The sequence below is a fragment of the Antennarius striatus genome, chromosome 6 (genome assembly GCF_040054535.1).
Source record: "Antennarius striatus isolate MH-2024 chromosome 6, ASM4005453v1, whole genome shotgun sequence".
Classification (NCBI taxonomy): Eukaryota; Metazoa; Chordata; class Actinopteri; order Lophiiformes; family Antennariidae; genus Antennarius; species Antennarius striatus.
The window spans coordinates 6,178,902-6,248,796 of NC_090781.1; the positions used below are offsets into that span (position 1 = coordinate 6,178,902).

The 69,895-nt window shown below is 41.4% G+C and overlaps 6 protein-coding genes across 12 annotated transcripts in view; 3 read left to right on the forward strand and 3 right to left on the reverse strand.

The window, feature by feature from the left end:
* Positions 1-767: 767 nt before the first annotated feature.
* On the forward strand, positions 768-5,035 carry il10ra (interleukin 10 receptor, alpha). Its single transcript, XM_068317543.1, has 7 exons — positions 768-1,067; positions 1,743-1,869; positions 2,011-2,180; positions 2,284-2,429; positions 2,709-2,877; positions 3,792-3,910; positions 4,084-5,035. The coding sequence occupies exons 1-7, from the start codon at positions 1,004-1,006 to the stop codon at positions 4,972-4,974; spliced, it is 1,686 nt and encodes a 561-aa protein (XP_068173644.1). The 5' UTR covers positions 768-1,003; the 3' UTR covers positions 4,975-5,035.
* Positions 5,036-24,014: 18,979 nt separating this feature from the next.
* tmprss4a (transmembrane serine protease 4a) lies at positions 24,015-32,989 on the forward strand. Of its 2 annotated transcripts, none has more exons than XM_068317685.1 (13): positions 24,015-24,436; positions 28,337-28,391; positions 28,502-28,645; positions 28,851-29,003; positions 29,099-29,225; positions 29,304-29,423; positions 30,077-30,120; positions 30,291-30,453; positions 30,540-30,706; positions 30,908-31,003; positions 31,087-31,229; positions 31,433-31,585; positions 31,837-32,989. In XM_068317685.1, exons 1-13 carry the CDS (start codon positions 24,431-24,433, stop codon positions 31,846-31,848), a joined length of 1,383 nt encoding a protein of 460 aa, XP_068173786.1. In that variant the 5' UTR covers positions 24,015-24,430; the 3' UTR covers positions 31,849-32,989. The 2 variants fall into 2 exon arrangements, with proteins under 2 accessions (XP_068173786.1, XP_068173787.1); XM_068317686.1 differs by having other exon boundaries at positions 30,080-30,120.
* A 435-nt stretch (positions 32,990-33,424) lies between these two features.
* On the reverse strand, positions 33,425-49,131 carry mre11a (MRE11 homolog A, double strand break repair nuclease). Of its 4 annotated transcripts, none has more exons than XM_068317773.1 (20): positions 48,594-49,131; positions 48,234-48,328; positions 47,926-48,086; positions 47,757-47,844; positions 47,094-47,235; positions 46,891-47,005; positions 45,200-45,385; positions 44,937-45,108; positions 44,772-44,852; positions 44,553-44,682; positions 44,352-44,452; positions 44,095-44,265; positions 43,960-44,019; positions 43,696-43,876; positions 43,263-43,349; positions 42,784-42,845; positions 42,631-42,692; positions 42,402-42,498; positions 33,956-33,991; positions 33,425-33,808 (listed from the first exon to the last, which is right to left on the reverse strand). In XM_068317773.1, the coding sequence occupies exons 1-20, from the start codon at positions 48,844-48,846 to the stop codon at positions 33,767-33,769; spliced, it is 2,322 nt and encodes a 773-aa protein (XP_068173874.1). In that variant the 5' UTR covers positions 48,847-49,131; the 3' UTR covers positions 33,425-33,766. The 4 variants fall into 4 exon arrangements, with proteins under 4 accessions (XP_068173874.1, XP_068173876.1, XP_068173875.1 ...); XM_068317775.1 differs by having other exon boundaries at positions 48,234-48,366; positions 48,594-48,763; XM_068317774.1 differs by lacking the exon at positions 33,956-33,991.
* A 220-nt stretch (positions 49,132-49,351) lies between these two features.
* Positions 49,352-55,263, forward strand: cep57 (centrosomal protein 57). Of its 2 annotated transcripts, XM_068317777.1 has the most exons (11): positions 49,352-49,639; positions 50,078-50,264; positions 50,614-50,817; positions 51,275-51,396; positions 51,555-51,671; positions 52,162-52,239; positions 52,801-52,896; positions 53,515-53,586; positions 53,760-53,983; positions 54,071-54,215; positions 54,322-55,263. In XM_068317777.1, the coding sequence occupies exons 1-11, from the start codon at positions 49,601-49,603 to the stop codon at positions 54,511-54,513; spliced, it is 1,476 nt and encodes a 491-aa protein (XP_068173878.1). In that variant the 5' UTR covers positions 49,352-49,600; the 3' UTR covers positions 54,514-55,263. The 2 variants fall into 2 exon arrangements, with proteins under 2 accessions (XP_068173878.1, XP_068173879.1); XM_068317778.1 differs by lacking the exon at positions 53,515-53,586.
* A 1,568-nt stretch (positions 55,264-56,831) lies between these two features.
* LOC137596743 (putative coiled-coil domain-containing protein 195) lies at positions 56,832-58,845 on the reverse strand. Its single transcript, XM_068317469.1, has 3 exons — positions 58,515-58,845; positions 57,119-57,341; positions 56,832-56,958 (listed from the first exon to the last, which is right to left on the reverse strand). Exons 1-3 carry the CDS (start codon positions 58,843-58,845, stop codon positions 56,832-56,834), a joined length of 681 nt encoding a protein of 226 aa, XP_068173570.1.
* A 3,006-nt stretch (positions 58,846-61,851) lies between these two features.
* Positions 61,852-69,895, reverse strand: part of dock10 (dedicator of cytokinesis 10) — a 48,357-nt gene continuing 40,313 nt past the window's right edge. Inside the window, exons 45-57 of one of the 2 annotated variants that reach the window (XM_068318326.1) lie at positions 69,607-69,822; positions 69,445-69,502; positions 68,750-68,851; positions 67,710-67,816; positions 67,484-67,606; positions 67,153-67,266; positions 65,905-66,051; positions 65,365-65,575; positions 65,008-65,198; positions 64,833-64,933; positions 63,283-63,421; positions 63,015-63,090; positions 61,852-62,865 (exon numbers count right to left, since the gene is read on the reverse strand). In XM_068318326.1, coding sequence (XP_068174427.1) covers positions 62,807-62,865; positions 63,015-63,090; positions 63,283-63,421; positions 64,833-64,933; positions 65,008-65,198; positions 65,365-65,575; positions 65,905-66,051; positions 67,153-67,266; positions 67,484-67,606; positions 67,710-67,816; positions 68,750-68,851; positions 69,445-69,502; positions 69,607-69,822 — 1,644 coding nt within the window. In that variant the 3' untranslated portion in view covers positions 61,852-62,806. The remainder of the gene's footprint in view (positions 62,866-63,014; positions 63,091-63,282; positions 63,422-64,832; positions 64,934-65,007; positions 65,199-65,364; positions 65,576-65,904; positions 66,052-67,152; positions 67,267-67,483; positions 67,607-67,709; positions 67,817-68,749; positions 68,852-69,444; positions 69,503-69,606; positions 69,823-69,895) is intronic. The other variant, XM_068318327.1, reaches the window with a different exon arrangement.

The following is a 69,895-nucleotide window of genomic DNA, read 5'->3' on the forward strand; positions in this document are numbered from 1 at the left end:
GTGTTAACTGACTTAAAGCTGAAGTGGTTCCAGTGAGTAACATGAGGGGTGGCATGAGTTCAAATCCACCTTAGGACCTGGACTTTTCTGTGAAATTTTGGTGTTTACTCGATATTAGTGTGGGTTCTCCCTGGGGTCTTTGGCTTCCTCTTGCCACCAAAAATAAGCAACATGGTTAACGCATTAGGAACTGTAGGTATGAATGTCCATGGTGTACCCTACCTCATACCCAAAGTCACCTGGGATACACTCTGGCCCTCTCTGATGGATGGATGGATGGATGGATGGATGGATGGATGGATGGATGGATGGATGGATGGACGGACGGATGGATGGATAATTAATATGCATTTTTCTATATCTTTCTCAAAGACAGCTTTGAGCTTTGCTCTGTACAACACTTATTAAGCAGCTGATCACAACTGATGCTTTGGGTCATAAAAGAAGACAAATAAGACCATTAATGTGTTTGCTACTGTTTTTAATGATATTTCACAAAATTAAAACTTAACATAGAGACATACCAGAATTTCCCTCTTACTAAAATTCTCACAACTAGGGAACCTGGTGTCCTTGAATGCCCCTTTTTTTGTTACAGCAGTCAAAATTTAATTTGCATTATGAACATAGTGAACTTGTCGAAAGGAGAAACAACACAGAAAAAGAGGAAGGAAATGTTTGGTGAGAAGTAGGAAAAAGAGACAACATTGATGATGCTGAAACAGGAAACACATCATCTATGAGGGTGGAGAGAAACCAGAGGAGAGCATCTGGGTAATATGTAACTGAAAATCACCGCCGAAAAAAAAACACTTCTGCAAACACCTACTTGTGAACCGTCGTCTCGTCGATGAGAGAACAGCTGTTTCACTTTTGACTTCTTTCAACACTAGCCTGTTAAAAGAAAATGACGTTGATGAGAAGAAAAGATGTTTAAGGATTTTAATGAGTGGCTACAGGGTGGATTATGCCTGAATGATCATACCTCTACCAAACACCAGACATGGATAAGAGGAATCAAAAATTATTTCTTGTCATCTTGATTATCTATATGGACAGTGTATCAGGTAATTAATCAAATTTAGTGTTCACTATCTAATTTTCTATCATTTGTTTAGTAACTGAATGATTTACTTAGTTGTCTTTTTTTCTTTTTCTTATGCCTATGTTACTCCATTATTCAGGAACATGTTATGTTGTCATGCTGATTACTCTCCATATGATTTCCACTGTGATGACATCAGTGGAAAGAGGATGTGTTTTTCTTTTACAATCCATAACGTGTTTCTGTGTCACTGGATGATTTCTGTTTGTGTCACCAAAAATATCTCAGTGATCTTTCAATCCACAGATGTTTTACAATACTGTGATACTTTTAGTTTCTCCTTAAGGCTTTTTCAAAGTAAAAAATATGTTCACATGCGTTGAGTGTAGTAGTGTTAGCGTTGTTCTTCTATTGTGATAGTTGCCTCCAACCCAGTTGTCTCATCAATGTACCCCTATTTTTGATACTCCTTTCGAACGTGCTTTGTCACCTTTGTGATTTTAGTGAGATTGTGCGTCTTTGTGCCAAAATTGTTACATTCTGTAGCATTTGCGAAAAAGGGTTGTTGTTTTTTTAATTTTACAGTCTAAAATTAAAAACACATAACTATATCATCTTAATTTAAAGAACTCTACCGTGTTTGAAGAGATGGGAATTAAAGAAAAATATATAATAATTCCACTATTTTTTTCTGCAGCGGTCATGCCAGTTCCTAAGCCTGAAAACCTTGTGGTTGATATTTTGGATGGGGAGGTGATGGTACTTTGGAAACATCCTCTGAATGCACCCTTTGCTAACTACCAGTACAATGTACAATTTGCAAAGTAAGTTGAAGTTCAAAACGTCTTTCAAATTCATCCCTTCTTTATATTATTATTGTTGTTGTTGTTGTTGTTGTTATATCATTTCAGCATCCACCAATTGATGTCCTTCTGCCTGATAATGGGTTTGTTTTCTGTCCCCAGATACACTGGTGACTGGACCATGGTGCAGAGCTGCACAGGGATTGCACTGACCTCATGTAACCTTAGCACCCTAATAGAGGACTATGGCACTTCCTACAGGGTTAAAGTTCAGCTAGTCATAGGCTATAACAAGTCTGCATGGGCAATGAAAAAAGTTCTTCCAAATCATAGTAAGCATATCATTGCAGATTTGGTCAACATGTGGATGCAGCATAGTTATAAGTACCGTAATAATGGTAATGATCTCAAATTGTCTTTCCTGTCTTCCTATAGCTGAATTGCGGCCACCCATATTCAATTTGTGGGCTACATCCAGCACCATAACGGTTTATGTTCACCAAAAGACCATTCTGAAGAAACTGTTTCCTTATGGAGTCATCTACACCATCTACCTACTGGAGACAGGACAAGATAGAAAGGTCAGTATCCGAGTCAGATAGCACCAACCCATCCGTCTAACAATATCAATAGTTATGATGTTTCAACTGATAAGCTGGTCTTTAAAAAACATACCAACACATGAATAAGTGTAATGTTTATTGTACAAATCCTGATTTGGTGTTGATTAATGTAGTGACCTGATAAAACAATAAAGCAATACTTTATTTTATACATACTTGTCTCAGACTGCGTTGAATAATGATGTCTACATGGTGCAAACCCTTGAACTGCACTCACATGTGATTTGTACACCATAGAATTTCACAGAATACCTGAAAGATGATGCAATGGAGGATCAGAGGAATAAAACTTTCAGTTCTCTCCACTGGGGCAGAGAATACTGTGTCCGTGTCAAGGTGGATGGCATTGGAACACTGTCTGCCAGCAGTGTGTCCACTGAACAATGTCTGAGGCTACCAAAGCAAGGTAAGAACTAAAAATGCACAGCTCAAAAACGGCAGCTTTGGATAGCAATTAGAGTTACACATTATTTATCTGTATTTATCTATATAATTTTTTGTTTTTAAATCAAAATAAAATCATTCATGTATATACAAACATACAGTATGTGTCATAACTTAAAATATATAATATTTATGCTCCAAAACATGGGTGCAGTGAAATAGGTTTCCTTCAGGTCTTACCCCATTATCCACATCTCTGACAAAATTCAGTTCCATTTCCAAATTGTTTTTTTGGCAAATGCTTGACTCTTCTCCCAATCTATAATTTAGTTGTTGTTGTTTTTTAAAACAGAAGTGCCATAATTGCATTGATTTGTTCCTTCATTTAAATACTGTATACTACAAACTCCTAAAATTTCTTTTATAGCACATGCCCAACCTTTCTACCCACGTTCATGGTAATTTATCTGCAAGTGACAAAATAGTCAAAAATGGATTGTTTACAATGTTAATAAAAGGTGGTGTATAATAAATCCACAGAATGGCCATAAGGTAATTACTGTAGATAAGTGTTTACTTTAAAAAAAATGGGGATAAGGGGAAATAGTCATAAACTGGCTGACGCTAAATGTGTATATGCCTGTCAGCAACTCTAACATTTAGTAATTAGTATTCAACATTTCATTTGATTAAACCAATGTTCCAAAAACCCTTCTCCATCCATTTCCAATACAAACAAAATTAACCAGCTGCTGGTGGAAAATCATGAGTACAGGAGAGAAATAAGATCTCCCTGTCCAATGCTCTTGTTGAAATCTTGGCAAGGAAATGGATATTTCCCATAACGTAAAACCATTTGAGCCTGTTGAGAAAAGATGATCATGTCGTAATATGATACAGAACTTAATATACAGTTGTTGTTTTTGTTCCTCCCAGAATGGTTCATAGCCACTGTGGCATCCCTAGCTAGTCTGGGTGTGGTCACCATTCTTACAATCACAGCAATCATCCTCCTATGTTACCTGAGACGTCCAGAGAAAACACCTGCTGCATTAGTGAGTACATAAATTACAGAAATACATCAGAAGGAATTAGTTATACAAATTTGTACTTACAATTATGTAGAAAATAGAGCCATCTGTGATTAAATGTGTAATAGCTAAGGTAGTCAAAATGATTTTTGTATGAAAGTGTCTAAATAAAACCTTAAAATCCTTTCTGCACCCAGGAATCCCTTTCAAACGGTTGGTTCCCACTTATTGTTGGCGACAGTCTTCCAGAGGTTGTGACAGACAAATGCTGGTTCCTGTCCAGTCACAGCACAGAGAAGAGAAACAATGTCAAAATCACAGTGATCCATGCAGTGACAGATGGCAATGGAGAAGACAAAGGGACAAGCTTGGACAGTGGTGTCAGCATGGAGTGCAACTCTATAACAAATAGCAGCGAAAGTCGTCCGTGGAGGCAGGAGGACAGCGGCTGTGGCAGTTTAGAAGGATCAGAGAGCTCCAATATCAGCCAGACTGATTACCCTCTGGGGGAAAAGAGCACTGACAGAGACGTAGCTAACAAGACCAGGGATAGCGCCGTGGACTTGTGCCGCCACCTTCATTCTTTTTCTTTGAATTTGAACAGACAAAGCAATGAGTCTCCAATGGAGGCTGTGGTTTTGGGCAACTACCGAACCCAAAGCCCTTCTGCTGCGCAGGTTCAGGTCTGTGATAATAAGGAGGATTTTAAACAAAGGATCCCTGAATCCATTTTAGCCAAAGTGGTCACCAGTTACAGGGCTGAGCCTCGATGGTGTTTCTGCTCCGGAGCAGGTCACTGCAGATGTTGTCAACAAGGCCTTCATGGATCAGGTGTTATCAAACATTACAGAGCTATGGACAATGGGAATGAACTGCAGAGAAGCAAATGTAATTCTGACTTTGACAAGAAAATGACAATTTCAATTCATTCAAAACAAACACAAATGGATACAGCTTTCAAACAGCATGAGCAGGATTTTCCACACCTATCTTTACTGACAAAGCTTCCACTGGTGGAAGGCAAGCAGGACTTTAACATGAATAATTTGTGTCTCTCTCTGTGTGACGTACAACTGACAAATGACTGATACACTGTGGAATGTAACAGTGGTGTTTATGAAATCATTCAACCAGACAAGTTTTAATTAACTCTTGCTGTTGTAATTGGTTTTTCCCCATAACACGCTATTGGAAACATGTTAGAATATGTTTTTGGGGGGTAAAAGACAGCAGAACAACTGCCAGGCTGTTGTTGTTTAACATAGGCAGGAAGCAGAGGTTAGACCACACAGCTGCTAAATGTGAGCTGTCAGTTGAAGTCCCAGAGCCTTTAGAGAGGGAGAGTTGTGCCAAAAATTATTTTGACAGAATTTTCTTTTGTATTCATCATTAACATTTTTGCATTATGTCAGAAGTGAAACTGGTGAAGAAATGGTGTGACGGTAGAATGCTTTTGTATCGTTGGTCATTTCTCTCAGTTAATGATTCAGCTTACTTCAGAAAACTTCCCCTAAAGTTTATGATAAGTTTGTGAAGGTGTGAACAACTTAAAAGTACACACTTTCTATGTCTGCTAATGTTGTCAGGTTTTCTTTTAACATTTCAGAACTTCACAAACTTTTGTCATATTTATGAGTCAAAAAACATATTTTTCTAATTCAATGAAATACTTGAAATTCCGGAAAAAAAATGTTAATGCCATAAATCATGCCAATGTATTGAAATATTTATTCACCGATATTTATGTGTTACTATGGATTTGTGTAGCTATGCTTTTGAATGTAAATATTTCATGCCTTACACTGTCAGGAGTTTCCCTCACAATTATGACACATAAACACGCAAACACAAGGTAAACTCTGAAATGTTGCTGTGATAAGTGGGGAAATAAAACATGCCACACAACTATACTTGGAACATTCATATGAAATTCGAGACAGAAACTAGAGCAGCAGTTTTGGACTTTTAAGCAAAGAGACATTTCCTCTCAGACTTCCCCTCAGTTTAAAAGAAATCACACTTCATGGTGACAGCAAAGAGAGAAACGTGCTCAGTAGGCCAGAAATTTCATTTTCATTTCTTATCATTTCTGTATTACCTCGAACAGCATGTAATGTAGGTGAATTGATCCGTTCCAAATTGTTCATAGGTGTGAGTCTGTGCGTGGCGACGCCTTCGGCTAACCCCACTTCTCACACATAGCCAGCTGGGATAGGCTGTAGCAACACCTGTGAGCCACAAGACGGAAAATCAGCAACTCATCTTCATGAAAATGGATGGACAGAGGGATAGATGGATGGATGGATGGATGGATGGATGGATGGATGGATGGATGGATAGATGGATGGATGTCACACCATTAATTCATAACGATAAAGAGGAAGCACTTTCAGGTTCACTGAATTATTTTACAGTAGCAGACATAAGAAAATGTAACGTTGTGTTCTTATCTTGTCTGGCTTGAATTCATCCCATTACAACTGAGGCGTTGTGGTAACAAATTTTCTGGAAGTAAAATCTGTATTTACTATCAAATGCAGTTATAGAGAAGCAAAGACAAAGGAAGGTGTTTAAACATTGGCATCCTAGAAGTGGATCTACCATGTCCCCTTATGTGCAGTGAATCATGCCTTCAACAAACAGCTGTATGAAGTCATCTAAAACAGTTTTTATTATAAATGAAGAAGCATCATCACCTCATGACCATATGCTCTACCAAATAGTCTAGATTTACTTTACATTTGACATGTTTCCAGACACATACGCATAGTGTATAAAGTGGTGACTTTGAAAGACATTGAGAAAAGGTAAAGCTTATTACTGTACTTTTTTTTATCTGCATGTATTGTCATAGTTTAACCCCATAAAAGGGGTTACCTTTTTATGAGATCAATGCTCGTTTAAGTCTTGCAGCAAAATCTTTTATATATTTTAATGCGTGCATGTGACCATCACCGGTCCTCTCTGTGAACTAAGTTGACAGTCTTTTGTTAGAAATTCCTATTGTGAGCCAGAGAGGGAAGTGCTGCACCTTTGTGTGTTAATAGGGAAACCAGACAGAGGGAGAAAACACAGGGTAGTGGGTAGGCAGGCAATGCTGTTGGAGTGGAAGAGGTTTGAGCTGTTTTATTATTTCTCACAGCTGATACCTTAATACCAATGTTATAAAACACTAGATTAGTGGAGGTCCTGATAGTATAGAATAGGCCACCAAAGGAAAACAGTGCAGAAGGAACATAGAGGGCATAATATTGTGATCTCTGAATAGAGACTCATCACATTCTGACGGGACCCAGCAGTTCTCAACATTGGACTAGACAGAAGATTGTAAGCCCTGAACCGAGATGCATGTGTGATGGAAACCAATGCCCAGAGAGGCTACCAGAACCCAGCAGGGCCATACTAGCAGAGTACACCCAACCCCTGCCAGTCAGGAGCATCCAGAAGCCATCACCTGAAGAGACACTGTGGGCAGCAAGAACTACATAGACCCAGAGACCAAGAGGAGGCAGCGGCTGCCACCACCAGGGCACCCAGGTCAGGCCCCGGGGGTACGGGGTAAGGAGACCCACCCACCAACCACCATCCAACCCCCCACCTCACCCATCAACTTCCCACCCCAATCTGTCACACCCACATCAAACACGACCTCTCATCCCCAGGAGACAGGAAGGCCCCCCGCAGCCCATGGAGCCAGCCACAGGGACAAAACGACATGCGACCCAGCCCCCTCCATCGCCCCCCAACCTGAGTATAGGGTCTCGCCCTCCTACATGCCTATCCGGCATCCCGCAAGCCAGGACAGACCAGAGATAGGGGCCACACCAACCCACCACATACACCATAGATCTTCAGCCCTCCCTCCGTTGGAGGCAAGCCGACCAGAACTGGCCAGCCCCAGCACACCGCCAGCCACCCCAGCCAGACCACGCAAAGCCCCATCAGAGGCCCACCATAGCCAACCAGCCCACAGGAGCCCTCCCCGCCGAGTCTGCCTATAGCCCAGGTACAACAAGATACCAATGCCGATGCCAGCCCACATCCCAGCGCACAGCAGACTAAACTGACCACCAGCCATCAACGGCCGACCCCTGATCAACAGTGGCAGCCCAACACATACCACCGAGCCGACCGGTCTCGACAAGCCCGACAGGCCAGGTGAGCAGTGCAGCACCCACAGCTTTCCCGCGGAGGCAAGGTCTGCGGGAAAGAAGCCAAGCCTCCCAGCAACCATCCTGCTCCCAAACACAGCAATGACTCCGCACCACCGGCTTCCCTTCGCACCCCTGAGCTAGCCCCATGCAGCCCGACCCCCAGGTCAGGCCACACAGCTCACACATTGCCCCAACCCCACAGCAGCAACGCAGCACCGCCTCCCCGGTCATCACTGCCACGCGGCCACCACAACCGACAACCAGCAACCCCTAACCAGCAGCCGCCGACAACCATCAACACCAAACGCCCTAAACCAAGCCCAGAACCCCAATAACCACACCCAAGCTCAGACCTAGCAGCCAGTCCCCAACGGTAGTCCCCAGTCATAGGTCACAGAGGGCCAAGCCCCACCAGAGGTGCCATCACACATGGAGTCACCACTACCCTCCCTCTTAATATGCTTCCCTGATCCCCGACGAGGAAGCTTTCTCCCTACCCTGTGATAAAGTGCTACCCTGTGTGGAATGTGGTGCATTAAAAGTCTGGAGGGAAGCCCAGCATGGTCCAGACTCCTCCAGACATCGCAGGGCCCCCTCTAATGTGTGAGTGTGTGTTGCAATAAAATTGGAGAGTGAGGGGGGAAAAGTGGGTCACATATTGGGAGGATGCAGCGCCCTACAGCATCGCAATCCGCCCCACAATTGAGCCCACTGCCCCCGCCCATTCCCAAAGCTCTAACTGTTCCCTATCTGCGCTTGTAAGTTACTATGTATCGTGCAGTGTCAGATATGTGAGGTGAACATGAGGAGGCAATCTGGTGTGGGTCCAGGACAGGGCCTTACAGGGCACTGGCATCACAGCCGATCAATCAGCCCGAGCCCACAACCAGGCCCGGCCAAGACCATCAGGGCCCCAGCCTGGCTGCAGGCGTCCAGTGATCATCAACGCCATCGATGACCACCGATCACTGACCAACTGGCAATCAGTCCAAGCCATCAACTCGACCTGCGACAACAGCAACTCTAAGATGCACCACCATGGCAACCCGAAGCTATCACACCATTCAGGGGTGGCTGTGCTGAACAGCCAAGCTACCCCCCATGACCGACCCCTGAACCAACCCCCGGCGTCACACCGACCACCAACCACTACCAACCGGCCACCAATGGTCCAAAGCCAGCAGCCAGTCCATCCCTGCTGCACTGAGGTACTTTAAAGAGCCACCATCGGTTCACCAGCCAAACCAAAGGACACGCGTGGGCCCAACAAAAAAGCCCCATGAGCTGAGTGAAGATGGCGGACCACCAACAGAGCCCGACCTCAAGCTAGCCGCATCAGTTGGTAGCGCGCCAACCCCAGGAGCATCCGGCCCACCACCAACCGCAAATGGCAACACAGAGACTGAACCCACAGCCAGCCAGGAACACCCACTACAGCCAGCACGGCCCCCTCCCCAGCCTGACGTGGGATGAGCCGCCAAGCCCACACCCAGGATCTCAGAGGCAGCGGAATCCGGGCCGCACACCCACGCCCATCATGGCCCCCACGTAATGCTCGGGCAGGGTCACGTACCCTCCCCCGACAAATCAGTGGGCCGGAGCACCCCCCCCCCCAACCGTCCACCCACCCATCTTCTCAAGTGAACTGTGATCAATGAGGAGATTCATCCAATGGGTGATGTTTAGGGCTCTTTTATCTTTCCAATTGACCAAAATGGTTTTCTTGGAAATGGCAAGAGCTACAAGTGTGGGCTGTACTTGAGTGTGAGGTAAGGCAATTTCTGTTAGATTGCCCCGTAGGCAGATGTTTGGAGATTGTGGAATCCTGCAGTCCAACATAGAGGATAGTTTCTGAGTAACTGATACCCAAAACTGATGGAAGTGAGTGTCGACTGTGTTCTGTGTGCATTGGGTACATACTGTATATCTTATTTAGAAAACATCTGATTTAGAAAAAATTATGTTGTGGTACATGTGTTCTATAAAGTAGCTTAAATTGAATCAGCTGTAAGTTAGATAAATGTATTTCCACAAATCTGGGTCCAAGAGTCATTGTCTAAAGATACGGTTAAATCTTTTTTTCCATCTTGCGGTAGGTAGATGTACAGAACCAGTTTTTGAGAGTAAACTATTTATCTTTGAGAGATTTTTCTTGAGTTTTGGGAACAACTTTATAATGTATTTGATGAATTCAGGTAGTTGTAAATCAGGTGGAGATGGGGTTGGCTGAGGCTTCAGGATACTTCTTATGATTGTCTTCTTTATCTACAGATATTGGAGACAATTTCCATTTCTTATTTCAAATGTTTCAAACAGGTTTGTATATGTCATTAGTCTATTATCTTGGAGAAGATGATGGTGGAAGGTGACCCCTTTCTCTGCCCATGTGCTAAAATAGAGAAGTTTTTTTTATTGTTAATAAAGTCTGAGTTGTGCCATATTGGGGAGAGTATGCAGGTTGTAATTCAGACCTTGTAATATCAAGGGTTGTCCACCAAGCAGACAAGGTGGACGAAATCAAAAGATTCTTGAAGTAAGAATGCTGTTCAAGGGTTGAGGTTATAAAGGGAAGATAGAGAGATTGATGTGATTACAGTCTCTCTGTTCTAGTTCCAGCCAGGTGTTATAATCCTCATGTAAATGGATCCACTTGATATTGTAATTGGTTTGCTAAGTAATCCTGCACGAAGTTGGGCGCCTTTTACTTACGATTAGACAGAAACATTATATTGAAGTTATGATTCTAGGGAATATTTTTTCAGATAGAACTGAGAGTAATCATCATAGATGCAATGAAGAAAAAAAAAGGAACAGGTCGGAGATCTTCATCATTTTATTTGTCCTTAAATGTACTTCATAAATAGTAAACATGGCAGACATGCAATATATCATGATTTTTACAAACTATATATGCTACATTACAGTTCCACAGGCTATAGTTCAACAGTTGAAGGATTCAGGTCTCTAGCATTGACAAAACACTTTAGAATGAAATTTAGAAACATAAATGATTAAACTCATACAAAACTTCTTTTGATTTGTGGAAATCAGTTCAGAAGTTTTTGTTTAACCCTGCTATCAGAGAGTGAGACATTAAGAATAAACTATAGAAAATATGTAAAACTTTGGACTGATGTGAGTCGCCTGCAGCTTGCAAGAAAATGTGGTCATCCAGATGTTTCATATTGAATTGGTGGTCATGTGCTTTCACTTAAAACTTGCTCCTCATTAGCATTAGTGTGTGTGTGTGCAAGCCTGCGTGCGTGTGTGGTTGTAGATGGGTGTCAGTGTGGGAACAGCAAAGTTAAATTGCATATATTAAACCAATTTCCAATGTTGTTGATTTGCAATGGAAATAAAATGGCATAAAAGCACAACTTTGTATAATGACGGTTGTAAATGGCATAACAAAAAAACAAGTATAAGCAACATTTGAGACAGAGGACCCTTAATGCATAAAACTAATTAACTGTGAGGTGGCGGTGTGTTTTGAAACCATGGCATCAAAAAAGAATAGAACAATATGTCAAATTCCGTCTCTGGCATGCTTGTTTAAACACACATTAATTAGAGCAACAAACTACAGGCAGGAAGAGATAGTATACAGTGAAATAAATAAGAAAGTGAAGAGGGGGATGTATTTTCTCCTGTAAAAACCACTGTCATTTTACGATGCTGCTAATGGAGAAGGGAGGAGGAGACTTCTTTAAACCAACTTTGCTGCAGAAAGAAATGTCAAACAAATTGAGATTACAAAAACAGCGTTTAAATATTATGAAGTCTGTCTGAAATACCTGAGAGAAGCAATACACTCACGTAAGCACTTTGTCTTTCATTGATGGCTCTGAGGGAATAAGAAAATGTATTCTTTATTTTAGGAAAGCATGACAGATTCACTATAATGCAGCATTTGAAAGCGTTGTCACCACAAAACTTTTTTTACTCTATCATTTCTCGGCTGGACTCTGTGCCCCTGACCAGAATGAGGTGGACGATGTTTGTAAAGTACACAGGAGAGTAAAAAACCTTTTTAATGTAAAATACAAAAGTGTGCAAAATCGATTAAACAAGTACACGTTACTATGATGTTACTACGAGACTTCTTTATCGATGCTGTGTTCATAAAAGATAATTGGACACCTGGACACAAAAAGAAACCTGAACACGTCCTACCAGGCCAAAATCTGAATGCCTCATTAACATAATAGATAAAATAGACCGTTTTGTCATTGTTTTAATCTGGCGACTTGTGAAATTTTCACTCACCTTTTTTCTTACAGCATTTTTTGCACTTTTTGCATTTATACTTGCAGAAGAATTGTACAATGGCAATCGTGAAGAGGATGGCCAGTATTCCAAAGCCCACAGCGACCCCCACCGCTGTTGAGTTTACTGTGCTACCTGCAGAAACAAATATAGAATTAGATTACAGCCATGTATTAAATAATTTCACAGATAGCTTTTCAAGTTTTAAAGAACAATAAACAAGGCAGTGAATAAAAGACGAGTGTTTCTCAGTGTTCTTACTGAAACAGCAACACTAAAGCTATTGTAAACATACTGATCCTGCCTTAAGGTAGTACTTAAATTGGAACTGAAATGATAACTTCTCACGCATGGCAACACAAAGCTGAGATCAGCTAATACTTTAGATGCTGAGTTGATTAATGTCAATAACGCTTTACTCTTCAACTTTGGACATTTGGAAAGCTGTTCTCTGTAACTCTGCTACTATTTCTAATTTCACAATGAAAGGAGCCTAAAACACAGTTTGAGGACTGTGTGAAATGTACGACAAGCAAGAAAGCTTAAAAAAGACACTGAACATGTAAAAATTATCTGAATTCTAAGGAGCTACTTCCTAAAAGTTGTGCGTCACAATTATTGTAAGCATGGCTGAAAGCTGAAAGTCTCACTTACCACCATTTCCCATGGCTGACCAATATTCTCTGCTGTCTGTCTTCTCCTCTCCAGTGTCCGTTGTTGACTTCTGTCTATATTTTTTTTACTTCATATTCTTTATTAAAAGGATTGTCGTGATTGTGAAGTGTCGGCACTATCCTTCCTCCTTCACTTACGTCTTTCCTTTCACGTTCCCATACCAATCATTCCTTTAAAACCAGTCCATCTTCTTCTATCTTGCCTGTCTGCTGCCTTCTCTCCCTTAGCAGATGTTATCACAAAGCTAATCTGAACATCTACAAGTCTCACACGACAGCACTACTGAGCAAAGGCTCTTTTGTAATCACACTGAAATGCAAGAGAACACAAGAAACCCTCTGAGCCATGAACAGGCTGCCATTTATTCTGTTTTTTGTGATTTAGCGACATGTAATTAAACGCCAGAAATCCATCCATCCATCCATCCATCCATCCATTCTCTTCCGCTTATCCGTCGCCAGAAATCAATATTATTAATTCATGTGGTGATTAATACAATTTTGTGTAAAAACTCAAAATGATGCATTTTAAAAACATGCATTCTTTGTTGAAGGCCATGACAAGGAATCAATCTTTCCTTATCAATAAAGGTCCAGTTTGCTGAAGTAAGGGTCTGGGGTGAGGATGCAGATTTCAAGCACCTTAATGCACCCTTTCTCATGATGGCTGCTGCCCGTGTAAATGCCGGTGACTCTTATTTGCAGATCAGAAATTTGCAAATAATTTTATTTTTGTTCTTTCATTGTGCTAAATTTCGCAAATGTAGGCAGTGGCTTCAGCTGTAAGACTTGTAATTATTATTGATTAATCGGTAGAGGCACCCATATATTTATCAATTGATGCATCAAGTCCACTGAGAAAAGGACAACTATAAAATTAAAAATGATGAAAATATTATGTTTTACCAGAAGGCCTATGACATCTATTTGTACTTTATTAAATGACTGAATTAAAGAGGAACCAAAACAACATAAAAATAGAGAAACTATAACTCTAGTGCACAGAAACTGGGAAACCCACATACAATGTCATTCTAACAATGAGGAACAACTGTAAATGTGTTCTGATGCTGACGTCAGTGCAGTCTGATGGAGTAAAAGAGTGAAGGGTGGACTGTGTCACACCTGTTGAGTAAACATGGAACACTTACACTCTTAAAGGGACAGTAAAGTTAATTTTAAGTGACATATACAGTATGTTAGATAGATAGATAGATAGATAGATAGATAGATAGATAGATAGATAGATAGATAGATAGATAGATAGATAGATAGATAGATAGATAGATAGATAGATAGATAGATAGATAGATAGATAGATAGATAGATAGATAGATAGATAGATAGATAGATAGATAGACAGATAGATACTTTATTAAACACCAGGAGAAAAAGAAGCACTGACATCCCAGGACATACCACAAGACATACACTACACTAACAGACACATGCAGCACTAACAGGACTTATATACTAAACTATAACTAAAATATAAACAGTATAAAATTAAAATATAAACAGTATAAAATTTAAAAATATTACAGTATTAAAATATAAACAGTATAGAATTGAATTAAAATATAAAACATTATAAAACAGTAAATATATATATATATATATATATATATATAAACAGTATAAAATTAAATTAAATCCATTCAACCCCGCGCTGACCTCGCCACCTCCCCCCCGCTCCTCCTGAGACAGTCATTGTATCCCCTGATGGCACGGGGCACGAAGGAGGACCTCAGCCTCGCTGTGGAGGCGCTGTGTGACAGCAGTCTGCCGCTGAAGGTGCTTCTCTGCTGGGAGAAGGTGGTGAGTAGGGGGTGCCTGGTGTTGTTCATGATAGCCTTCATTTTAGACATGGTCCTGCTCTCCAGAAGCACATCCACAGAGTCCAGGCTCAGCCCGACCACTGAGCCCGCTCTGCGGATGAGTCTGTTCAGACGGTCCATATCTCTTTTCCTGGCCCCCCCACCCCAACACACAATGGCGTATGACAGCACACTGGAGACTACGGACTGATAGAACATGAGAAGGAGCTTAGGACAGATGTTGAAGGCGGCCAGTCTCCTCAGGAAGTACATCCTGCTCTGCCCCTTCTTGTACACACAGTTCGAGTTGAGTGACCAGTCCAGTCTGCTGTCTAGCTGCAGTCCCAGGTACTTATAGTTTTCTACCACCTCCACCTCACTGCCTTTGATGATCACTGGCTGTGGAGAACGAGGTGCCCACCGGAAATCCAGAACCATCTCCTTTGTCTTGGAGACGTTGAGCTGGAGCTGGTTCTGTTGGCACCACTCCACGAAGTCAGCCACCAATGCCCTGTACCCCCCCTCATCACCCTCCCGGATACATGCCACTATCGCGGTGTCATCAGAGTACTTCTGTATGTGGCATGTGTCCGAGTTGTGCTTGAAGTCTGATGTGTAGAGGGTGAAGAGAATGGGGGATAGAACGGTCCCCTGTGGCGCCCCCGTGCTGCTGGTCACCATAGAAGACAAACAGTCCCCCATACGGACGTACTGGGGTCTGTCCGTTAGGTAGTCCGTAATCCAGCTCACGGGTCCACAGCCATGGAGGTCAGTTTATCCTGCAGGAGCCGGGGCTGGATGGTGTTGAAGGCACTTGAAAAGTTGAAGACGAGCACTCTGACGGCACAGCCCCCGACGTCCAGGTAGGAGAGTATGCGGTGGAGGAGGTACAAGACAGCGTCGTCAACCCCAACCTTGGCCTGATAGGCAAACTGGAGAGGGTCCATAGCATCCTGCACCTGTGGACGCATGAGCTCCAGGACCAGTCGCTCTAGGGTCTTCATTACATGGGAGGTAAGAGCGACCGGTTGGTGGTCGTTGAGCTCAGTAGGGCGTCTTTCTTGGGTACAGGGACAATGCAGGAGGTCTTCCACAGTGACGGGACCCTCCCCAGCCGCAGACTGAGGTTGAACAATTGTTGCAGGGGGTCCCCTAGTTCCGAAGCACAGGCTCGGAGGAGTCTTGGGGAGACCTTATCTGGTCCAGCCGCCTTGTAGGGACGGAGCCTCCTCAGCGTTGCATTGATGACGGTCTCCGTCGTGGTGGGAGCAGGAGGTTGTGGCGAGGTTGGAAGTCCAGTGGTTGAGGTGGGGCCGTTGAGCTTCGCAGTTCTTGGAGTGGGCTCGGGAGAAGTGGCAGGGGTGGAAGGAGAGGATGCACAGGAGGAGGGAGCATAAGTGGAGCGGTTTGCAGGACCGGAAGAGGCCTGGGACGAGGAGCCGGGAGTGGTGGGGGAGCTGAACCGATTGAAAAAGCTGTTTAGTTCATTCGCTCGTTCAATATTCCCCTCCACAGTGCTGCGCCCTTTCCCATGTCCGGTGATGGTTCTCATCCCATTCCAGACCTCCCGCACCTGGTTGCGCCCCAGCTGCTTCTCCAGCTTCCTCCTGTACGCCTCCTTGGCTTCCCTCAGGCAGAGTCTCACTTCCTGCTGGGCCTTCCTCATCTCCTCCTCATTCTTGCTCCTGAACGCCCGCTTCTTCCTGTTCAGGACAGCCTTGACTTCCTTGGTTACCCATGGTTTGTTGTTGGGGTAACACCTGATTGTCCTGACAGGGGCCACGGAGTCCACACAGAAGTTCATGTAGTCTGTAAAACACTGAGCTGCCCCCTCAATGTCCTCCCCATGTGAGCCCACAATAACATCCCAGTCGGTGGTCTGGAAGCAGTCCCTCAGCATCTCCTCTGCTTCCGGGGACCACCTCCTGACCATGTTATTCATCATAATGGAAAATAGAAGGAAAAAATAAAATTGATATGTGTAGCCTCATCCCTTTGGTCAGAAAACCTTAGAATCTGTGTCGCAGCAGCTTCCGCATTCAGTGGTCACGTGGGTGTCACACGTCACGGGCGCCCAACATAGTTTGACAGCCATAAGAAACGATGCAATCCATGATGCGATTAACTCCAAAAATATCATGATTACCTGCGCGGTGAATGGTTGTGTCAACAGAGCATCAAGAAAACACAAAGACAAGGGCCTATTGTTCCTTAGAATATTAATTAATTCCACACAGTCAACTGTAACGAATTGCGGCTAGCTCATTACTAACATAATATGGAAAATCCCATTGATGGGCTAGCGCATTAGCATCGGTAGCTTGATCAACTTTTCCTTCTTCTTTTTTATTGTCTGCATGTATTCTCATAGTTTAACCCCATAAAGGAAGGTCAACTTTTTATGAGATCAATGCTTGTTTTAGTCTTGCAGGAAAAATCTTTTATATATTTTAATGCGTGCATGTGACCATCACCAGTCCCCTCTGGGAACTAAATTGTCAGTCTTTGTTAGAATTTCCTATTGTGAGCCACAGAGGTAAGTGCTGCACTTCAGTGAGTTAAGGGGGAAAGCAAAAGGAGACCGGGAGAGAAAACAAACAAGGCAGTGGATAAACAGGCAATGCTGTTAGAGTGAAAATGGTTTAGGCTGTTTTATTATATTTTAGAACTGATGCCATAATACCAATGTTATAAAACACCAGATTAGTGGAGGTCCTAACAGTATAGAATAGGCCACCAGAGGAAACCAGTGAAGGAGGAAGATAGAGGACATAATATTGTAGTGTCTGAATAGAGACTCATCACATTCTGACGGGACCCAATGGTTCTCAATAATTAGACTCGATAATTGGAGTCAATAATTGAAACCAACGCCCAGATAGGCTACTAGAACCCAACAGGGCCACGCTAGCTGAGTACCCCCAATCCTGCCCTGTCAGCCAGGAGCATCCAGAAGCCATCACCCTAAGAGTCACCGGGGGCACTGAGAACCACGTAGACCCAGAGACCCAGAGGAGGCAGCGGCTGCCACCGCCAGGGCGCACGGGACGAGCCCAAGGGGCACGGGACAAGGAGGCCCCCCCACCACACCCCCCAACCCTCCTTCCCCCCATCCCGCCCTGTCTATCACTTTTGTTTACATTTCGCGAGTGCCATAATCGCGCGATAATCTGGTCATAAAAACATTTATACAATACCTCCAGTAGCTCAAGACATTAATTAATTATCCACTAAACCTTCTGAATTCAGAATAAATACGATGGGTTGTCCGAAAATGATCTTACCTTCAAATATCTTTGGAAATCCTCCGATGTAAAGTGATCATGACAGATACTCGGATCCTTGGTCATATTGACCGGGTTTATCAGTGCTCTCCATCTCCTTCCTAGCTTCCCAGAAGGTATTCTAAAGAACAATAGGTCCTTGTCTATGTGTCTACTTGATGTTCTGTTGACACAACAGTTAACCATGATATTTTTAGAGTTAATCACGTCGTGGATTGCATTGTTTCTTATGGCTGCCAAACTATGTTGGGCGCCAGTGATGTACGACGCCCACGTGACCACTGAATGCGGAAGCTGCTGCGATGCAGATTTTAAGGTTTTCTGACCAAAGGGATGATGCTTACACATATTAAAAAAAAATTCTTATATTTTTTTATAATGATGAACACCATGTATGTCACTTAAAAATAACTTTACTGTCTCTTTAACTCTGAAGTAAAGATGGAGTCCAGCCTCAGCATAGAGACAGAATAAAAAGCAGCACCATCTAGTGATCTTTTTGTGTTACTTCAGCTGGAAACTCACTTTCTGCTCTCCTCAAAGTTTAGTGATTTATAGGGTTACAGCTAGGGATGAGCGAGTACACCACCATCTGTATCTGTATCTGTTCAACCAACTAGATTATCTGTATCCGTATCTGTACTCGGAATGGGCGGGGCTTAAACCGAAAGTGGGTGTGGTTTGACCGGAAATGGATTGGGGCTTAAATCGCTACATTATTTTAAGTCGAAAATCGATATGGATTGATCACAAGTTGCTATATTTATTGTTTATTTTAAAACTATTTACAGAACAACTGCAAAATTGAGATTCAAATCAATGTTTTTGATCACAAAAAGTAAGAGAACTAATTACAGAACGAGTTTTTAATGGAACTGAGTCAGAACATGAATATTCTTCAATCTATGAATGAATATTTACCGAAGAGCCTCAGAATTGAGATTCAAAGCTTTTGATCACAATAGTAAAGGAACTATATATAGAATGAGTAAACACAAAGTGCATTAATGAAGTGCATTTGATGGGAAATTATCAACTATGAAGTATGCATGAACAAGAATTGTCATACTCAACAAAACTTTTACTTTTTTTTTCGTCTTTTTCATTTAAAAAATTTTTTATAATCAAACAATTTTTTTTTCAATTATTTATTTTTAGCACCTAATGTTCTTGCCATTTTTTTCACATAAAGTTAAGCAATGTTGAATACGGTGTGTGAGTGTGTGTGTGTGTGTGTGTGTGTGTGTGTGTGTGTGTGTGTGTGTGTGTGTGTGTGTATGTATGTGTGTGTGGGGGGGGGGTTGTGCGTGTGTGTGAGCGGGCTATGTCTCAGTTAAAATATTTATAAAGTATAGAAATTATTAGTTTGAACAGAAATTTAGAACAAACAGGTTTAAAAATAGACTGGAGTGGAGGCGGTGGTTAAATGCACGAGTACGTGCAACAAAAAAAAACAAAAAACAATAAAGTTCACCAGGTAACCAAACACTGAATAGCTACAAGTTGAAGAAAACCTAAGAGGAAAGACGTGAGCTACAGTGAAGCCACCAACAGAGTGATCAGTAAATGTCTGCGTGTACCGAAGAGTGGGACAGGGATAAGCTCCGCTCTAACTGCAGTCTCTGTAGGGAAGTATGTGTGACTGGACAATCACAGAGCGTGAAAACAGTCAGGATGATTTTTCTTCAGTCCGAGCACGAGTATTAACGGGTTTTATTCGTATCATGAGGCACGGCCTCACCTGCCATCTTGAAAGAAAAAAAATGGAAAATGGAATAAATAAATTAAATTTTCCGTTTAACATCACCGATTTTAGGTTATTTTTCTCAAAATCACTGAATTTTCGCTATTAAAATGTTCAAACACGTTTGCTCTATAAACTAAATTCCCGTAATTTAGCTAATTTATATCATGTACAGTGTTGTTGTTTTTTTTGTCAACAGCTGCATATGTGTAATGTCTTCATTGAGTTGAGCGGTCCTGAAACCACTGTGAAAAGGCACTTGGTGAGGCACAAAAATACCCGGCCTCATGGATAGGGGGCGCTGGTGATCCCAGGGATTTGTCTTGGGACTCCTCAGCCAAAGAAAAAGTGAATGCAGGCTACGATCTACATTAAGTCAAGTGCAGCAATTTTTTTTCCCGCTCGCCTATTCAAATGGAGGATTACATATTACAAACTGAAGGAAGATACGGACAATTTCTACAAACAAGTTATTGATGCGTTTGTTCAGAGGGAGCGGCGCATGGACTTCATTTACAAGTAAACCTGACATGTTAATAGGCAGGTAACATTACGGGGTTTTTTAATCAATATGCTTATTTGTGTGTTACAGTTTGTATGTGTAAATCATTCTGCAATGAGACTTTAATGTAACCCACTCACTGTTGCTAATTAAATGGTGAATAAACTACACTGTAGGTTCATATATTTGTTAATCTGATCACGTGATCATGATGACGTCGGTGCCTCACCAGCCATGAACCTCATCACACGTCACTGCGTACCGGATATTCGTATGAAACGAGTACCCGGCTCAACCCTAGTTACAGCGGATGATTATTACTCTACAGCCATTACACTGTCTAATTTACATTAACTCAATAACAGACAGAAACAAAAAAATAATCTGCTGCTAGTTACAGTTTTTTCTACAAAAACTAAAGAAAGTAATAATAATATATGAAAAGTGGAACTATTTATCAGTAGCTAAATGCACAAGCATTTATACTTGACAATAGGTTCTGTCCTTTTTCCCTTACAAGCTAAATAAAGACGTCCATAGACATCTTTGGAATTCATGAATATCTTAAAATATGAGTAGAACTATTGTTTAATCACACAATAATGAATATTGGGCGAACGTATCAACATCTACATTATGCTTGTCTTCTATGTCTAAGTTTGTGAGGTTTGACTAAAAAGTAAACTGAGATTGTTAAGGAAATCTTTTTGGGAATTATCAATGGCAGCAAATTTCCACAAAATGATATCATCACCCATTCACGCATGAATGTCACTGATCCTCTTTAGCGAGGAGGTATTTATAGCCCACCAGGCAGCACAATCATCTTTCATCAGCCTATCCTGTGTGTCAGTATTTCCTTGTGTTCTAACTTCCCTGTACTGGACAGTGACGTCAGGAAAGATGAGAAGCAGGTAACCCAGTACGAAATGTTTTGAAGGGTTTTATCTTCCTAGATTACAGTACAAATTAGACATGGAAGACCAAAAAATCTCATGATGAAGTTGAAATGCCTGGAAGCTCTAATGGAACTTGAAATTCAGTTATTTTGAGTTTTTATAATTTTGCTTTAACTTTAGTTTATCAAATATATCCACTGTTTAAAAAAATACTTCATTCATTTTCCTACTCACTTCATCCGCTTGCGTGGGTCACGGGGAGCTGGAGTCTATCACAGGCGGCATAGGGCGTGAGGCAGGGCAAACTCCAGACGCGACGCCAGTGTACCGCAGAGCTACACACACACACACACACACACACACACACACACACACACACACACACACACACACACACACACACACACACACACACACACACACTCCTACAGGCAATTTGGAACGGCCAATTAACCTGAAGTACACGTTTTCTGAGGTGGGAGGAAGCCGGAGAACCCGGAGAACCCATGCAGACACGGGGAGAACATGCAAACTCCGCACAGAGCGGGACTCACACCCTGACCCGCCTTGTGCGGCGACAGCACTAGCTACTGCGCTACTGTGCTGCCCTAAAAAAATACTTATTCTAAAATAATTAATAATATTTTTGTTTCTCTAATAAGACTGGGACAACAAACGTTCTTTTAAAGTCCGGCAAACGTGAAATTTGAGCATGATAATGATTAACCAGCAGTATTTTAAGCCAAACTTAATATCACATTTCACAAAATGCACACCTGTGTTAACAAAGGAGGGACTTATGTGCCTCCATTGGTGGAGATGTAGAGTTATGTAATGGTCAGATGTTTGTATGTGTGATTGTGTGTGGGAGAGACGGACTTACAAACAAGGCAGGGAGGTGGAGGGCAGGGAGGTGGGGATAAAGTAACTAAAGGGTGTTTCCTTCTGAAACCAAGAGCTACTCATCGTCAGATGTTGAACTTCAGACACCAGGAACACTTTCCTCAAGCATTTTCTGACATGAAGTGAAGAAACTTAACAGGTGAGGAAGAGTTCAGTGGTACTTGAGATAAAAACTCCAAATTTTGTATGATCAGGAAGATGTTTGATATAGGCGTTTTTAAATTGGTGCTTTGCAGTTCTTTGCCAAATAACAGGATTTAAAGTCAAGGTTTGAAGGATTCTTTCTGTTTCTATATTACAAAGATTGAGCTCTCGTGACCTAATAAGCTGATTTGCAATGAAGAGAAAGACTCCCACTGTTGATCACAATATTGTTTTATTCAAAACTGATCTTAAAATCAGATGAAGTTCTTCTGAATATTTAAAGATCTCACAGGAAGATCTATGGTGGGTTCTATGGTGGTTTTATTTAAGTTTGTCGCTACACTGTTTTTTAAAGATGCCTGTGCGAAATAAGTAATACAGCTGCTCATAAATGGTACATATTAAATGGTATATACTATATATATAAAAAATGGTATACTGTATATTATTATAATGATGTTGGATACAGAAATCAAAGAAACAGCATTCCGCTAATGTGTATAAAATGTAACTCATCTGGACTATAAAGTGTCCAGTAAGTAGCTGTGCATAGGCATCCCCCTCTTCTAAAGCAAACAACTTTTTGGTGCGCTACAAATGAGTAGCTTGTTAGGGGGGTGTCTCAAGGGCACCTCGGCAGTGCTCCGAAGTGACCTGACACCTCCCACTGTCAGCTCACACTCCGGGTGTTTTTGGGCGGGGGAGGGAATCAAACTGCCAATCTTGCAACATTGGAGGACCCGCTCTACCACCTGCTCTACCACTGAGTCACTGCCACCCAAGATTGCACTAAATGTTTTTGATATTCATATTTTCAGAGAATGCTTGTGATTTTGTTGATTCTCTGATTTATTACAGAGACATTCTTTATGTAAAAAAAATTAACTTTATTGTCACATACGATTATACATAGTAAAATTGCATACAATGTTGTGAAATTTGTTCTCTGCATTCAATCCATACGTGAAGCTTGTTGGGCATCCCTTCTAACACCCAGGGAACAAGTTGGGATTAAGTATCTTATTCACGGATTCCAATGTAGGATTGAATTCCTACCACTGAAGCCGTTTTTATTTAAATGCAGCAATTGCCATAGTGAAGCAATTGCCCTCGCAATTAATTTGAATTCACAATTATCGTGTCGATTTTTAATTTGTCAAACACAATTTGGATCATGACTGAAATCCCACATCACTAACATCCATTTTATCTGTTGCACTTTGACATAAGTGTTATTTAAAAGCATTCTAACATGCTGAAATACAAGTTAAACATAACTACTTCTAAGCATCTGCATATAAACATTGCCATTGTTTGAATGTGCTTACATATCACCAGGTGTTTATCTGTAACGAAAGTGCTGATGCATCACTATTGAACAGGATCACCTGCCTGACTGCAACTGCCTTCTGCCCCAACTGTTAAAACAGGAGACTCACCTTTGCCTCAGGGCATCTTACTGCACACATACTTCACTGCTAATGTGTTTCTGTCTTCTCTGTGTTTAAGTGTGTGTCTGCCTACTTATTCACAAAAAGTCCTGTTTCTACATGTAGTTCAAAAGTATTGCCAAATTTGAGAGGCTATAACCCCTGTAGGGAAACTGATGAATGAGATGACAAAAATAGGGGCAAAAAAAAAGACGGTATGTAAGTTTAGAGTGGGAGGGATGTGTGGGAGGAGGGACAAAACTGGAAAGTGCACGCAGGTAAGAAGAGATAGAAAATAACAGCGAAAAGGCGAGGGCAGGGTTCAAGCGTCAGTTTCCTGGTTTACTTTTGTTTTGTCAGCAGGGCTTGGTCATTTAAAAACAAGTCTCTGAACAAGCAGGGGTTTGGAACACAAAGCTAAAGACCAGAAGTCTTCATTACAGCCGTGAGTTTTCAAACAAGGGGCAAGACAGCACCCCCTTCAAAAAGGATTCAGTTACACAGCCAGAGAAAGAAAAGAACAAGTGAGCACAAGAGACAATCAGACCAGAGTTTGTAGTTGAAGCAAGAGGAAAGGGAAGGTCGAGAGGAATAGGACAAAGAACAGGCGCTAGACAGCGGGTTACTTTAGAGTCGCCCCTCCGGGAAGAAAAAGTAGTGTGTGGTCCGTGTTGGATGAGGCACGTCTGGGCCTTACCAGAAAACACACAATAAAGACGACTACATCATGTGGGTGAGTACAACTGGGGTTAACTTACTTAGGGGCGAGGTCACTGGTTTGTATGAGAGAGCTTTTCTGAACATCATTATCATTCACTTCTGGAAAGGTTTTTGTTATCATATAGTACAAAGACATTATAATGTTAATCTGTGTTTGCTTTCTTGTGGTGAACTGGTTTGTGCCTTCCACCTTCTAACAGCTGTTATAATAGGTACAGAGAAGCTGTTTGCATCTTACTAGCCTCATATCCAGTGGTTGTAGCTAATACTCTACTGTATAAGTCACCTGCTCTTTATTCAGTATGATCAAAGGTGTTTTTCTGGTGTAAATAGGAATAGGTTCATACCAGTTTAGCTAAGGTACATAAGTTAACTTTATTGAAGTTGTAAAGTTTATTTCACTTTGCAGCAAATGTTGTCTGTTTTCATAGTGGAAAGAATTTTGAGTTTGTTAAACCTAGATAGCAATATTTAGTTCCCTTCAATAAAAATGTTTACCTTTTCTTTATACTTTCTATTCTTTATGTATTTTGAGTATTTTCCTGCAGTGTATTGATTGTAACACACAACATGCCTCTACAGTTACAGTCACACTCTATTCTAAAGTGAATCTAAAGTGACTTGAATCGACTTTAATTGAAATCTAAACTGAATTATTTGTGCATCTCAATATGTAAACGAGAGGCTGGCACTGCTCTACTGTAGATTTCTCCATTGGTTGAATCTCCTTCAACATATCCCACGTATTTCACAAGCCCTTTTGTGAACAGTTCAGTTCAGAGGAACATAATCCAACAGGGCTGAGAGACAACTAGCAGAACACCTTGTCTCAACAAAGGCTTTATAATGTCATGGGGTTTTTTTTTTTTATCTTTTAAAGATGACCCAGTTATGCTTTTGTTCTGGAGCAGCTTTCTCCACAGCTGGGTTAACTGGCAGGAGTCAGCCCTCACTGTTGGGTCAGCCAGATCCAGACAGAAACCAAGTTAAATCAAAGCAGAGATGAAGGAAAGATTGAATCACGACACATGATTGTTATGAAATCTCTGGTTTGTCAAGGTAATGAACCAACAACGGCATTTCCCAGTTTCGTAGTAAGCATTGTCGCCGCACTGTCATAGTTAAAAATATAACAAACAAAAATGGAACTTGTCAGGTTCATCAGGTCGTATGGGATTAATAAAGTATCTATCTATCTATTTATTTTGTTCTCAGGTGCATGAATGTGTTTTAACCTATTAGTCGTCCAACTGGCTTCCTAGATTGGATTATAGTACTCCTGCACTAAATCTTCTCTCACACAATGCATTATCCTCCTAGCTTTCGTATGTTTCATTGAGATTTGGCACTGGTGATTGTTAATATATTTCCTCTGAGTATGTTTTCAAGAATGTCTCAAGTTTAATTATTAGCTTCCACTGAGGGGTCCTGATCATGCATTTTCATCAATCTGATTCCTTTAGGCTCCATGAAATGTTCTGTACAGCATCAATGTAACATGACCTTCAAAAAAAAAATTACACAAGTAAAGAATAACTCTTCATTCTTTGGGCGAAACTGAGATGAGGGGTCATCTCGTAATCCTCTGACACCCAGTTATATAAAGTGAAAGTACACGGAAAGTACACAGTATTCTCAATACAAGTGACAGTTACACCCATGTTACGTACCAAAATGCTCCAGGGCTTAATACATACAAGTGAAACATGCCTTATTTCAAAAGAGAGAAACCTGAGACAGACACATTTTGTGTACAGCACATCCCACATTGCTCTGATATATGCAGGCGTTATGCTTCAAACTGGAAAATGGTCGTATGAATACCGCATGGTGCATGAAATAGTGTTGAGATTGGCCCAGGGAGGTTCGGATTAAACTGTTTTGGCGAAACAGTGTATTCAGAGAAGGTGCAAAGCAACATTCTTGGCCCCTGTAGAGCTGAAACTATTTTCTTGGTTCTTGTGTTTATTGGGGAGGGGACACCAAACAGTCGCATTGACTATTGTTCTCACTGTAATAAATATAGAAAAAGATTCTCTGTTGAACATGTAAGTTAACCACAGCTAAATGAGCTTCCTACTATTGATTCAAAGCATTACAGAAAACTACAGTATTTGTGATATATGTATATATAAGTTTTTAGATTTAGCTTTTTTAGGGTTTTTTTTTTTTACATTTTATGTTCATTATGAATTTAACAACATGTATAAAAAATGTTAGGACAGGTCCCAGGATGGTAGTGGTATTTTTCATCAAGATGGGATATGGAAGAGGCGTCCTCCAAAAAAAAAAAAAAGGCAAGCGTGTGTTGAAGTTCACCTTTTGTAAAACATGGTGTTGCTAGATAAAAAAGGCTTGACAACACAAACCGCTCTTGGCAAACACATGTTTTGTTGACGTTCCAGCTTTTTTTAGGAAGTGGCATTGTATTATGTTTCAGCACAGGATAATTCATATGAATTTCCCAAATTCCAGGATCTCAAGCTTGATTTCCCAAATTCCAGTACCTCATCCTATTAGTTTTTTTCAAACATTTGTCCAAACAGTAGCCACATTTTCAAAACTGTAAACACAATTAGCACAGCATCGGTCTTTTGTGGCCATACCATCACACATTTCATGTTGCTTTCACACAATATGCAGTCATTGATCATATTATCACAATGCTTACATTTTCTTAAGAAACAAGCTATACCACCCAAAAAAAATATGGATTGTTTTTTTTATTATTCATGAATGTTAACACATCCCACAATAGCAAAAACAATATTCTAAACCTTAGATAAAAATCTTTGCGTCTGCAATGACAGCATTTCAAAAACAATATATCGCATCTGATAAACAAACAATTGAATAATTCACACACAGCTGATCATTGCCAAGGGTGGATCTGGCACAGCTGGCTGGTGCCTCACCGCAGGTCTCTTCTCCGTATTTCAGCGGTATATGTGAAAATTCAGCGATTTTGAGTGAAAATAACCTCGAATTGGTGATGTTAAATGGTAATACGCATCACTGGATAAATATAATCATTTAATATATTTCTTCCATTTTTAATTTTTTTTCTTTCGGGATGGCAGGTGGCACGGCCTCACCTGCCTCCCCTGACCGCACGTCACTGGTTTGAACCTTTCTATGGTTAACAGGAAACCAACCCACTCACCCTATCATACACAACCTTACAGTCTTTACAATATTAGTTACATGTGAATGGAGGACTTGGAGTCCTAGTAAAGCTTGCCATACTACCCCACAAAAATTGCTTTACATTCAGAGTCATTTATGAGGTAGGGTCTGACTGATATTGGCTTGTTGGTGCTTTTTGGACCAGAGTGACTGAAGCACATGAGATTAATGTGACAAAGGACACTGGCGCACAATGTTCTACATGCGCATTATCCATAATACTTTGTGGGTCCTATTTTTGGATATTTCTGGTATTACATAAATGACTCCTGTTCGTAGTGAAACAAAAAAAAAAGACATGCAAATAAATAATATTGAATCTCCCAGTTTGGGATCATTAAAGTCTGTCTGTCTGTCCGTCCGTCCGTCCGTCCGGATAGATAGATAGATAGATAGATAGATAGATAGATAGATAGATAGATAGATAGACAGATAGACAGATAGACAGATAGACAGATAGACAGATAGATAGATAGATAGATAGATAGATAGATAGATAGATAGATAGATAGATAGATAGATAGATAGATAGATAGCTAGATAGATAGATAGATAGATAGGCGGGCAGACCTGCCCACCTGCCCGCCTATCCATCCATCCATCCATCCATCCATTATGCTATTACTAGCGCTACTTTTATATAAAAACTGCCTTTTTTTCATCTAGCTGTCTAGTGTGCATTGTTGTCTTAACCCCTGTCCAAAATGTCTTGTAATTACGTCAACAGGCGGCTGTTCAGGTGCCTGAGGAAAGCATTAGACCACTGAATCCCAGGAAGCAAGGTATGAATCTGTGGGTTTCAAGTTTAATACTGTATATTTAGTGCACTTTATGTTTTTCATCTTTTTTAATTGTTTCAACTGTTATGTCTTTTTCTCTGTCATCCTCTTAGTTATTCCAAAGCCAGGCCGCCGCAGAAGGCCGATGACAGCTCCAAAAACCCAAAAAGACAAGGCATCTGGGAGGAAAAAAGTGTTGCTGTCTATCCTGACAGCTGTAGTGATATTGGGTATACTTGTGACTGCAGGATACTTCAGTGAGTGACAAAATTGACGTTACTTTCATCCTTCAAGAACATGTGTATACACCACAGTCCAAAAGCAGTAGGGACACGTATTTTGTAAAAATGTAAAGTCATTACAGGGTTGTGTGAAACTCATTCATCTGCCCATCTGAAAAAATGCTCTACTTCAGGTCCATTTTCCTGCCCTTCTCCAACGACTCACTTTCTTTCCATGCAGTTAAGAAGCTGGTTGACAGCAAGTATTTCTTCTGCACGCGTTCTGTGAAGTTCATCTCATTGGACCTTACCTGTGATGGGGAAAAGGACTGTCCTCAAGGAGAGGATGAACTTACTTGTGTGTCCAGCTTTACCGTGAATACTACTTTTCCAGGTCAGGTGAATCCAATGCACTGGTTAGTCATCACAGGCAGAAAAAATAGAAAACATAACTAATTTTCTTCTTCTCCTCATCACTCCTCCTTGTAGTACGTCTCACATCAGTTCGCCAAGTTCTACAGGTGTACAGTCCTGGCTCAGGCTGGCGGACTGTGTGTCATGATGACTGGACACAGCAGCACACACAGACAGCTTGCAAACAACTGGGATACACACAGTGAGTTACAGCCTAAATGGATAAACTGCAGTGAAAATTTAAATGATATCTTACATCAGAATTTTTCTGTACTCACAGCAACCCTCGAAGCGCCAGTGTTCCAGTAGACATATTAATTCCATCACTGAAAGCTGGACCATTCACAGCTGTTAGAACTGGTACCACCTCCATACCAATACATCAGGCCACTCTTGACCGGTGAGGATGACAACAATCCTCAATTCTCTTTGTTGAATAGGAAACTGTTTTCTGCACAATTACTTTCATCGCTATATGGATCTGTCAAAGCATGTACTGGGTGTATGTTAAAATGTGTTATGTAAGGGTCACAAAGATGGATTTATAAAAGGGAAAAAACAAGTCAAACAAGAACCAATGCAGTCAGAGACTGCAACACCCCTGAATTCAGAATTTTACCCTGACCTACCTGTATCGGTGAAAGATCAAAGCTAGTGCTCTGACCTACTTTCATAGATCAAAGCAATAGCTTTGATCTATGGCCTTCTCCCTTGTCTTTTTATCTTATCCAGTTTTTTAGTGTACAAAAGTTAAAATTTGACCTTGACCTAGTTTTCTGAAGGTCAAGGTCATCATCTCATTTTTGTCCCCTTTGCTGCCTGAGTAATAGGCTTTTTGTTTCATCTTTCTATCTGCAATGGTTGCGAAGATATCTGGTGGACTAACTTAAAGACAGACGGGCGCTGATAATTACAAGACATCACCGCTTTGAAGCGGAATGTAGCAATTTGGGTAAAGGGCAGAACAGCATCAGGGTGAAGTTAGGTCAACATCTGACTTTTTTGTTTTGCCATGTGGTCATTTGTTTATTTGCAAATATATTTTCTCAACAGCAGTGCTTGTAGATCCAGATCTGTGGTATCCCTATCCTGCTCAGGTGAGTTTTACAGAAGGGACCACATCCATTAAATTTGTTAAAGCCTTTTAAAGATGTAAAGTTAGAGCTTGGGTTGGGTGTTTTTTTCAATATATACTTATCTTACATCATCTTTATTCTAAAAGAAATGTAAAAATGACTTGAAATAACAGGACACTTTTGTTTATCAGATTGTGGACAGGTGGGAACGCAGGACCGTATTGTCGGGGGCACAGACGCTTTCATCGAAGACTGGCCCTGGCAGGTTAGCCTGCAGCAAGGAGGCCATCATGTATGTGGAGGCTCGCTGGTGTCTCCACGTTGGGTTGTCACCGCCGCCCACTGCTTTGCTGGGTTAGTGAAGTATCCATACATGATAGACTTCCCTTTGTGACAGACATGCTTACATTTCCTCCGTCCACTCGTTTTGAACACTGCAGCAGTAAAAAGGAGCTGACTCGCTGGAAGGTGGTGTCGGGCCAGACATACATGGGCACACTGGGAGGTTCTAGTGTGGACAGGATCATACTGAACGGGGACTACAATCCAGCTACTAATGACTATGATATAGCACTGATGAGACTCAGCAGCCTGATCAGTGTCACAGGTCAGATTTAACTCTATTTTTTATATTTTATTTGAAGACGCAAACAAATTTGGAGCTGAGCTCAGTTAAAACAGGATACACCTTCAGTCTCTCTCAATCTCAACCCCAGTCAATTATTAAGACGTTTAACTGACAATGCTATGAAAAAATCCAAAAAAGGACAAAAATGTCCACAATGAATGCACTGCTCCTGTCTTTTAGAGAGCAGTAGACCTGTCTGTCTGCCTCCTAAAGCCCTTGGCCTTTCTGCTGGCACCACGTTGACTGTGACAGGGTGGGGGTACCTGGAGGAAAATGGTGATGCACTACAGTTTGAACTATAAAAGCCAACTTTGCTCCAGTAACTTCTATCATCTAAACACTTCATGTCCTGCTTACAGGTAAAATTTCTCCTTCACTCCAGAAGGCCTCCGTCCCTTTGATTGAACAATCAAAATGCTCCAGCCCCACAGTGTTTGGTAATTCCATAACCCCAAGGATGATCTGCGCAGGTTTCCTGGATGGGAAAGTTGATGCCTGTCAGGTAACAGATCACTGATAACACTGTTAAAGAAGACACTTGTATTAAATTGGACTCCTAATTATAATTTAGGTTAATATCTTTCTTCTTATTTCTTTCTATTAGTGCTACTTTTTAAAATACACTGTATTCAGTAGTGATGTTGTCGTAAGTTGTTTGGATATGAATGTACTTTAAAAATGTTTGTGTTCTCTTGTGAATTCCAGGGGGACAGTGGAGGTCCTTTGGTACACTTCATCGCATCTAAATGGCGGCTGGTGGGAGTGGTGAGCTGGGGCGTTGGCTGTGCCAGGGAAAGGAGACCAGGGGTCTACTGCAATGTTGAGGAGATGCTAAACTGGATTTATACAGCCATTGAGGTACAATACAGATGTCTCTGTGTTAGTACAGAAAAGTTAATTTTCCTACTAGTAGCAGTAGTGTAAAATTTTGATTAAAATGGATTGTAGATGAGATAATTGCAATTAATATCTGTTGATAGGTAGCTCGATAGAAAATGGAAGCAAATAACTCTAGTAGTGTCACTAGTTTTATTTAACAGAACACTTACTAGATAAAACAGAAAATATGACAATATGAGATCCTAATCATTTTATGTCTATCCCTCCAGAAACACTCCTGATTTCCTACATTACGATGAGCAGCAATTAAAAGACTGTAGTCCACTCTAGTGTAGACCATCTGGGAAACTACAAGAAGACTTGAGTTCTGATGTGGTTGATTGGAGATTTCAGACAGAGAAGAATTCTGAAGAATCAACCTCAGCTGCAGTACAGACAATTTTTAAATTCCCTAGGTAAAAACACCACACATGTGCAAACAAACTCTTTCAGGTGCTTATTTCAGGAGACAAATGTCTTTGTGTGTGTGTCAAGTTTTAGAATTTATAGAAATGAAGTGGGGAAATTTAAAGCTTCAAAACTATCAATGGAAAGAGATTATTTAACCAGCAGCACTGAAATGATGTAGTAATGTGTTCAAATTGTTGTAAGACCAGAATGACTGGTAAACTCTATTTGATATGATATCCCTTTTCATTGTGAAATGTGAGGGATCATATGAAGCTGACAGACATGATAAACCTGTGCTATTTTAAAGTAGGTAGATGTCTGGAGTCCAAAGGTTAAATCTTTTATAGTTCTCAGTCAGTCAATCTGGTATCTTTCCATATCAAAGGGCAAATGTACCTTTTTACAGTGTATTGTCTACATGCCATAGACTAACTTGCATGAGCACTTTAAGTAGAATGTGAGAAGTACTTGAGTTAACTGTCCAACGATTCAAGTTCTAAGTCTCAAAAGCACTTTGGAGTCTAAGTCAAATCATGCTGTTGTGTTTATGTTAGCTCCACAGTTTCAAAGTAATATCATAAATCCAGTGTGTTCAGGAAACCCAATCATTGTCAAACATTTTACGTTATGATTAACTAAGCGTTACACTAGAGAGCAGAGGATGTAAATGTGTGCCAAAAAGATGTAATGAATCTACTTGTAACTAAAGAAAGTGCTTTCCAAAGTGCTTTCTAACTTCAACCTGTTATTTTTATTTTCACTCTCTGCTCTATAGAGACCTAGACTATGTCAGCATATGTAAGCTGACAGTTTTATTAAATAATATTGATTTTACTGTATGGTACTGTAAAATAGTCAGACACTGAAATGTCTCTTAAGGTTTATGTGTTACTGTAAATGCTACAGTGGCTGATATAGTGTCAATATTGTTCATTGTATAGACTTGTTATATATCAATAATTGTAAATATATAAAGACATTCTTCTTTGACTTTGACAAGTGTTATTTTCTTTTCATTTTGTATTTTGTAAGTTTGTTCTGAAAACTAAATTTGTTCTTGTCTGAGCCAATGTTATCGTTGTAACCACAACAACCCAGAGAAAACAACAGAGTAAACGATGTTACTTTTTACAATATGTTTTAAGAACTATCTAAAGGATGATTTTCATCACCTTACATCATTGAGGTTCAACTTAAGCATATTCAACTAGAAAGTTGAGGAAATAACATTTTCTTCAAGAAAAATTAGCTGTTTAGTGACAGCAAATCAGAATATTTTACTGTGAGAATCAGAAAGGCAGTGTTATGATGTTGTGCTGCAACTTCTTCTGCGAGGTTAATTTCATGACTTAGCAACCACAGCAGGATACTAGCAATAACTGAACAAAGGGAACACAAAGAGACGGATGATTTTATATGAAAACACATTTAATACTTCTTGCATAACAGAGTACAAAAGCCACTGATAGAACCCAACATGGATCAATACTATCCATCATTTGACATGTTCAGGTGGAAGCTTCCATGTGTGGTTGAAAAAACAGGTTCCTTTCCTCAAAACCATACGGATAGATTTATCTTAATCAGTCACCTATTACCCAAAAATTGGAACTGTTGAGTTTTGAGAAAGCAGATGCATAATTTAAAGTCCTTCAGAACATTGTTGAAGAAGCTTATTTAGTTTAATATTTACAGGATGTTTTGGAAAATGAAAGTTAACATTACATTACATACATGCATAATAATCAATTATCTCCGTGATGTTCTTCCGGGGCCTTTGAATGGGTTATCCTGTATGAAACAGATAAAACATTGTTCAGGAAAATCTTAAATTACGATCATAAAGATTTTGGAAAGCAATTACAAAAAAAACATGTGAGACAGACTGTAGTAATCCCTCGTTACTTGCGGTTAAAGCAAGTCCCGCCTCTCACTGACCTGCTGTCTGACGGCTGAACAGCCTGCTGAGACCGGCTACGAAAACATAACAAAACAGGGAATTTTCAATGATTCTATTAATAAAGTTTGACTGACTGACTAATCTCAGTATTTCCTAACCGCTGTGGCGCTGGAAATAACCCACTTTAAACTTAATTGGTCTAAAAAATGCTTTTGTCGAGTGTCAGTGCTGTAATCTTGATTCTAGTGACGGTCCATTTTATTGGTTTGCGGAAACACACAGAGAAACTGGCATAAAGGTGAATGAAAGACCCTTAAAGCGGAACTTCCAGCCTTTTCTGAAATTTCAAGAGCAGAGTCACTGCTAGACAAAGGTGTCTACTGTGCTGCAATTAATTTGGAAATGTAGTTGATACCTGAAACAACACGTTACGGGGGGACAGGGGGGTGCATTTAGGCTTGTGTATTCTGTCTGGCAGTGACGTGCTGTGAGATTCACAGAGGTGAGACACCGACGTTAAAGTCAGTTCTATGAGTAAAACAGCGTCACATTTGCCAGTTAATTAGCATCCTGACATTAAAAACTGGATAAAAAATTGTTTAGGACACACAGGAGCAAATAACTGCCTCTCACCTCCAACTGGACTACCAATCGATCGAAACAATAATTAATAAACGAAGGCGAATGTCGGAGCTTAAATATCTGCTTGGAACTTCAGATCAGGAAATAATTGTCCCTGTTCCCACTGACTGACTGTTGATGAGATTCTCCTGGAAATAATGAAGGCTCTGGGTGTTGAGGGGCTGTCGTGGATGACACGCCTCTTTAACATTGCGTGGAAGTCTGGGACAGTGCCGAAAGAGTGGCAGACTCGGGTGGTGGTTCCTCTTTTTAAAAAGGGGGACCAGAGGGTGTGTGCATCACACTCCTCAGCCTCCCTGGGAAAGTTTACTCCAAGGTGCTGGAAAGGAGGGTCCGGCCGATTGTCGAGCCTCAGATTGAGGAGGAACAATGTGGGTTCCGTCCTGGTCGTGGAACAACGGACCAGCTTTTTACCCTCACAGGGATCCTAGAGGGGGCTTGGGAGTATGCCCATCCAGTCTACATGTGTTTTGTGGACTTGGAGAAGGCATATGATCGTGTCCCCAGGGATATACTGTGGGAAGTACTGCGGGAGTATGGGGTGAGGGGGCCTCTCCTCAGGGCCATCCAATCCCTGTACGCCCAAAGTGAGAGCTGCGTTTGGGTTCTCGGCAGTAAGTCAAACTTGTTCCGAGTAGCTGTTGGCCTTCGCCAAGGCTGCGCTTTATCACCAATTCTGTTTGTGATTTTCATGGACAGGATATCGAGGCGTAGTCGTGGTGAGGAGGCTTTACAGTTTGGTGGCCTGAGGATTGCATCGCTGCTTTTTGCAGATCATGTGATCCTGTTTGCGTCATCAGCCTGTGACCTGCAGCTCTCACTGGTCCGGTTTGCAGCCGAGTGGGAAGCGGCGGGGATGAGGATTAGCACCTCCAAATCTGAGGCCATGGTCCTCAGCAGGAAACTGGTGGAATGCCTTCTCCAAGTGGGGAATGAGGTCCTTCAACAAGTGAAGGAGTTTAAGTATCTCGGGGTCCTGTTCACGAGTGAGGGAACAATGAAGTGTGAGATTGGACGGAGAATTGGGGCAGCAGGAGCGGTATTGCAGTCGCTTTACCGCACTGTTTTCACAAAGAGGGAGCTAAGCCGAGAGGCAAAGCTCTCTATCTGCCATTCAATCTTCGTTCCTACCCTCACCTATGGTCATGAGCGATGGGTCATGACCGAAAGAACGAGATCGAGGATACAAGCGGCTGAAATGGGCTTTCTCAGGTGGATAGCTGGTGTCTCCCTTAGAGATAAGGTGAGAAACACTGCTGTTCGCGAGGGGCTCAGAGTAGAGCCACTGCTCCTTCGCGTGGAAAGGAGTCAGTTGAGGTGGTTTGGGCATCTGGAGCGGATGCCTCCGGGACGCCTCCCTAGGGAGGTGTTTCTGGCACGTCCAGCTGGGAGGAGATCTCGGAAAAGACCCAGGACCAGGTGGAGGGATTATATCTCAACACTGGCCTGGGAACGCCTTGGGATCCCCCAGTCAGAGCTGGTGGATGTGGCCGGGGAAAGGGAAGTTTGGGGCTCCCTGTTGAAGCTGCTGCCCCCGTGACCCGATTCCGGATAAGCGGTGGAAGATGGATGGATGGATGGACAATTCATTAAAGGTGCGCCTTACAATCCAGTGTGCCTTATTGTGCGGAAAATACTGTATTTCATTATTTACGGCAATTTAAACATTTATGAACCCTCCCCATACTTAATATATATTAATTATTATTAATTAATTAATTAATTATTAATATATTAAACCACCTTAATGTATATCTGTATTACCTTTCCCCACACTCTTGTAGACGTGTATATATATCAATAATTGTGTTTCTTATAGTGGGCAAGGATGACGCACACAATATTCCCTGAACAGTCTTTACTTGGCGCCCAGCCTTAACAAGGAACAAACAAGAAATGACAACGATATCCCACTCGCACTCTCATCCTCGCTCTCACACCCCCTTCTCAGTCTCGCGAACACATGCTGAACACACAGACCTAGGCCAACTCAGGGCAACACACACACACACACACACACACACACACACACACACACACACACACACACACACACACACACCGGAACAACACGGGTTATCATAGACTGTTGAAAAACACTTTTGTATTAAAGAAAAGCTGCAGGAGGAACCGTGAGTCTCGCTGTCAGCCAATAGCATCTATCTATCTATCTAAGCCCCTCGCTCCCCCTGGAGCATAGGCCATCGACAACAGTACGCCAGATTACTCTGTCCTGTGCGACTCTTTCAAGCTGATTCCAGGTCTTTCCCATCCTCTTCATGTCAGCATTGAGTTCACGGTGCCAGGTGTTTCTTTGCATTTCTCTCTTTTGTTTCCCTTGTGGATTAAACTTCAGTGCCTGCCTTGTGATGGTGTTGGGCGGCTTCCTCAGAGTGCGCCCAATCCATCTCCATCTTCTGTGCCTGATCTCCTCGTCAGCTGGCCGCTGGTTGGTTTGCTGCCACAGGTCTGCGTTGCTGATGGTGTCAGGCCAGTGTATCTGGAGGATCCTTCTCAGGCAGCTATAGATGAAGGTCTGCACTTTCTTGATGGTGGTTATTGTAATTCTCCATGTCTCTGCTCCATAAAGTACTGACTTGGCGTTGGAGTTGAACAGCCTGATTTTTGTGCGAGTTCACACTACTATGGAATTCCAGATGTTTTTAAGCTGCAAGTATGCTGTCCTCGCTTTGCCCATTCTTGCTCTGACGTCTACATCTGTGCCGCCCCGTCTGTTAATGATGCTGTCAAAGTATATGAAAATTTCTACCTCTTCCAGCTCGCTCCCATGAAGCATGACTGGGTCCTCGCTTGTTGTATTGATCTTAAAGATCTTGGTCTTGTCTTCATGAATCTTGATTGCAACTTCTGATGACGTGGCTGCCAGCTCTGTTGTCTTATCCTGCATCTGCTGGTGATTGTGGGAAAACAGGGCCAAGTCGTCAGCAAAGTCTAACAGCTGGTCAAACAGTGTCCACTGAATCCCGTTTCTTCTGTCTGCTGTTGTCTTCATGGTTCAGTCAATCATCAGAAGGAAGAGGAAAGGTGACAAAAGGCAGCCTTGTCTGACTCCCGTCTTCACGCTGAAGCTGTCTGTCAGTTGACCTCCATGGACCACTCGGCACGTCATTCCCCGTTTGGAATTCCTAATTAGGGTGACCACCTTGGATGGCACTCCGTAATGATGTAGCATCTTCCAGAGAGTAATGCGATCCACTCTATCGAAATCCTTCTCATAGTCAACAAAGTTGATGTACAGCGTGTCACGGTTCGGCGTGGCAGTGCTGGTGTGTGGAAGGGGGAGACCAAGCTTGTGGGTGGAGCCACGGCTCCACACCTGTTGGTCCTCTCCACACCTGAGACTCATCCACACAGCCTGTCTGATTATCACACCTGAACTTGCTTTGGTGCTAATGACGATAAGGCTTTTTAAGCCTGGCTCCATGAGAGCTCAGTGCTGGTTCGTTTGCTCATGTTTGGTTCCTGGTAGTCTTTCCTGATTTTGAGTTTCTTGTCTGTCTGGAGAATTTTTCAAGTTTGTTAATAAATCATGGATGGAAGATTTGCTTTTGGTGTCCTGCACTTGGGTCCATATGCCGCCTCATGTGACAGTACGAACCAGCCTACTCTGGACCCAGCGGGCACTGACCTTCGTGCTGTCCTGGCGAGGAAGGAGCCTTTGGATCCGGAACGGGCTGCAGAGTTGAAGCAGCGGGGAATTGCCGCCTTAAAGTGGTTGTCAGCTCGCACTGGAATTCCAGTTCCACCTGCATTGCTGGTCCCCGAGCCTTTTCCAGAGCCAGTTCCCGTCCCCGCACCCCGACCTCAGCCTGTTCCCGTCCCCACGCTCGAGTCTGTTCCTGCATCTGAGTCTGCTCCTGTTCCTGAACCCTGCCTCGAGTCTGCTCCTGTTCCTGAACCCCGCCTCGAGTCTGATCCTGCTCCTGAACCCCGCCTCGAGTCTGATCCTGCTCCTGCTCCCCGCCTCGAGTCTGATCCTGCTCCTGCTCCCCACCTCGAGTCTGCTCCTGCTCCCTGCCTCGAGTCTGATCCTGTTCCTGAACCCCGCCTCGAGTCTGCTCCTGTTCCGGCACCCGAGTCTGCTCCTGTTCCGGCACCCGAGTCTGCTCCTGTTCCGGCACCCGAGTCTGCTCCTGTTCCGGCACCCGAGCCTGCCCCTGTTCCGGCACCCGAGCCTGCCCCTGTTCCGGCACCCGAGCCTGCCCCTGTTCCGGCACCCGAGGCTGCCCCTGTTCCGGCACCCGAGCCTGCCCCTGTTCCGGCACCCGAGCCTGCTCCTGTTCCTGCACCCAAGTCTGCTCCTGCTCCTGTTCCTGACCCTCCCTGGGACCAGTTATGGGACGTCGGGGGCCGTCCCTTGAGGGGGGGGTACTGTCACGGTTCGGCGTGGCAGTGCTGGTGTGTGGCAGGGGGAGGCCAAGCTTGTGGGTGGAGCCACGGCTCCACACCTGTTGGTCCTCTCCACACCTGAGACTCATCCACACAGCCTGTCTGATTATCACACCTGAACTTGCTTTGGTGCTCATGACCATAAGGCTTTTTAAGCCTGGCTCCGTGAGAGCTCAGTGCTGGTTTGTTTGGTTCCTGGTAGTCTTTCCTGATTTTGAGTTTCTTGTCTGTTTGGATAATTTTTTAAGTTTGTTAATAAATCATGGATGGAAGATTTGCTTTTGGTGTCCTGCACTTGGGTCCATATTCCGCCTCACGTGACACAGCGAGGTGTTCCACTCTAAAGATTGCTCAACAATAATATGCAAAGTGGCGATCTGGTCAATGCATGATCTGTTCTGGCGAAATCCAGCTAGCTGGTCTCCGAGGTCCACGGCAGCTTTTATTCTCTCAAGAAGGATCCTATTGAAGATTTTTCCAGGCACTGACAGAAGCGTTATTCCTCTGTAGTTGGAGCAGTTGCTGAGGTCTCTTTTCTTGGGTAGCTTGATGACGTAGCCCTCCTAATCTCTTCCCTGGTTGGTTTTTCACAGTTGATATCTAGGTCTGTGTCTGCTGGTACGATGTCTGGTGGATTTGGGGAGACAGGTCTGTTTAGGAGCTCTTCAAAGTGCTCTGCCCATCTATGTGGTTGCCGCTCTGTTCCCTCGATGATTGCGCCTCCTTGTCTCTGACTGGTTGTTCAGGCCTGCTATACTTCCCTGACAGTTTCTTGGTGTGTCGTACAGCTGCTTCATATTGTTACTGGCTGCTGCTTCTTCTGCCTCCTCTGCCAGACTATTAATGTACTTGCAGTTGTCTGTTCTAGCGCTCTTTTTCACTTCTTTGTTTGCTTTTGTGAAGTCTTCTTGTGCTTTGGCCTTTGCTGCTCTTGTCCTACTGTTGTTCACTGCTGCCTTCTTCTGCTTCCTCTCTTGGGTCTTGCGTAGTGTGTCAGCCAATATCCATTCCATTTGTTGGTGCTTCTTGTAGCCTACTACTCCTTGGCAAGTAGATGTAAGTGTCTCTTTCACCCTCTGCCACTGGTTCTCAATGGCATTTTCAAGAAGTTCCTGTAGCACTTGGTACTTACTTGTGAGAGACAATTTGAATTCTCTGATCTTAAAATCTTTCAGCAGGCTGACGTACTTCTGTCTCTTTGTTGTTGTTTCCATCCAGTTCTTCTTCAGCTTCTGCCTGGTTACTAGCAGGTGGTGATCAGATGTGACGTCTGCTCCTCTTTTAACCCTTACATCCTGTAGGGACCTCCTGAATTTCTTGGCCATGCAGATGTGGTCAATCTGGTTCTCAGTAACTAGGTTCGGTGATACCCAGGTAACTTTGTGTATTCTTCTGTGGGGGAAAATGCTGCCACCAATGACCAGGTTGTTCACTGCGCAGAAGTCTGCAAATCTCTCGCCGTACTCATTCATCACACCCAGTCTTCCCATAACTTCTTCATATCTGGTGTTGTTTTGTCCGATCATGGCATTAAGATTGCCCATGAGGATATTGACCTCTTTCTCTGGAAAGAGGTCAATATCCTCATGGGCCATGACACTTTTTAGTGGCCATGACACTTTTTAGTCTGTCCCAGAACTGGTTCTTATTTATCTTGATCTTTTTCTGAGGGATGCTGTAATGATTCTTCTGTAATGATTCCAAGCAGTGTGAGGTTGTAGCTCTTCATCTCTGCGGCTACTTGACATGTTTTTCCCGTCTTGTACATGGTCCTCACACTCCATGTTCCGATGTTTATGGTCTTTGTCGATAGAAGGGGGGTTGGCTTTGTAGCTTCCATAGATTCACTGTTTTTTGCCCTGTACCCAACCCTCCTTAGTTGCCTTTTACAACTTGCATGGTAAGGAAACGGCAGTCCTATTCTGTGCTTGCCTGGCAAGCTTACCCCGGGTACCACAGAACACACAGACGTAGGCCAATTCAGCTAGGCTTGCGCTAGCCATTCGCCACGTCGCCATAGGCGTGTGAATTCCAGATTGGCTACAAGGTTTTTAGCTTGTGTAGCCACAGTGGCGTTCTTATTTTTAGGAGAAGGCCGAAACTTACAACGTTTTTTTGACTCGCAAAATCCCCGAGCAATAACAAACTTTTTCTCTCGATAGCGCCGCTATTTCCGTCAGCGCATGCCGGCGGAAATAGCCGACGGAAATAGCCGAAGCATGCCGACGGAAATAGCCGAAGCATGGCGACGGAAATAGCCGACGGAAATAGCCAAAGCATGGCGACGGAAATAGCCGAAGCATGCCAACAAACATAGCCGAAGTGACCCAAACGCTCCCGGTTATTAAATATTCACTCGTCATGACCGCCTCTCGTCCAATGAAAAACAAAAAGATTCTATTTTTACAAGCTAAACCCGGGAATTGGTGTACGAGAGGGCAAGGATGATCAATCGAAAGAAATTAAGAATCCAGTGTTATATAATAGAGTTTGTGTTAAAATTCTAATTGAACAACAAATGGTGAATGCTGAGAGGGGGTAGGAGTGGTGACAGACCGATCAGAAGGTCAATGAAAGATATTATCAATACTTTTTTATAGTCTTAGACTTTTGATCCCTATGACCAGCAGGAACAACAAGTGAAGCATGTAAATGTGTATTCACCTTATCAAATTTAAAAAAAACCAACTAAACTATGACATACCAATGGTGTTGGTGGTCAAAGTTAAATATGTCTTCTAGTCCAAGTAAAACTTACAAGTAAACATTGAGTAACATTTTGTATGAGTGTATCTTCACATAGTGAATGCAAGTTTTCAGTTGTTGAATCTCACATTTATACCTGAATAAAGTAGGATAGAGATAAAGATAGTTAAGCTTGAACTGTTGACTTTAGTGTATTTTTGTAGGTAAACTGAACGGAAGATTTTGCCCTCAGAATGCACCAGAATGCAGGAAAACAATCGCATTTTCTAAAAAATTTCCTGGGGAAGGCCCCCCAGACCCCCCATGAGGGGTAACTCCCTAACGCCCCCTCGCGACGAGCGTTGGCCGTCCGTGCACTGCACCACTATATTCACATATCAATACACATAGCTTTGCTAATTCCTTTTACAAAGAGCCACAGTGGCTTCGTCAACTACCCTAAGCCCTAGCTCTAGCCCAGCTCACAGGCATATACACACATACTACAGAACAACACGAGTTATCACAGACTGTTTAAAACACTTTTGTATAAAAGAAAAGTTGCAGGAGAAACCGTGAGTCTCACTGTCAGCCAATAGCATGCGCTTACGGTATCATGTGAATACAAACTAAAAATCCACGATGCAGTGAAGCCACGCATCTTGAAGCGCAAATAAGCGATGGATTAATGTACTGTCAGAAATGCAGCATTAACTATCAGTATATTGCACCAATTTATCTCTTTACCTCATCATCACCATCACTGTCATCAAAAGCAACTCCTCTGGATGACTGACTCTGGCTCTGTGAGCTGTATTTATTGAAGGATGAAGACGATGTTGCTCTGTGGTAAACAAGGGAAAAAACTCACGATTGTAAAATGTAAATCATTATTACGATGTGAACGCTCTATATTTGCACAGTGCAAACATCCACTTGGCATTGTTCCTTTTACTACATTTTATTTCTACTATACCTGGGGGGGGCTCTGGTAGATTTGCTTACAGGTACATCTTCATCAGAGTCATCAATGGTCACCTGGAGATTGACCAGGATGAAGTAAGGTTGAAGAAAGTACAACTCAAATGTTTAATGTAACTGTTTGAATGTTTTTCGACATTTGACTTACTTCATCGACATAAGATGTTGTCGCTCGAGCCCTAGACGATCTCTGAGATGCAGCTTGAAAAGCTGAGGAATAAGATGTAAGGATGAAGGGGAGGGAAAGGAGGAGCTTGACAATTTCATACCATGGTAAAATGTGTTCACACTGGACGTCTCTTGCTTCATTTTTTTGCTGTCAACTCTTTTCCATTTGCACCATTTTCTTTTTTATTAAAAAAAAAATAGAGACAGGAGAGTGAAATGTCTGCAGAAAAACTCTATAATCTATTTTTCAGAGTATTTGTTCCTGAGCTCAAATAAAAATATTGTGATTTTCAACTTGTTTCATCTTTTTGTCATTTCTCTATAAAGTGTCCAATTATGACATTTTTTTGTCACAAAATGGCTGGGACACTAACAGATGCAAGAAAAACTGTACATCGCTTGCCTCACGAGGAGACTCCCTCTTAAAACACACACAATAACATCCAGGGACTCTCCTACCATGCATGATACTTCTGCTTTGAGCAGTTCCTGAGGATCTCTGGGAACGACCCCGCCCTGCTGACTTTGGTTCAGTGGCTGTCGCACCTGGATGGACATGTGAAGGATTCACAGAATTGATCAAGTTGAATTAAATAGCTGATTACTGGAAAATTACCATCTATATTTTTTTGTTGTTACACTTTTATGATTTTTTAGTTAAAGGATCTCACTGACATCTAAAAAGAGCAAAGATTTGTGTGCAATTGTGGCATAAAACAAATCAATTTTGACCTGTTCCAAATTTCAATGAGACTTCAAGTAAATGCTTTATCCTGCAGGTCTTGTCTATTAAATGTCCAAAGATGCCATGGTATATGCGGTTTTAAACGGTTTACTTCCCTCTGCTCCACTATGTCACTTCATATTTGTGTCAGGGAATATGATGGCTCACCTTGCCCCCTTCCACGCCCACCTCGTCCCCTGCCACCACGTCCTCTGCCTCGGGTTGGTGGAGGCGACAGGTTTGAGCCTTCATCAGAGTCCATATTAACATCAGCAAAGCCATCAGGTATTTCCATATCTCCACCAATACCTCCACGTTCCACACGGATAGCTTTGGCTCTGTTCATAGCCTGAGAATCATAAACAAGACTCGCACAACTAGACAAAGACAGCTACCACTACGATACTACAAAACTTTTGAAACATAACTTACTTCACTGATTTCTTTCTCTTCCTCAGCTGTATTCTTCTTGGAGTCTCGAAATCGCTGGATCTGAAAATGTAACACCAACTATTAGAATAATATACAGCATCAACTTCATCCACTCTGCATTCCAAGGAGTCCCACCTCTGTGTCTATATCCTGCTCTGTACTGACACCTCTGGCCTGGAGGTGGCGCTGTGTCTTCTCTAACTGGTAATTGATGAGCTCCTCAATGGCTTCTTTCTCATCTTTGTCAACAAACTCCTGAATGGCCTTTCCCATACCCTGTTCACTCAGAAGAGACAACTGCACCGTCTGTGAAGACAAGAATGCAAATAGTAGAAAATTAGTGTTACTTACTCAGTACTTATTTTTAGTATATGAATCAGCCTGTGTCATACCTGCTCGGCTGCCTCAAAGTACTGTTTAACCAGGTGTTCCACTCTCAATCCCTCAACTGCTGTGGTTTTCACCAATTTGCTGTAGTCAACATTAACCTCATCTGAAAGGCCCAAAGACAAACACACACAACAGACTGTGAGCCAATCTACAGTATATCTGGTACTGTAGACCCATAGCTTAGCATTTGGTTCATCTCAGACCTTTGACGTTCGCATTTTGCTCACGCCGTCTCAGAAAGTGAATGATATCTTTTGGATTGGCCACAAGGTTCACATACGTCTGGCAGAAACGAGAGGTGTTGAACGTCTCAAAACCTCCACTGTAGTCCACCTGGGAGAGGCAGTGAAGGGGATGTGTTTGTCTGTGGATTAATTCTGGGACCGTACTGTATGTAGCTGCAGTGTGTGTTTAAGCCTTACCCTCAGGCGAATAAGAGGCTTCTCCGGGGTCTCTGGACAGCCAAGTCTTTCTCTTTCAGCCTCTTCTATCATCTCTGTGACCTACAGAATGACAAAAGGAAAGATATAAGGAAATTTAGATTCTGGAGCAGAAGGTGAATGATCAATGGTGGCTTTAGGTGTTACCTTCGCGTGGCAGAAGTTCTCCACTTTCTTTATGAATTGTGGTGTCCCAGGTGTGAAGAGGTCTTGGTGGTCAGCCAGAACCACATCCTGGATGAAGAACTGACGTACACTCTTTAAGGGGATTTTTTGCAGGTTCATTTTACGACCTTTCACCTTCAGCAGGCCTATGTGCCTGGATACACACACAAAATTGGCTAAGTCATCATTTTGCAACATACTGAAAGTGGAGACCATCATTAAGCTGTGTGAACGTCTGCTTGTACTTTTTGGTGGCTTCTCCAGGGGACAGGGAGGTGGCAATAGAGCTGCCTGGCTGTGTCACGTAAAAGAGCCGTTGTTCATTTCTGGTTGGTGTTATCAAACACTCATGTTCATGACCCCACACCACAAGGTCAAGAAATTCATCAAGGAACTGCTCAGGGATGTAGTTAGTGGGTCCATGCTTACTCCTACAAGGAAATAATAAGAGACATAAAATACATGACAATGAAACAAACAGGATGTAAACTAAGAAAACATAGCAGTTTAATTCCTCAATGACAAAATGGGATTGACTTTGTAAAATAACAAATAAAATGTATTTTGGGTCAAACGTTCAAAGGCTAGGAACATACAACGGCCCACTCTTCTTCACAGAGGCCTATGAAGGCTCTTACACATTCATATAAAAGCTTGATAAGGCCAGAATCACCGCACAACTGGACTGCATGAGTCTCCATCTCCCAGGTGGCAATGCTGCAGTTACACCTATGGTCATACATTTTTCTCCTACAATTGGAGGAGAACCACTGGACACTCCAGTGGTCACTTTTCTTTCAACCACTACACCTCTCCACTGAAGATCAGCCGCCATTTACTCGCAATAGAACAAGGCAAACTTCATCAGAAACAGCAACTCAAGTAACTGAGTTAGAACAAACATTTTAACAGAAGTTGATGTTTGATTCCAGTGTGGTATGTCGTATTTATTCACCTTATTTATTTACTTTACTTTCAACAATTATATTAATTAATTTAAGCATTATTTTGCTCGGACCCACAGTTTAACATGTTAGCCCAAAAATTATTAAATATAACAATCTTAAATTTCTAATGGACTTTTTTTACTCATTAAGAATCTCCCCATGTGTATATTTGAATAAGCTCACTTGAAAATCACGTTGTCACACAGTCACCAACTCCACCCACTACCTGTCAAGCAAGCGCCCAACCAATCACGGCGCATCTGCCAGAAGGAATCACGATATGAACGATATGGTGTAAGGCATCTGCTATGTTAGGAGAAAAATAACTATACAAGGACCTCATAATTTTAGAGTGTCATAACTGTTCCAACAATTTCCATGTTTTTGAGCAAAGAGTCCAAACAGCAGGAACGAGACAGACAACGGCAACGAATTCTGAGTGAAACTCCGACTGAAAGAGAGGAAAGGATTGCGTCACAAAAAGAGAAGTACTATTTAGCCAGAGCCAATGAATGCCAAGCACAAAAGGAAAATCGCCACGAAAAAGAAAGGTGGGGTGTACAAAAAGTATGCTATACATTCAGTGTGTTAAAGCCTATCAACCAAAGGTGTCTATCATTAGTTATCAAATAAATAGACGAATGCCGTTCCCAGTGATTATTAACTATCTATCTTGCTCCATAGAACAAGGTAGCTATTTATTCTTTTTATATATTTAGTATTAAGTCTGATATTATTGTTTTATTGTGGAATTTCCACGGGTTCCCGCTAGTAATTTTATTATCAAAATTGCTCACGATAGACCCAACATGTATTAATCATTATTAATAGGTGTCAATTAGTTATTTACTCTGCTAATAAATCACTGCTTCAGTCTGAGATACAGAATCACACACTATAACAGTCCAAACATTACACACGTTTAAATTAGACCAACTTTCCCTTAATAATACATGATCTTCCAACAACAAGCACATGCATGCACACACCTGTTTTGGTGAATGGCAAAGAGGTTAAACCACTCATCCTGGTCTTCTTTGGGACGAAGCATCATCACCTGATTATTGACAAACATCCTGTACAATCGTTCATCTGGAATTGAGCCTTAAACACACAGAAACAAACAGTGATCACTGTTTCCATTGGTCCGAGAACAATGTAGACAATTATCACACAGAATACACACACTTACCGAGGCCATATAAAGCCAGTTTGGTATTGCCTTTCTGCATGAGAATGGGACTGATCTCAATCCTCTCTACTGAGTGTGAGTGGCCGAAGTGATTGACCAATCCAGAGGCACTTAGTAAATCCAAAGCACACAAACCTTCAGCCTGAATAAAGAATGCATGCCATGAAGATAAATTATTTCATAAGAGTGATTAAACAGGCACACACAGAAACAAATAGTTCCGTATAATGTTATAATTTTGCCTCCTCTAATTTTGGATTACAGTACAGTACTTATTCACACTTCAAGATGCACTGCTTTACTACATTACGGATTTTTAGTAGATAGTCATGTGATACCATACGCACATTCTATTGGCTAACAGCCTCTGTGTGTATGCTGCGTTTTGAGACTCGCTGAACACAGCGCACTTCCGTTTATTAAAGTAACACTTTAATTAAAGTGTAATAAAAGTAATTTCTTTCAAGTGTTTTAAACAGTCGATAAGAGAGTGGGAAAAGGTAATACAGATAGACGGTGGTTTAATATCAGTATGAGAAGGGTTCATGAACATTTAAATTACCGTAAACAATCAAATCAATAGTTCATCGTTATATTGTGGAATTTCATTTTTCAGGGTGGTCCTGCAACATTAATTAACCACGAGTAACTGGGACAACTCACCCCAGTTGGGTCATCGTGGTTACCATGGATACTGAACACAGGAATCGATATGTTCAGATTTTCATCCTGATAATTAACCCAGGGGAACCTATAATACAAATCAGCATTGACGTAACATTTATTCAGCATCATTTTACAAGATTGGCCACATTAAAACAGCAGGACTGACTGGGTAGTGTTGAAGTTGACAGTCTGATCACTGAGGATATTGAAATGTATGGGCGAGTCGCCCATGCAGTATTGCCGTAACATGGTTGTGCAGGTGTGAAGGGACCGACGTGATGGCTTGTTGTCGTGGAACAAGTCACCACCCAGCAGAATGAAATCGACCTGCAAGAAAATAAATAGAAGAAGAAAAAAAAGATTAGGTGGAAACTGGTGATGCTATTCAAGAAGACAGATATAAATAAATCTGATCAACAGCCAAAATAAACATATGATCCTCATGCACATTCATGTTTAATAATATGCTCATACCTGCTGTGTCTTGGCGATATTCAGGATCTCATTTAGCGTGTTGTACGAGTCATTTCCACGAATAGCATCCCTCTCAAGGTAGCCAAGGTGAATATCTGTAGCGATCAGAATCCTGAAAGTGTCATCATCATCCCTGACAAATAAACAAAAACAAAAAAAGACAAAATTTATTGAAAATGTAACACAAGTATTATGTTATACTGTATTATTCTAAACCTGAATCCACCTTAATGTTAGACTGTATTTTGGTTTATCTAGAAGAATGTTATTTATTATTTATTATAAATGCAGGAACTATCTTAATAACAAAAGACACAGCTGCAGCATATTCAGCTTTAAAATAAAAATTTGAAAACTTACAAGGCTTTCGCTGAGGACATTTTGGCGTGGGGAGATGACAACTTTGTTCACAGCTCTCAGGTAGGCTCTCAACGCTTTCCTGCAGAAAAAAAGTTATTTTATCAAACCTCTCCGTCTCAGAGATGCTACGGAAATATAAAAAAAAATACAATAAGGGATTACAGATGTTGCCAACGAATTTCTGAAAATAACGCAAAAATACACTAAATCTAATGACCTCCAAATTATTGCATTTAGCGTGTCCTGGAATCATTATATATACATTTAACCAATTTAACTATTTAGCAAATAGCATGTTAAGTAAAAGTCAATTGCAATATTTTACTGCATAATACATTATTAGAACAGTGTGATGATTTAACTTTCATTTTAGCAAGAAACCCTATGGGTGCGTGTAATTAATTAACTAACAGGAAGTAATACTAAGACACCGATTCGGTCAAACGTTCCTTCATGTGTACAGAAAAGGTTTATTTACTTATTTAGTTAGTCTAGTAAGTATTAGTCGTGTACGATATAAACATGTCGCGAATTGCTAGCAAACCCACCTCTATAGACTTGGAACGTTTGCTAAAACTCCCGGCAAGTCTTGCAAAGGTTTTCCCCGCCCCTTTCTGATGGCTAGTGGTTATTGTAGTTCCACATTGAATATTTGGCGTTCTAAATATAGAGTATACGCAGAAGAAAAACTACATTTCCGCTAACCCAGTTATAAGCGTTCCTTTTGGTTACAGAGGCACACCGATCTTACATTCATACACGTCTCGTCTGTTTGCACGGCGCCTGACGGGCTAGACAGGTCTGCATTTCATACGTATCCCTGTGAAACCCTGCTTTATTTGAGCAATGTCTGCTTTTCACAATCCATGATAGAATTGACAGCTCCAAAAACGACGCTTAGCTAGAAAACTGTCGTACGTAATACTGTTGTACGTGGCGTTAACTTTAAATTTTAACTTGTAATTGAGCGCAAGTCAGGAAGTAGGATCGGCTGCCATTCAGTGGAGATGTCAAAAACACCCATTACTGATCCCACGCCAGAGAAGGTAATTCCGTTAGATGTTGCTTGGTTGTACTCAAAAGTTGGAATCCAGGCTTTCTATCACTGTATATGTTACTCGTTATGTTATTGAGGGTATATGGAAACCTACCGAGCAGCAGCTGCTACACCTCAGACCTGGTAGTGTTGCACACCTTGAAATTACACTGAAAATTCAAATGAATGTGTTGCATTTGTGTATTTTTAGACAATCAGATCACGTCGTAACGTCAAGTCGTGTTAAGGCATGAATTTATGAATTTAATACATGAATTTAATACGTTTACAGTATTTCAGTTTCTGTCATTTGCCAATTATTGCATAAGATGAGTTGGTAAACGGTACTACATCATGAAAATGAAGTTATTTTTAAATTGTGCATTATTATCAAGACTGTAAATGTATGCAATGTTTCTCAGATAAATTTGACTCTGTGTCTCTTAAGGAGCTCCTTCCACCAGCAGCACCCAGCGGCGTAATGTCTGACAGCGTCTCCCTCCCATCTTATAAAGAATACCCTGCTCACCGTCCTCTCATTAAAACACTTGTACATCACACCCCTCACACGCGCACACATCAGTCCTGTTATCCATCTAAACCTAGGAAGGCATTCCCAGAGACCAGCATCGAAGGTAACTTTCAACTGTGTGAGGGAGTTTTCCCTTTACAATGTTTCCATTCGGGTATGATGGTGTTAGAAAGCTCCATGGTTACTTGTGCAACATGATGCCACACTACTTGAGTGTCTCAGCTACACCATCACCTATTCATTGGGTTCTCATCCATTCCTCCTATTCATCTGTCTAAATTTAAAAGTAAACGTTATTACATTAGATTATGATCACACCGCTCAATCTGTTCACCAGAATCCATCACAACATCTCCATATGATTCTCATTCTTTACACAGTTAATCTTGTATGTGTGTGCGTGTGTGTGTGTGTGTGTGTGTATGTGTGTGTGTGTGTGTGTGTGTGTGTAGCAATCCTTTCTGCTTTGAGGAACCTCCAGGAGAAGATCAGGAGGTTGGAGTTTGATAGAGAACCTACAGAGTTCAGACCGCACACGATGGGAAAAGATGCATCCTGCACATTTCTGCAGAGTGATAAAGTAGCTGATGGGCAGAATGATCAGACAGGAAAAGGCACAAGAAGGGAGATAAGTGGAAAATCTAACTGCAATCGAGGTAAGTGTGAAACAACAAGTTTTATTGTTCCTTTTTATCTCTGTATCTCATTGTCTGAGATATAGTGGGGATAGAGACAGGGCAAGGAAAAGAGAGAGAGAGAGTGGCAGATAGGCCAGATAGAATTTCCAGTCCAGATTGTGCTGTAGTTACTGAAGTGGAGGCGGAATTTCCAGGCATTTGAATTTTCTGTCTTCCATAATTGTTCCCCACCTGTCGGGTTCTGTTGGGCTCTGCTGAGTTTCACCGCGACAAACCTATTTGGGATAGGATAGAATGGCGGCGTGTGCACACGCAGCGGCTCCTCTCTCTCCCGCTAGAGCAGTTCTTTTCGTGGTTTTTTTTTTTTTTACTGCCTGTGGGTCTGAGAGCACTGTAATTTCAGCTGTGCTGTATGTCGTGCATATATGGTACATTTGACAATGAAGTTGACTACGACTATGACTATGACTTTCAGCATTGGTCACAAACTTGGATGCTGCAGAGTCTCGCTGTGTAAAGCTGGAGCAACAACTGTATCACATGAGGAGGATGTTACACAGCACCAGAGCAGACAGGACCAGTCTGATCAAGCAACAGGTCAGCTTTGTGTTTTGTGTCATGTGCTGTAATACAGACACTGATCACATTTACTCATAAAGAAAAGTTTATGAGTAAACAAATTTTACAAATAGATGTGACTGAGCAAAGTTTGTATGAGTGTATAAATTACAATTCTTGTTCCGGTACATATGGAGATGACCAAGTCAGCCAATCAGCAGTCTGACACAGAGTGTGAGCGTTCCCAGTTGGTTAAGCTGGAGCGACTGGAGCGGGAGTATCTTCGACTGACCCACACACAAAATCAGGCCGAGGTAGATACAAGGACTCTTTAGTTTGTTCAGGCAGCGCCTGTCCTACAGAGTACATTTCTGTACCAGTCACAGCCTGCCACAACAATCTGTCTGCAAATAGGTTGATTGCAAACAATCTATTTGCAGACAAAAGAATAATAAATATATACATATGTATATATATACATAAAAGAATATATACATATACTGTATATGTATAAAAGAAAATATACATATTCTTTTATACATATATAATGAAAGAATATATGCATACAGTATGTATGTGTATAGATACAGGCATGTATTTCTTCTGAGTGGTTATAAATGGAAACCTGTTTGTTGATACCCATTAAACCTCAGATCAATTTGGAAGTTACAATTTAGTTCAATGAGAAATGTTTTTAGGTTATGTTCTAATGTTTTAGAATGTTTTATTCTAAGTGGATGATGAAAAAGAACTTCAAACTCTTTTATGATTATAATCTGATTGTGATGATTATGAAAATGGCAGATGAAGATTCGGCAGCTGGAGATGAAACTGCAGGAGGAGGAAAACCAGAGGAAGCTGGTTCAGGATAAGGCCAATCAGGTGAAAACTCAGATTTTTATTTTTCTTCTTCTACTTTAACGCTCTCAACTGTGAGTTTGTGATAAAGTAACTCTGCTTACGGCGTTTTGAGTTACATTGTTTGAGATTATACTTTAGTTTTCAAAAACAGGGAAAAACAAGAATTCATTTTTTTTGACTTTCGACTCTCCACCACAAATACTGGAATCTTGGAATCACCAGTAAATTGTTGAAAGCTAATAATATAATGTTACTTTACAATAAATAAGAGTTAAACAAATATTATTAGCCTGTAGCAACCCTCGTGACCAGCAATGTTGAAGAAGCTCCAGAAGACGAGATATCAATATTTTTATCTTTGTAAGCTTAAACTAAATCCATATTAGCCAAATATTACTGAAATGCATTCATAAAATACGGTAAAGAACTGGGAGTAGTCATTTTCAGTTTAGCCTGGAGATGACTTAATTCGACTTATGTCGCGTCTTGTGGAACCAATCAGTGATGTAAGCCGAGTTTTACCTGTGGTACTTATTTCTGAAAGAAAGCTTATTTTGTTGTTTTACACCCTCCGTTCCTCAGCTGCAGAAAGGCTTGGAGGTCAATAGGATACTGCTGCAGTCCGTGTCACCTTGCTTGTCCAACAGACAATCTAAAGAGAAGAAGTCGGGTTCAAAGGTAAACATAGTCATGCAGATGTCTCTCCAGGCTTACTACATCTTTACATTTAACTTTAAATGTAATGAATCAAAAGAGTCACCCACTGTTCTCCCTTTGTCTCATCATGACCTCTGTTTGTCTTTGAGGAGAATTTGGGGATATAAAAATGGTTCAACATTTTTGACAGTAAATGGGGAAATCAATCAATTTGTCAGTTTCCCAATAAAAACAAAAACCCCATCCAACTCATGCTGCCATGCTTTCCTCTGAACTGTACTGAATGCTTGAAAGCAGTGATGTATTGTAATTGTCAGTGTTTGTCCGTCTGTCTGTTTGTCCGTCTGTTAGTCCATCTTTGTAACTGTTGTAGATAGAAAGATGAAATAGAAAGCACATTATTCAGCCGGCAAACGGGATGAAAATAAGATGATGACCTTGACCTTTAGACAAATTTCAAATTTTTTACACTCAGGAACCGTATAAGTTAGAAAGACGAGGGAGAAGGCCAGTGTGAGTAAGATCATAGATCAAAGCTAGCTTTGAAAATAGGTCAGGGTAAAATTTTGAATTCAGGGGTGTCGCGGGGTGTTGCAGTCTCTGACTGCCTTGGTTCTAGTTTCATTTTTGTCTTTGCAGAGATCTTCTCCACAGCAATCTCCCCCACACTACAGACTGAACCTCAGCGACGTACCTTTTGTTGCTGGAACGGTAATTTTGTCACATAAAGTACAATTCAAAACTCTGCACACTCCTAAGGTGTATCCAAACATTTGACTGGCATGCATTTGTGGTTTTATCATTGGAATGAAATTATATTTATATTTTCTAGTGCTCCACTTGCACTAGTTTTTCATCCCTCCCTACTTCTCCCCAACTTTCAGTCTGTAACCTGCAGCCACTCAGTCCGAGCAAACGTCCAGTCAGTTCTGTCCCTCCTGAAGCAACACCAACCACACCTTTGCAACAGCCGTGTCCTCTCAAACAATGGAAACTATGAGACAGGCAATTGCAGACATTCAGATGCTTCCTCTTCCTCCTCAGCTAGTGGGGAGGAGCTATCAGAGCTGATTCAAGCCCTACAGGGGGAGCTGCAACTCATGAGTTTGTGAGTATGGGTCCATCAGAGCTGCAAATGGAATGAATGGGTAAGGATCATGTTTAGCTTTATTTTTGTTATCATGTGTTCATTAAGAGAGCAGGACAAGCTGATGAGACAGTCAGAGGCCAGTGTGTTTGAAGAAGAAAGAAAGGAACTTCAGAGGGAGCAGGAGAGGCTCCTGCTGAGGATGGAGAGGAAAGGAGAACAGATCAGTAAGCTCTACAAACACAAAACACAGGTGTGTTTAAACAAAAACAAAAAAAAATCACACAAAACCACACTGCAAAACCAAAAAAAATTTTTCATCTGTCCTCTCGTTCACTTTTCCTTTCCTCTCCACATAGATTAAGAAGTTGAGAAAGGAAGCCAACAGTCACAGTAGGTCAAAGAGTGGGGATGAGGTGAGAATGAATGCCACAGCGTTCACCAGAAGTTGCTCTGCTGGACAAGGCAGAGTCAGACCAGGAGCGAGAAGCCAGAGAAACCTGAGGCTTCTGAGGGACATGAAGGCTCTGCAGACATCTCTACGCACCTGAAAGCCACCAGGAAATGAACAAGGAATGATCACAGGCGTCCAATTACTTGTTAACCACCTTTAATTCCTATACATGGACCTTAAAAAAGGTTTGAAGGCTTGGAAAATCAACTGACCTGTTTTTGTTAATGCAAAATCTGCCTGGAGTATCATCCTGATGGCACTTAAGTGTTGTAACAGCAGGGAGCGCCACAGAGACAATGAACTCAATTGTTTTATTTTTTTATTTGATTTTGACTTTTATTGTAGTTTTCTGCCCATGAAAATCAGTCAAACAGTGTTTGAACAAAACTCATAGTTTAATTTAAAAAAAACATTTCCTCTTTTTTAACTTGAAGAAGCAATGGTGCTAAAACATTCTTGGGTTCTTTATTGGTTACATTATTAAAAATTTAATAACTTTTCCGCAGAATGAATGCAGCAGCCATTAGTAATGCAAAGAAACAAAGAAACTACAGCAGTTTAATTCATAGTCTTGCAAGTTGATCGTGTTAATGGTTTGAGAAGGACCTGTGTTATTAAAGTCATTGTCCTGTCTCCTGTCACTCTGACTGAATCTGATGTGTTTTACTGTATAGGAGTCTATGTGTGTGTGAGTGCATGTGTGCTCTCATGTTGTATTCACCGATAGGTAAGTGAATTTGGGTTATTTTGTATATTTGACAATCAGACTGAACTATAAATAAGCACAACCTTATTTAAGAAATAAAAGATTGAGTTTGCATATTATGACATGACTGCTTTGGTGTGATAATACATGTACTGTATATGTATGCATTAGTTTTATGCATAGCCCACCAAGGATTAAAGGATATTCCTAGGATTGAGTCCATGTCTTAACCGGATAGACGTCCTTTGATTTCACAAGTTTTCTTTATCATAATTATTAATATCACCAACCCCAAATTTTAACCAAACGAGAAAAAACAAGCAAGTAATTTCTTCACAGAATATAGTATTCCATTTCATTTCATCAAATGAGTGTCACAAATTTTTGGTATTGTGATTGCTCTTCTTAATTTGCAGCATTCTGTGTTTTGGGGATGTCTTGGTCAGCGCAGAGTAGAAAGTGTTTGTTGCATCCCCCAGTGATTAGTCTGTAAGTCAAGACAACATCAGTATTGTTCCTCACCGGTCAACTCTGTCCGCAGGACAGAAGCACTCAGTTTAAAGGTTGTCAGGGTCAGCTGAGATCATCTCAGAGTGATATGACAACAGCTTCTCAAATTTATCATATGTTTCCGCTTCCGGGTACAGAAACAAGTCCACTGTTAAACAAAGAATGAAAATCCAGAAATTAAAAAGTACAAGTACTTCCTTTAGAGGAAAAAAGTAAAGCAATGAAAGGAACTTAAAAAAAAAGACAAACATAAAGAGTCTATAATGTCAGGAAGTCAAGTTGTTCATTGATTTTAAAATAAATAAAATTCTTCATAACATTACATAACTACTTCAGACTGAAATGTAACACATGTAATTGTGTCAATTGTCTTGGTGCTTTTCCGACGGTAAGTCTGCCGTTTTTACACAATTCATACAAATTTTTCACTGAATTAGTCCTGTATAAGCTCATATCTCCCGGGAGGTAGAAGGAATTGAAGAGCCATGGCCAAGGAACCATTCTGCTTCATCTTCAAGTTCAGAAATGGAGAGCAGGGGGATGGGTACACCAGGGAAAAAGCATCATCCAGTCATAAGAGTATAAAATGTGAGAGTAAAATGTATACATGATAGCTGAAACTTGTGTGTGTGTGTGTGTGTGTGTGTGTGTGTGTGTGTGTGTGTGTGTGTGTGTGTGTGTGTGTGCGTGTGTGTGTTTGTGTCAGTATAGAGTCTATACTATAGACTCTTCGGGAACACTGAGAAAACGAGTATCAAACGAGTGTCTAAGCACACACTTGAACCTCTATTTCATTTTATATTTTGATTGACAATAATTAAGTGATGAGTGTGATGTTGTTTATTGCAGGTAGTCGGTGATCACAGCTGTCCATAAAAGACGTGCAACCTGCACGTGCTTGTCCCTCTCCAAATCCGACACCTTAGGTTCTGAGGGGAGCCCAGACATGTGATCCTCGCAGCAGAGGGTCCAGTGTCTCATCACTTTTGACCGGGCCTGGATCGCCATGGCCAAATGAAAACCACACTTGTAACAAGAGTCCGATGTTTGTGTGGTCAGGTGTGATCAAATCCGTCAGGGGGGAGGGGGGGGTCACACAGAAAATGCCCGAGCTACATCGATGTTAGTAAAGAAGGACAACCTGTTTTCTGAAGCAGGTTCTCATTTTCTGTGATTCAACCTCAGTCATGCTACTGGTCTCAAGACTCTGTTTCGGTTAAGGAAGCCAGTTTGACTTTAGATCCCTCCTGGTGTTTGGTCAGAACCGGTCGGTTGGTGTAGATGTCATCCACAGGTAGAAGGAATGTGACTGTTTTTACCTTGGCCCTACAGAGGTCAGTAAATCAAGAGAAACAAGAGTTAATATGGCTGCAATGCTTCATGTTGGGAGATGTCTAAACTAGTCAGAAAAAACTTGACACTATTTGTCAAATGAAAGCTAAACTTAAAGAGTATTACTAAAAGTCAGTTGCACGATTGTCTGTACCTGTTTTTGTGCACATATTCCTGCAACGAGTGCCTGTTGGAGACTCTACCCACATCTCCTCTGGCTGAATGTCCAAAGACGCTGTTCCCATGCTGGATTTCTTTCTGTAATATTCCCCACTCAGAGTGACTTTGCTGCTTCCCGTCAGTCCACCCCTCTCTCATCGTCACACCAGACAGGTTGGAACTGATAGAGTACCTTCGGACCGTCATGATAGTGTTTTCTGTAAAATAATGTGAACAATGTGCATTGGAATGGATTTGTTGCCACCGACATGTGATGGAAATAAATCTGTGATCTAATTTTGAAATTTTGTGTTATAAAAATGCAATAATGTATTCAAACAATGTAGATACATCTCTTTTCCATTCATTACTCAAGTGGTTGTCAGTTCTTTACATGAAAGAATTTTGTTAAGCATTTTAGTAAAGGATCACTGTGTTGCTTTAAACAGGGGTGGACAAACTTTGTACCTGGTGGGCCACACAGAGTTCGAAAATATGACAGGCGGGTCAGGCAAGGAGCAGATGGATGAAGTGTTTATTTGTACTAATGCAAATGACAAGTAAAAACATATAACAGGTTTTGGCCTGTAACAGGCAGCAAAACGTTCATATGCGAGGCTTACCATAAAAATTATTTTACAACTGGATTTGTTTCATAACAGTAGATGTAACGTGTTTCAGTGGGAACAGTGCTGCTGGTCTCCTATTATTTCCAGTGCATCAAAGTCAAACAAGTTTGGTGGGCCGGATTACAAAGACTAATGGGCTGTACTGTACATTGCCAGCCGTAGTTTGTCCATGTCTGCCTAAGAGACTTTGGAAGATCCTGTGTTTTTTGGATTGAGGAAGTAAATTAGAATATCTTTCCTCTTACTCTATAAAATTGTAACTTTTCTTCCCTTTCTGATGAGGCCAGATTATTTGAGGGCTTTAATTAATAATTTTTGCCTACTACCTTATCCTTTAGCTTGAATTGATTCATTCCATCATCTTCTTATCTGTTTCTTCAAGTCATGGGGGTTGCTGGAGCCTATCCCAGTGGGCTTATGGGCAAAGACTGGATATTCCAGGCACAATGGCAGTGCACCATGGAGCCGCATGAAAGACAAACAACCACTCAGTTGGAGAACCCAGAGAGAACCCTTGCAGACGCAGGGAGAACATAAACTCCACACAGAGCAGGACTCGAACCCTTGCCTGTGAGACAACAGCACAACCTACTGCGCTACCATGCCGCCCTTAGTTTTAATTTCGCAAAGATCAGCATAACATAAAATTTGATCTACATTTTTCCATCTGGTATGTTGTTTGCAAACTCTTTCATGTGTGACTTATAACATATAGAGTGCTGTTTGTAGAACAAAAAATTCCAAAGCAATGACCTCCCTCACCTTTGTATTGTCCCTCCAGGACTGGTGCAGATGAATTCCGCCTCAGGTTCACGTAGGGGTTTTCCTCAACCCCCGTCCACTGCTCTGCTGCTACGGATGCTGGGATGACTTTCCCAGGCACGTTCCCAAGCGACTGCTGATGGTAGTCTCTACGCAGATCCCTGTTCTCCACCTCCAACTTCTTGATTTCATCACGCATCTCCATGATGACTTCTGCCAAGCTCCGGGTGCTCTCCATGACACTTCTGCTGCGCTGCCAGAACCACGGCTTCCCAAAAACTGGAGACTCATTCAGGAGAAGCTCGCTGTTCTGCTGCTGGGGTTTTAACATGTTCCTCAGAAGGTTTCAACTGTGTACTTCAATCTCAGTCAGCATCGTTCTCTGAGGAGATTACGTCGCCTTTCACCACTTATACAGCAGAAAGGCCTCCGGTGATCAGCCAGCAGCACACAGTGGATGTTTTATTCATCTGCCCCCAGTGTCCAGTTTCAGGAACACTAAGCAGGGGTCGGAAATGAAATGTGCACAGCAACAGAGCTTGAATGGCTGGGGACCTACTAAATCTGAAGAAGCACTGAAATAAAAACTGTGTGATGACTTTCTTATAACAATGAGCTGTATTTATGTGGCAACATCATTCTTGAACTCAAGAAATTATGCAAGAAATATTATTTCTAGCACCTCTTTTTTTTTTGGCTTCTCGCAAAGAGTCTGTCTGTTGTTATAGTAACCTCCCTTGAAATTATTTAATCTTTCAGAAAGATAACCAAGGAAACAAACAGAGAAAGGGGCCCATTTGGGCATTTTGACAAAGAAGATTGGAGCATTCATGTCAAAATTAAATGGTTATAAAATTCAGTTTCACTCATTTCACCCGATGACAGAGCTGGAGAGGCATGGGGGTTGGCTGTCCTCTACCTTAAAGTGACGTAACTATCTGTGTTTTTATGAAAAGTGCTCATGTTTTTGAAGGAAAAAAATAAATAACAACAAATAATTAACAAATAATTAAGATAGATTTCACTTCAAATGACTTCAAATACACACAAACTGGACAGAAAGGAAACTAGAACCGAGGCAGTCACAGACTACAACACCCTGGGACACCCCTGAATAGTGCTCTCACCTACTGTCATTGATCAAAGTAGTAGCTTTGATCTGTGGTCTTACTCACACTGGCCTTCTCCCTCGTCTTTCTATTTTATCCGGTTCCTGAGTGTAAAAAAAGTTGAAATTTGACCTTGACCTAGTTTTCTCAAGGTCAAGATCATCATCTCATTTTCATCCCCTTTGCCGCCTCAGTAATGTGCTTTTTGTTTCATCTTTCTATCTGCAACGGTTGCGAGGATATTTGGTGAACATACTAATGGAAGAACGGACAAACGTACGGACGAACACACAAACACTGACACTTCCAAAACATCACCGCTTTGAAGCGGGATGTAATTACACATAATTATTCTACATGGGGCTCAAAAGCCACAATTGTATGGTCAGCCGCTGCTAAAGAGCTGATGTAGCCACATATTATAGCTCATTATGAATAAAACAGACAGCCTCTGACTGAACCTGTGGTTTACCTGGCCTCATTCAATAATGAAAAGACAGATAGTGTAAATCAATATAAAAAAAAAGTCAAACACTGATCTATTAGCTGTACCAGTCAGGTATGTTTGGAACATTAATCACGTGTAACCTGGACTAAACAGCCGGCTCAGAGAAACCTGACCCCACCAGAGTCTGGGTCACCGGTTTGAAGAAGCAGGCCTGTAGATGAGGGAAACCCAATCAGCCCCAAGTTTCTGGCTCAAAAAATAGGCTGCAGAGGGGGAGGGAACGTAACAATAATGATTGGCTGGTGGTGGAAAAGAGGCAGGAGGTCAGTGAAACTAAATAGGCTACTCCTCAGGTGTGCAGCCACAGAGGGAGAGTGAAGATGCTGAGATGGAAATGTATCAGCAGCCATTCATACGGCAGAAATAAGAACGTGGACACAAGAGAGACAGAGGACTGCTTGTCTTACACCACCAGTTCTGTGTTCATGAGTTTACGAATCCTTTTATGTACAGAGTCACAATCGTGGACTTAGCATCAATAAATAAATAACAGTGCTCTTCTCTCTGTGTGGTCTGTAATTATCCATAATGTTTGGAAGAAGCTGACACCCGATCTCACAGAAAACATGTTCTGAGTTAGAGAACTGTCACTGTTACATTTGAACATCAATTCACTTTCAAGTGAAAGGTAACTTCAGTCTTCTCTGTTCTGAGAATGGCTCTTTTCCAACGAATTGAATATACCATATGAATGTTGCATGTTTTACAAAACTTCAGTTTTTATTGTTATGTTGGCTTATTTATTACTCATTGAATGACATGCTTGAACTGAAAGAACCTTATTTGACCGAGACAAGATCCATACACCGGCGGCACGGTGGCGCAGTGGGTAGCGCTGTCGCCACACACAACACGGCAGGTCCGGGTTCAAGTCCCCCTCTGTGCGGAGTTTGCATGCTCTCCCTGTGTCTGTGTGGGTTCTCTCCGGGTTCTCCGGCTTCCTCCCACCTCCAAAAACATGCACTTCAGGTTGATTGGCCGGTCCCAAATTGCCCGTAGGAGTGAGTGTGTGTGTGCGTGTTTGTATGTCTTTGTATGTGGCTCCGCGGTGCACTGGCGTCATGCCCGGAGTGTCCCCTGCCTCACGCCCTATGTCAGCTGGGATAGGCTCCAGCTCCCCGTGACCCGCCACAGCGGATACAGCGGCGGTACATGAAGATGAATGAATGAAGATCCATAAACCCACAGATATTCATAAAAATATCCCAACAATTCCACTTTACCCTGGAGTCACAGATGACACCTTTCATGGAAAGACGCACAAGCACCTTCAGTTATACTGCAGACAAAACACACAACAGACTGGGGGTCATTTGTGGTTAGTGGCTCGGACCCATAATACCGCTAACACAAGGTTTGTCGCTACAGTACCAAGAAAACACCTGATGGAAAATATGGCATGGCATTGATTTTAGATTATAATTACACTATTCCAATTAATATATCTTAAATATACGTATTAATATTACCATATGATCAATTTAGCTGCTGTCAAAACAACAAGAATTGAGAGGCTGCTGTGTAAAACTGAAACCAATGCATGATATTCATGTTACTTCATTCAACATGATTGGCTATCTGGGCTCATGTGATCAACACAGAGAGAATGAGCTACTGTATAATGAGAGAGGATATGATCCAAAAGAAAGAAAAGTGCGACTGTAATCACACCAACATCATGATAGGATGAAAAAACCATAAAGAAAATGAAGTTTGGAGATAAAATTTTATTTAAATGTTATACATAAATCTTTAGTTTTTGTTCTTTTTTTTTTTTAAATCCAGCTAAACAAATATTTATATATATATCATATATTTTATATATATATATAAAAGAAGACATTTCAAACATTTTAAATATTAATACTTCTTATTTACAATTCAAAGCATTACATGAAATAATAACAATAACAATGCAATTTCATAAAAATGTTACAAAACTTTTTTTTTGTTTCCATTTGAAAATCGGCAAACTGATATTTCCAGAGCACATGTGGAGCTGGTCTACATTCAAACAGTAACAGGAGCTGTGCTCAGCTCTTCAGTTTCTGAACTCCTGGATGTGTAACCCAATTCATTTTTCACATTAGTCACCTTATGAGATCTATTGACATAGTTTGATGTCAAATAAAATTCTATAGAGGAAAAAAATTTAACTGTCATAAAAATGCACCAGAAAGCTGTATATTCCACATACAGCTGAATGCACCTAAAAAATCAGTATGGTCTCTGTTGTGTAAAGGGACTGAGAAGGAGCATGTTTTGTGACTGTGTGGATGTGTGCATGAACAAATACTCAGTATTTGTCAGTGAGTATGTCTGTCAGTATGTTAGCAGATAAATCAGTTGATAGGGCAGGAAAATCCATATGACACATGGACCAATTCTCAAAACCAAAACAAACAGTAGCTAACAGTCCAGCAGCCTGGCCTCTACTGTAGATAGTCAACGTTATCAATGACAATACTACAGACTGTCACAACCACGTTCTACACACTTTACCCTTTGTTTTCTCTACATTCCCCTCAAAGTTCCCCTGGCCTAAATTTCCCTGGAGTCAGAAACAACTCCAGTCAGAAACAACAGAAAGAGTCCGTCTGATGTCCACACTGGCATTCTCAACCCATTTATCATAAAAAAATTAAAAATCCTGGCACAAAGAAGCTCTTAGGAGTCTATTGGATATTCAGTAGGCGTTGTGCCGTTCCACTCCAGGCTGCCTTGTGTGGGGGATCTGGACAAGAGAAAGCATAAAAAAATCCATTGGAACAGGAAATCTCAAAGGGATGTAGGTGTCAGGTTTTGACCCTGGGACTGGCTGGGAAAACAAAGTATCACCGTAGCACGATGCCATTCATGAGGGAAATTGATGACATGACATACCAGCCTTAGAAAGAGAAGACAGTAGAGAGCTGTTAGAGAGAGATGAGGCACTGGCAGCAAGAACACTTCTAAGTAACTGCAATGAGAGAAAAAGTTCAACATATGGTAGAGAGGAAAAGAAAAAGCAGAAGCCATGCCAATGAACGTTGCAAAATGCATCATAAAACAGTACAAAAGGAAAAGGATGAGCATTGCGCCATGCAACTGAATGACAACAGTGCCGTAATGACAAAGGTCTGGACCCTGATTGGCCAGTGCATATTGAGACCTGTTCATTCATGATGCCAGACAGCTCAGTCAGCATGTCCCGGTAGTGGGCTCTCATCTCCTCTTGATACTCAAGCTGGTCCTCCTTGATCAGACGCTCATTCACATCCAAAGCCTGTCCACAGGCTTCAGCAAACTGCCTGCAGGAGGACAATAGAGGTGTTCTATTTATTAAAGTTAAGAATCTTACATTGAACCTAAGCTTTCATGAGCTCTTGTAAGAATTGTCGTCCATACAATAAACGTGTTTTCTAATCAGCCTTTAATAGTGAGTTAAAGTTTATTATTGCATTTTTAAATACTATGGTTCAATAGAAATAAACATGTTAAATGAAATTCAAGAAATTAATACTATCTTTTTTTAAGTTGATATTGCATATGGTGCGTTTATTTTGGTAGCAGTGGAGCGGAACCATTGACTGTACCGAAGTTGCTCCAGCGGGAATATTTGAAGCGCACCTGCTTCCCCTTTTTCTTCTGTACATCTGCGTCTTTGGCGCTCCTGTTTCTATGTGTTTATTGAGTTGTAAATGAACAAAAAATGTAAAATCACACAGTGTTAGGGTGTGATTGTTGAAAGACAGTAGCTTAAAAATGATTCAGTTACTTATAGAAGAAATTAGTTTCTCCTTAAAAGCGCCATTTTGTGCCAAACTAAACTGGCTCTGAAACAGTCATGCTACTGCAAACGAGATCTGAATGGGGACTGCGTTGAATTTAAAGACAGTGGTTCTAAATTAAAGTTGATTGGCACTATGAGCCAGTTGCTTGGTAAAATATCGTTAAAATATGTAACAAGCGCTTTCCATCGAGTGTATTTCACAGAAGCAAAATGTCAAGTTGGTCATAATTAGGAGACACTGTGATCCGCCTTTGAAAGGTTATTACCAATTCATTACCAATTTTGTCAAAGAGTGTCTATGAAAATGGTGGAAATGTGTTATCAGAAGTGGGAAATGATAAGAAGGAGAATATATTTTATTTGAAACTAGAAATACAGAATGGAGCCATCCTTTGTTTGTTTTTTTAATAAGAAATTAACACAACAATCACAATCAGGAAAAAAGTGTGTTCTGATTTTTTATTGTTAAAAAATCAAACACGCAATCACTGCACTTTTATTACTTTTTAAAAAAAATCTGTTTTTTCACTCCACTGGGGGAAAAGGCCATCCAGAAGATCTGGGAAATTAGAGTATTTCTATGTTTTGTTACAATTGAAGCTGCAATATTACATACAGTATTTCTAGTCATTTAAATTAATTTCATGTGAAAGTTAAATATAAACAAATAATAGATTTAGATTTATTAAATAGAAATAATCCATTTTTTACTCAAACATCAAATGCATTTATTACATTTACAACAATTTTAGTTTATTCACTTGTAAAATACTGTGTATGTGGCTCTAAGACATGCTTCAAAAGTATATGTTGAAAGAAATGTGATCGGTTGAGTGGTGATTTAAACCTTTATGCAAATATTGAGTATTAATGGGGCAAATACCAACAACACTTAACACTGAATTTACGCTGAATTTGTATAATCTTACCTGAAGATCTCCTTCAGCAATTTGACCTGGTTGTCTGGGTATTTCTTGGCATTCTTCTCCTCTAAAAATGCCCTTGCGTACGCCATTGGCCCTGCATTCACCTGTAGGGAGATCAGCAAATAAAACAATCCATCCAAATTCGCCTACAAAAGTGTATTTTGGAAAAAAACTCCACCTTGACACTGACGCTGCCCTGCAGCTTCAGCTGCAGCCGGATCATGTCCACCTCCTCCATGCTGCAGAGCTGGTTGAGCTCAGAGACTTTACGTGACATCTCATCAATGGCCACTTCAATGGGGTTCATTTCTGTGCTCTGCTGCTCCACCACCTGGATACGCTTTTTGAGGTAGGGGAAGCTGGAGCTCGCTGAAGAAATAAGAACTCGTTAGACAGGGTGCAACCTTTCAGCGTCCTACAAACGTCCTGTTGGGTTTCTCTGTCCGTTAAAGCGCTTTGAAAAATCTGCTGATTGTGATTAAGTGCTATACAATTAAAATTTGATTGATGTGTGAATAGAAACTCAGACACTTACTGGTCAATATTGTGCGTCTCTTGCACTGCTCCTCCACGTCTCCATGCTTCTTCCCCGACAGAGTAAACGGCGTCTCAAACACGAAGCGGTTGATGTTGTGATGTCTCTCAAAATCCGTTCGTTTGTCTTGCTGTTCTTTCTCATCAAAGTATGGCAGAACATACGTCACTTGAATGTAGGCAAACTTGGGGTCCAGGTCTTTTGGATTTACCTATTTTTGAAAGGTGTTAAGCAAGAGACAGTGAATATTATCTGAGTTTATGTGTACTGCCATAATGTAGGCTAAACTATACTAAAAATTAGGTTTTAAATGTAAATGCATAAAACATGATCCTCAAATACTCCACAGTTCACAAATTTGTTTTCCAATCACAAACATTACTTTTAAATTCAAACATAGACATTATGAATGAGAAAATTTATAAGTATAATATCTTTTATTAGTACATACACAACATACTTGTAGAATGTGGCAAATGTGTGGATCATGGATTGTGCATCTCCAGATCTTTTTTGTGTAAATTTCTCTAATCCAATCACCTTATTGGAGTCCTGGATCATCTTGACGTTATCAGCTCCAAACTTGTCTGAGTAGAGTTTGAGTAATCTCTGTGAGATTTCTGACAGCCCTGTAAGTTTTGGCTCTTTGTAGATAAACTCTTTGCTCTCCTCCTCCTCAAAGAAACCCTACCACAACACAGACAGATGCAAACATGAATTAAGAATGCTGTTTGGTCCCCTGGTGTCTGAGTGCAATGCATGGGTGATGTTGAGCTGATGTTGCTTTTGTTGTCTTGATGCACGTCAGTCTGCGTTTATATGCCCCCTAGCGGATTCTCATAACCATAACACATGTTAGAACAACACCTTTTCCAGCATCAGGTTGAATATGGGAGAGGTCGGTGGTCATTTTCAAAGCAGAGTGGAAGTCAAAATGTCAAAGGTGAATGACTTTTATTAAGTCCCATCTTCCTGCTCTGTTTTTACGACAGCTTTTCTTAATATTTAGAGAGGCAATAACTTCATTATTGGAGATTACGGGAAGTCAAATGGATCGCAGCAAGCTTGACACAAACCTTTCAAAGGGTAAGAGCAGCAGATGTTAATAGTGGTAGAAGGAGAAGAGAGGTAAAGGTGGTTAACTCTGAAGACAATGGGAAATTCAAAGACATACAAAACTTACCGCAATCTTGATCAAGAATATAATTTCAAAAAGGAAGAAAAGAGCAGACAGAGAAATTAAGGATGCTGCCTTAGTAAAGATAAATCTGTTCTTCATATCCTTTCATCTGTATGTGTCACTGGTGGGGCGTTGGGGTATTCTCCTCCCCGTGGAGGTTAAAAATTAAGCCTTTTAAACTCCATTGTTTTGTCACTCTGAAATCCTTTTATAAAACTATTATCTGTTCATTTTCAATTAGGAAACTGTGATAAGAGCTTTAAAGAGACTATAAATCAAGACAGTGGCCACAGATAGGGTCAGGGATTCCAAAAAGTTATTCCAAATGATGGGAAAAAAACCTGCCACACACCCCAAGTGATATTAAGATTTGAAATGTTACTTTTGTTTTTTCAAGAGGATTTGAGATCCTGGCCTTGATGTCTGCTTCCATGGTTCAAGACACTAAGCATTAAAAACTACACTGGAATAATTGAACAGCAAATTCCTCTTGCAGAAATGATGACTTGAACATTGCAGTACATTTTTGGTTGCTCTTGGGCTATAGATTGAGAGGCCAACGTAGAGTTTTCAACATAAGCGCCCTTATGAGTGAGAAGTGTACTCACCTGTCCATAAAAAGCTACACGATAGTAGCGGCCAAACAGCCGCTTTTCTGAGTTCACCACCTCAGTCACCTTGAGATAGGAGCGATGGATGTCATAGTACAGCTCCGACAGCCTCTGTCGACGTACACACACACACACACACACACACACACACACACACACACACACACACACACACACACACACACACACACACATAACACACACACACACACACACACACACACACACACACACACACACACACACACACACACACAGTCGCATGGTACAGGTGAAATAAATTCATGATGGACAATCAAAAAACCAGGCAGGTTAAAAATTACTGTACCTTAAAGTCCCTCCTCTTTTCAAAGACAGCGATGACGGGTTTGTTGATGTCGGCGATGAGCTCGTGTCTCTCTGATTTCCACAGGTAGTCCACACACAGCTCCAGCTGCTCCACCAGTGTGTCCTAACACATCAGAGCAAAGAAACACCCCATGGACACATAAGAGACACTGCAGAAAGCTCATCTTGTCTGGTAACAGTGGTTATAGAGCAGAAAGAGTGCTGACCTCTGTGTAGGGTGTGTCTTGTGTACCAGCGTCTTCCTTCATGGCACCCTCCTCTTTGACATTAGGGCTGATGCACATAAATGCAGCCCAGCCCATAGAGAACGACGCTGAGGTTTTAGAGAGGAGAAAAAAACATCATTAGAAATAAAACTATTTGTGTAAAAATCATATGAAAACTTCCAACAAATGTCAGCGTGCTTCATTCCAAACCCTGGTGACACAGGACATCCTATCCAGTAGACTGAATCAGGCTCAAACAATTGGAATAAAAAGTGCAAACCTGACAAAACATTTGTCTACACTGAGCAGAAAATCTGATCCATGAGTTTTTACATTCAGCGAAGCGGTGATGTTTTGTAATTGTCAGTGTGTGTGTGTTCATCCTTCTGTCCATCGACAAAATATTTTCACAACCGTTGCAGATAGAAAGATGAAAAAAAGGTACATTACTGGGGCGACAAAGGGGATAAAAATGATGATGACCTTGACATTGAGAAAACTAGGTCAAGGTCAAATTACAACTTTTGTACATTTTTTGCACAAGATAGAAAGACTAAACTAAAAGCGTTATAATCAGGGGGGCAAGGGGAAGAAAATTAGATCATAACCTTGACCTTGAAAAACTAGGTCAAGGTCAGATTTTCACTTTTATACCTTTTTCGGTACATATCTCAGAAACCTGATGAGATTTAATCACAAAACAAAAAGCAACATTTTCAGGAAGCCAGAGGCCCAAAAATGTGCCTCTGGGTCAATGTCATTCTCGATAGTACAATATAGATTTCATTGCTGCGAACATTGTAAAAGTAGGTCAGGGTAAAATTTTCAATGCAGGGGTGTCACGGGATGTTGCAGTCTCTGACTGCCTTGTTAAAAGCTGAAATCAAAATTCCTTCCATCAAATTCATGTCCACCTGTTGGAAGCAGTTGAAATGCCATTGTCCTGTACACCCACTCCATCCCACAGCTCCTCATCTTTCCATTGCTGTGTTTTGACCTCCCACTCCCATTCCCAGCAGGCCCCAGGCGCACACACTCACTGTCTTGATCTCTGGAGGTAGTTAGTAAGGAGCTACAGTTAAAGACAGGACTTTCTTCAGGGGACACGCTGGACATCCTGGCCTTGTCAGCTCTCCAGTAGCCTGTTTTGTAGGAGCGGAGGAGGAGGAGGCGTTTTACACTTGCTTTTGCCTTATACTCAAGGACAAGGTTGACAAAAAAAGCTGAGCTGTTGGCATGCTAGGCTAGCTATTAGCTTAGTGTGGATAGTGCATGTAAGAAGAAGTCAGACATGCGCAGTAAATGAGACACATGCTGCAGTGAAATGAGGAAGCACGCACAAAAAACACTGTTGATAAAGGAAGGAGAAGCACAGCACAGCGTGCAGACATGAGTCCCTTAGTCTGCGAAAGGCTGTAGACAGGACTGGCAATCGGATGCAAACACAGATCTATACCACCCAGTTTAATTCCTGATAAATCTTCATCATACCAAGACACTGATCACCAGTGTGATCACATTCATTCAACACCCCCTTCAAGACAGATAGATATAGGGAAGTTTCCAGATTTAAAAAAAATAAGCTGTGCTCAGATTTTCTACTCATATGTTACCATGTCTGCAAGGTTGCACACACTCTCATAGCTCTCACATGCACAAAACATTTGGGCATGTGCATTAATACATAAACCATGCTACAAAAAGTAGTTCCTGGATGCTGCAGGCCCATACGAACCTCTCCTTTTCAGCGATTCAGCAATCAGGGCTGATATATGGATATAGCACATGGCAGCCTGTGGAAAGTACAGATACAGATAAGACATACCTAAATAGCTCCAGTTCCCAGAACCGTGAGGTGTTGTGAAGTTTTTGAGGTGAAAAGTGTAACATTTCTGACCTCTGAGAGATCGCCGTTGCGGACATGAACCTTCGCCATGCTCTCCAGCCACGTGCGTCGAAGTTCGGGAGTGCTGGCATAGGAGTTGGCCAGACTATACTGAAGATCCACCAGCATCTCTGGATCCTTCTCGTGTTCCTTCATTTGTGCTGTGGCCATAAGAACCGTTCTGATCCGCTTGGTCAAATCCTTTACCTCAGCTGGAAAAGGAGTGTTCTGTAGAAAAAAACAAAAACATTTCAATCACTGAAATAGTGAATAATAATAATAGTGAAATAGAATAAAATAC

Bases quoted from the DNA above. Each gene is read 5' to 3' on its own strand.
- il10ra (XM_068317543.1), top strand. From the start codon at position 1,004: ATGGATAAGAGGAATCAAAAATTATTTCTTGTCATCTTGATTATCTAT. The intron at 2,430-2,708 runs GTCAGTATCCGA...TGTACACCATAG, and splicing joins AGACAGGACAAGATAGAAAG to AATTTCACAGAATACCTGAA. The intron at 3,911-4,083 runs GTGAGTACATAA...TTCTGCACCCAG, and splicing joins AGAAAACACCTGCTGCATTA to GAATCCCTTTCAAACGGTTG.
- tmprss4a (XM_068317685.1), top strand. The intron at 28,646-28,850 runs GTGAGTGACAAA...CTTTCCATGCAG, and splicing joins TGTGACTGCAGGATACTTCA to TTAAGAAGCTGGTTGACAGC. The intron at 31,230-31,432 runs GTAACAGATCAC...TGTGAATTCCAG, and splicing joins GGAAAGTTGATGCCTGTCAG to GGGGACAGTGGAGGTCCTTT.
- mre11a (XM_068317773.1), bottom strand. From the start codon at position 48,846: ATGATTCCAGGACACGCTAAATGCAATAATTTGGAGGTCATTAGATTT. The intron at 47,845-47,925 runs GTCAGTCCTGCT...TTTGTATTATAG, and splicing joins GTCAACTTCAACACTACCCA to GTTCCCCTGGGTTAATTATC. The intron at 42,846-43,262 runs GTAGGAGAGTCC...CTTATTCCTCAG, and splicing joins AAGCAGAAGTATCATGCATG to CTTTTCAAGCTGCATCTCAG.
- cep57 (XM_068317777.1), top strand. From the start codon at position 49,601: ATGTCAAAAACACCCATTACTGATCCCACGCCAGAGAAG. The intron at 49,640-50,077 runs GTAATTCCGTTA...GTGTCTCTTAAG, and splicing joins CTGATCCCACGCCAGAGAAG to GAGCTCCTTCCACCAGCAGC. The intron at 51,672-52,161 runs GTAGATACAAGG...TGAAAATGGCAG, and splicing joins ACACACAAAATCAGGCCGAG to ATGAAGATTCGGCAGCTGGA.
- LOC137596743 (XM_068317469.1), bottom strand. From the start codon at position 58,845: ATGTTAAAACCCCAGCAGCAGAACAGCGAGCTTCTCCTGAATGAGTCT. The intron at 57,342-58,514 runs GTGAGGGAGGTC...ATTATTTTACAG, and splicing joins CCTGGAGGGACAATACAAAG to AAAACACTATCATGACGGTC. The intron at 56,959-57,118 runs GTACAGACAATC...TGACCTCTGTAG, and splicing joins GAATATGTGCACAAAAACAG to GGCCAAGGTAAAAACAGTCA.